Source organism: Dendrobates tinctorius, unplaced genomic scaffold, assembly GCF_039654945.1.
Source record: "Dendrobates tinctorius isolate UK_male_01 unplaced genomic scaffold, ASM3965494v1 ptg000348l, whole genome shotgun sequence".
Classification (NCBI taxonomy): Eukaryota; Metazoa; Chordata; class Amphibia; order Anura; family Dendrobatidae; genus Dendrobates; species Dendrobates tinctorius.
Window position 1 is genome coordinate 1,749,432 of NW_027362014.1, and position 69,303 is coordinate 1,818,734.

General features: G+C 57.2%; 1 protein-coding gene across 2 annotated transcripts; it reads right to left on the bottom strand.

The window, feature by feature from the left end:
- Positions 1 to 19,608: 19,608 nt before the first annotated feature.
- AEBP2 (AE binding protein 2) lies at positions 19,609 to 57,954 on the bottom strand. Of its 2 annotated transcripts, XM_073562352.1 has the most exons (9): positions 57,495 to 57,951; positions 49,195 to 49,402; positions 48,447 to 48,554; positions 47,546 to 47,732; positions 47,417 to 47,467; positions 39,053 to 39,177; positions 37,354 to 37,421; positions 35,723 to 35,836; positions 19,609 to 20,953 (listed from the first exon to the last, which is right to left on the bottom strand). In XM_073562352.1, the coding sequence occupies exons 1-9, from the start codon at positions 57,890 to 57,892 to the stop codon at positions 20,941 to 20,943; spliced, it is 1,272 nt and encodes a 423-aa protein (XP_073418453.1). In that variant the 5' UTR covers positions 57,893 to 57,951; the 3' UTR covers positions 19,609 to 20,940. The 2 variants fall into 2 exon arrangements, with proteins under 2 accessions (XP_073418453.1, XP_073418454.1); XM_073562353.1 differs by lacking the exon at positions 47,417 to 47,467 and having other exon boundaries at positions 57,495 to 57,954.
- Between the last annotated feature and the right edge of the window lie 11,349 nt (positions 57,955 to 69,303).

A 69,303-nucleotide genomic window follows, 5' to 3' on the forward strand; every position in this document is an offset into this window, starting at 1 on the left:
CAGGAAAGGGTTATTTTCGTTTGGTTTTTGTAAATAGTAAAATTGTAAATAGTAAACCAGTAAAATCGGTGAGGTGTGAATGGGGGTGAATGGGGGTGAATGGGGTGAGAGTGGGGAGAGGGGTTTATGTTTCTTTGTATTCTCTTTTCAGTGGATTCCTGCTGGGGGACCCTAAGCTGCCGAGCTCAGTGGGGGACAAGGAAAGGATTTGGACTTTCAGTTGTTTGCGCATGTTTTGCACATTTTATGTCTGTCTATGTTGGTTTTCTTTAGTTTATGTATTGTGGTTTGTTTCTGAGTGTAATTTTGATAATTTTGTAAAATAAAAGAGTTGGAGGATAAGACACGATGTAGCAGCAGAATAGTGAGTGCAGCTCTAGAGGAGGGTGGAATGTCATGTTGATTGTGGGATCAGTATATCACAGACAGTTGTTGGACATTTTGTGCTTCTGTTGCCTCCTATGAGCTCATGTCTACCATGGTTTCTGGGGCCGGGGTCTGGCTGTGGGGGTCCTATGTCTCTAGAGTCTTTGCTCACAGTCTGAGGAGGTGACGGGAAGCAGACGTCGTTATCTGAGTTCTGGCCGGACGTGAATTCTACAAATTATCTTATAATAGCAAGAGCGAAAAATGATGTCTGTAACAAGCGATGAAATATCTGCGACTGGGAAGGAAATCCTCCAACAGAACATTCCGAAGCCCCCGGAATCAGAAAAGAAGTCAGCGGGGTCCTCGGTCAAATAGTGACTGCAGCTCTGGAGTTGACTAGAGGATGAGACACAAGGAGATGTACAGTCATGGCCAAAAGTATTGACACCCCTGCAATTGTGTCAGATAATACTCAGTTTCTTCCTGAAAATGATTGCAAACACAAATTCTTTGTTATTATCTTTATTTAATTTGTCTTAAATGAAAAAACACAAAAAGAATTGTCCTAAAGCCAAATTGGATATAATTCCACACCAAACATAAAAAAGAGGGTGGACAAAAGTATTGGCACTGTTGGAAAAATCCTGTGATGCTTCTCTAATTTGTGTAATTAACAGCCCCTGTAACTTTCCTGTGGCACCTAACAGGTGTTGGCAATAACTAAATCACACTTGCAGCCAGGTGACATGGAGTAAAGTTGACTCAACCTCTGTCCTGTGTCCTTGTGTGTACCACATTGAGCATGGAGAAAAGAAAGAAGACCAAAGAACTGTCTGAGGACTTGAGAAACCAAATTGTGAGGAAGCATGAGCAATCTCAAGGCTACAAGTCCATCTCCAAAGACCTGAATGTTCTTGTGTCTACCGTGCGCAGTGTCATCAAGAAGTGTAAAGCCCATGGCACTGTGGCTAACCTCCCTAGATGTGGCCGGAAAAGAAAAATTGACAAGAGATTTCAACGCAAGATTGTGCGGATGTTGGATAAAGAACCTCGACTAACATCCAAACAAGTTCAAGCTGCCCTGCAGTCCGAGGGTACAACAGTGTCAACCCGAACTATCCGTCGGCATCTGAATGAAAAGGGACTGTATGGTAGGAGACCCAGGAAGACCCCACTTCTTACCCCGAGACATAAAAAGCCAGGCTGGAGTTTGCCAAAACTTACCTGAAAAAGGCTAAAACGTTTTGGAAGAATGTTCTCTGGTCAGATGAGACAAAAGTAGAGCTTTTAGGGCAAAAGCATCAACATAGAGTTTACAGGAGAAAAAAAGAGGCATTCAAAGAAAAGAACACGGTCCCTACAGTCAAACATGGCGGAGGTTCCCTGATGTTTTGGGGTTGCTTTGCTGCCTCTGGCACTGGACTGCTTGACCGTGTGCATGGCATTATGAAGTCTGAAGACTACCAACAAATTTTGCAGCATAATGTACGGCCCAGTGTGAGAAAGCTGGGTCTCCCTCAGAGGTCATGGGTCTTCCAGCAGGACAATGACCCAAAACACACTTCAAAAAGCACTAGAAAATGGTTTGAGAGAAAGCACTGGAGACTTCTAAGGTGGCCAGCAATGAGTCCAGACCTGAATCCCATAGAACACCTGTGGAGAGATCTAAAAATGGCAGTTTGGAGAAGGCACCCTTCAAATATCAGGGACCTGGAGCAGTTTGCCAAAGAAGAATGGTCTAAAATTCCAGCAGATCATTGTAAGAAACTCATTGATGGTTACCGGAAGCGGTTGGTCGCAGTTATTTTGGCTAAAGGTTGTGCAACCAAGTATTAGGCTGAGGGTGCCAATACTTTTGTCCGGCCCATTTTTGGAGTTTTGTGTGAAATGATCAATGTTTTGCTTTTTGCTTCATTCTCTTTTGTGTTTTTTCATTTAAGACAAATTAAATGAAGATAATACCAAAGAATTTGTGTTTGCAATCATTTTCAGGAAGAAACTGAATATTATCTGACAGAATTGCAGGGGTGTCAATACTTTTGGCCATGACTGTATACACTGTGTGCAGTGAGCTCCCCCTAGTGGTGACTGCAGGTAGAGTGTATAATGTATCTCTATGGGAGCTGTATACACTGTGTGCTGTGAGCTCCCCCTAGTGGTGACTGCAGGTAGAATGTATAATGTATCTCTATGGGAGCTGTATACACTGTGTGCTGTGAGCTCCTCCTAGTGGTGACTGCGAGTAGAATGTATAATGTTTCTCTATGGGAGCTGTATACAGTGTGCTGTGAGCTCCCCCTAGTGGTGACTGCAGGTAGAGTGTATAATGTATCTCTATGGGAGCTGTAAACACTGTGTGCTGAGCTCCTCCTAGTGGTGACTGCAGGTAGAATGTATAATGTATCTCTATGGGAGCTGTATACACTGTGCTGTGAGCTCCTCCTAGTGGTGACTGCAGGTAGAATATATAATGTGTCTCTATGGGAGCTGTACACACTATGTGCTGTGAGCTCCTCCTAGTGGTGACTCCAGGTAGAATGTATAATGTATCTCTATGGGAGCTGTATACAGTGTGCTGTGAGCACCCCCTACTGGTGACTGCAGGTAGAGTGTATAATGTATCTCTATGGGAGCTGTAAACACTGTGTGCTGAGCTCCCCCTAGTGGTGACTGCAGGTAGAATGTATGTGTCTCTACGGGAGCTGTATACACTGTGCTGTGAGCTCCTCCTAGTGGTGACTGCAGGTAGAATATATAATGTGTCTCTATGGGAGCTGTACACACTGTGTGCTGTGAGCTCCCTCTAGTGTTGACTCCAGGTAAAATGTTTAATGTATCTCTATGGGAGCTGTATACACTGTGTGCTGTGAGCTCCCCCTAGTGGTGACTGCAGGTAGAATATATAATGTGTCTCTATGGGAGCTGTACACACTGTGTGCTGTGAGCTCCCTCTAGTGTTGACTCCAGGTAAAATGTTTAATGTATCTCTATGGGAGCTGTATACAGTGTGCTGTGAGCTCCCCCTAGTGGTGACTGCAGGTAGAGTGTATAATGTATCTCTATGGGAGCTGTATACACTGTGTGCTGTGAGCTCCCCCTAGTGGTGACTGCAGGTAGAATGTATAATGTATCTCTATGGGAGCTGTATACACTGTGTGCTGTGAGCTCCTCCTAGTGGTGACTGCGAGTAGAATGTATAATGTTTCTCTATGGGAGCTGTAAACACTGTGTGCTGTGAGCTCCCCCTAGTGGTAACTGCAGGTAGAATGTATAATGTATCTCTATGGGAGCTGTATACACTGTGCTGTGAGCTCCTCCTAGTGGTGACTGCAGGTAGAATATATAATGTGTCTCTTTGGGAGCTGTACACACTGTGTGCTGTGAGCTCCTCCTAGTGGTGACTCCAGGTAGAATATATAATGTGTCTCTATGGGAGCTGTAAACACTGTGTGCTGTGAGCTCCCCCTAGTGGTAACTGCAGGTAGAATGTATAATGTATCTCTATGGGAGCTGTATACACTGTGCTGTGAGCTCCTCCTAGTGGTGACTGCAGGTAGAATATATAATGTGTCTCTATGGGAGCTGTACACACTGTGTGCTGTGAGCTCCTCCTAGTGGTGACTGCAGGTAGAATATATAATGTGTCTCTATGGGAGCTGTAAACACTGTGTGCTGTGAGCTCCCCCTAGTGGTAACTGCAGGTAGAATGTATAATGTATCTCTATGGGAGCTGTATACAGTGTGCTGTGAGCACCCCCTAGTGGTGACTGCAGGTAGAGTGTATAATGTATCTCTATGGTAGCTGTAAACACTGTGTGCTGAGCTCCCCCTAGTGGTGACTGCAGGTAGAATGTATGTGTCTCTATGGGAGCTGTATACACTGTGCTGTGAGCTCCTCCTAGTGGTGACTGCAGGTAGAATATATAATGTGTCTCTATGGGAGCTGTACACACTGTGTGCTGTGAGCTCCCTCTAGTGGTGACTCCAGGTAAAATGTATAATGTATCTCTATGGGAGCTGTACACACTGTGTGCTGTGAGCTCCCTCTAGTGGTGACTCCAGGTAAAATGTAGAATGTATCTCTATGGGAGCTGTATACACTGTGTGCTGTGAGCTCCTCCTAGTGGTGACTGCGAGCTACTCCTAGTGGTGACTGCATTTAGAATGTATAATGTGTCTCTATGGGAGCTGTATACACTGTGTGCTGTGAGCTCCTCCTAGTGGTGACTGCGGGTAGAATGTATAATGTATCTCTATGGGAGCTGTAAACACTGTGTGCTGTGAGCTCCTCCTAGTGGTGACTGAAGGTAGAATGTATAATGTATCTCTATGGGAGCTGTATACACTGTGTGCTGTGAGCTCCTCCTAGTGGTGACTGCAGGTAGAGTGTATAATGTATCTCTATGGGAGCTGTATACACTGTGTGCTGTGAGCTCCTCCTAGTGGTGAATGCAGGTAGAATGTATAATATATCTCTATGGGAGCTGTATACACTGTGTGCTGTGAGCTCCTCCTAGTGGTGACTGCAGGTAGAGTTTATAATGTATCTCTATGGGAGCTTTATACACTGTGTGCTGTGAGCTCCTCCTCATGGTGACTGCAGGTAGAATGTATAATATATCTCTATGGGAGCTGTATACACTGTGTGCTGTGAGCTCCTCCTAGTGGTGACTGCGGGTAGAGTGTATAATGTATCTTTATGGGAGCTGTATACACTGTGTGCTGTGAGCTCCTCCTAGTGGTGACTGCGGGTAGAATGTATAATATATCTCTATGGGAGTTGTACACGCTGTGTGCTGTGAGCTCAACCTAGTGGTGACTGCGGGTAGAATGTATAATGTATCTGTATGCGAGCTTTATGCACTGTGTGCTGTGAGCTCCCCCTACTGGTGACTGCGGGTAGAATGTATAATGTATCTCTATGGCAGCTGTATACACTGTGTGCTGTGAGCTCTCTTTAGTGGTGACTGCATCTAGAATGTATAATGTATCTCTATGGCAGCTGTATACGCTGTGTGCTGTGAGCTCCTCCTAGTGGTGACTGCAGGTAGAATGTGTAATGTATCTCAATGGGAGCTGTATACACTGTGTGCTGTGAGCTCCTCCTAGTGGTGACTGCGGGTAGAATGTATAATGTTTCTCTATGGGAGCTGTATACAGTTTGCTGTGAGCTCCCCCTAGTGGTGACTGCAGGTAGAGTGTATAATGTATCTCTATGAGAGCTGTAAACACTGTGTGCTGAGCTCCCCCTAGTGGTGACTGCAGGTAGAATGTATGAGTCTCTATGGGAGCTGTATACACTGTGCTGTGAGCTCCTCCTAGTGTTGACTGCAGGTAGAATATATAATGTGTCTCTATGGGAGCTGTACACACTGTGTGCTGTGAGCTTCTCCTAGTTGTGACTCCAGGTAGAATGCATAATGTATCTCTATGGGAGCTGTATACAGTGTGCTGTGAGCTCCCCCTAGTGGTGACTGCAGGTAGAGTGTATAATGTATCTCTATGGGAGCTGTAAACACTGTGTGCTGAGCTCCCCTTAGTGGTGACTGCAGGTAGAATGTATGTGTCTCTATGGGAGCTTTATACACTGTGCTGTGAGCTCCTCCTAGTGGTGACTGCAGGTAGAATATATAATGTGTCTCTATGGGAGCTGTACACACTGTGTGCTGTGAGCTCCCCCTAGTGGTGACTCCAGGTAAAATGTATAATGTATATCTATGGGAGCTGTATACACTGTGTGCTGTGAGCTCCCCCTAGTGGTGACTGCAGGTAGAGTGTATAATGTATCTCTATGGGAGCTGTAAACACTGTGTGCTGAGCTCCCCCTAGTGGTGACTGCAGGTAGACTGTATAATGTATCTCTATAGGAGTTATATACACTCTGTGCTGTGAGCTCCTCCTAGTAGTGACTGCAGGTAGAATGTGTAATGTATCTCAATGGGAGCTGTATACACTGTGTGCTGTGAGCTCCTCCTAGTGGTGACTGCGGGTAGAATGTATAATGTTTCTCTATGGGAGCTGTATACAGTTTGCTGTGAGCTCCCCCTAGTGGTGACTGCAGGTAGAGTGTATAATGTATCTCTATGAGAGCTGTAAACACTGTGTGCTGAGCTCCCCCTAGTGGTGACTGCAGGTAGAATGTATGTGTCTCTATGGGAGCTGTATACACTGTGCTGTGAGCTCCTCCTAGTGTTGACTGCAGGTAGAATATATAATGTGTCTCTATGGGAGCTGTACACACTGTGTGCTGTGAGCTTCTCCTAGTTGTGACTCCAGGTAGAATGTATAATGTATCTCTATGGGAGCTGTATACAGTGTGCTGTGAGCTCCCCCTAGTGGTGACTGCAGGTAGAGTGTATAATGTATCTCTATGGGAGCTGTAAACACTGTGTGCTGAGCTCCCCTTAGTGGTGACTGCAGGTAGAATGTATGTGTCTCTATGGGAGCTTTATACACTGTGCTGTGAGCTCCTCCTAGTGGTGACTGCAGGTAGAATATATAATGTGTCTCTATGGGAGCTGTACACACTGTGTGCTGTGAGCTCCCCCTAGTGGTGACTCCAGGTAAAATGTATAATGTATCTCTATGGGAGCTGTATACACTGTGTGCTGTGAGCTCCCCCTAGTGGTGACTGCAGGTAGAGTGTATAATGTATCTCTATGGGAGCTGTAAACACTGTGTGCTGAGCTCCCCCTAGTGGTGACTGCAGGTAGAATGTATAATGTATCTCTATGGGAGCTGTATACACTGTGTGCTGTGAGCTCCTCCTAGTGGTGACTGCAGCTAAATTGTATAATGTATCTCTATGGGAGCTATATACACTGTTTGATTTGAGCTCCCCCTAGTGGTGACTGCAGGTAGAATATATAATGTATGTCTATGGGAGCTATATACACTGTGTGCTGTGAGCTACCCCTAATGGTGTCTGCAGGTAGAATGTATCTCTATGGGAGCTGTATACACTGTGTGCTGTGAGCTCCTCCTAGTGGTGACTGCGAGCTACTCCTAGTGGTGACTGCATTTAGAATGTATAATGTGTCTCTATGGGAGCTGTATACACTGTGTGCTGTGAGCTCCTCCTAGTGGTGACTGCAGCTAAATTGTATAATGTATCTCTATGGGAGCTATATACACTGTTTGCTTTGAGCTCCCCCTAGTGGTGACTGCAGGTAGAATATATAATGTATGTCTATGGGAGCTATATACACTGTGTGCTGTGAGCTACCCCTAATGGTGTCTGCAGGTAGAATGTATCTCTATGGGAGCTGTATACACTGTGTGCTGTGAGCTCCTCCTAGTGGTGACTGCGAGCTACTCCTAGTGGTGACTGCATTTAGAATGTATAATGTGTCTCTATGGGAGCTGTATACACTGTGTGCTGTGAGCTCCTCCTAGTGGTGACTGTGGGTAGAATGTATAATGTATCTCTATGGGAGCTGTAAACACTGTTTGCTGTGATCTCCTCCTAGTGGTGACTGAAGGTAGAATGTATAATGTATCTCTATGGGAGCTGTATACACTGTGTGCTGTGAGCTCCTCCTAGTGGTGACTGCAGGAAGAATGTATAATGTATCTCTATGGGAGCTTTATACACTGTGTGCTGTGAGCTCCTCCTCATGGTGACTGCAGGTAGAATGTATAATATATCTCTATGGGAGCTGTATACACTGTGTGCTGTGAGCTCCTCCTAGTGGTGACTGCGGGTAGAATGTATAATATATCTCTATGGGAGTTGTACACACTGTGTGCTGTGAGCTCCCCCTACTGGTGACTGCGGGTACAATGTGTAATGTATCTCTATATGAGCTGTATACACTGTGTGCTGTGAGCTACCCCTAGTGGTTACTGCAGGTAGAATGTATAATGTATCTCTGTGGCAGCTGTATACACTGTGTGCTGTGAGCTCCTCCTAGTGGTGACTGCGGGTAGAATGTATAATGTATCTGTATGCGAGCTGTATACAATGTGTGCTGTGAGCTCCTCCTAGTGGTGACTGCAGGTAGGCTGTATAATGTATCTCTATAGGAGTTATATACACTGTGTGCTGTGAGCTCCTCCTAGTAGTGACTGCAGGTAGAATGTGTAATGTATCTCTATGGGAGCTGTATACACTGTGTCCTGTGAGCTCCTCCTAGAGGTGACTGCAGGTAGAATGTATAATGTATCTCTAATGGAGCTGTATACACTGTATGCTGTGAGCTCCTCCTAGTGGTGACTGCGGGTAGAATGTATAATGTATCTCTATGGGAGCTGTATACACTGTGTGCTGTGAGCTCCTCCTAGTGGTATCTGTGGGTAGAATGTATAATGTATCTCTATGGGAGCTGTATACACTGTGTGCTGTGAGCTCCCCCTAGTGGTGACTGCAGGTAGAGTGTATAATGTATCTCTATGGGAGCTTTATACACCGTGTGCTGTGAGCTCCTCCTAGTAGTGACTGCACGTAGAATGTATAATGTATCTCTATGGGAGCTGTATACAGTGTGTGCTGTGAGCTCCTCCTAGAGGTGACTGCAGGTAGAATGTATAATGTATCTCTAATGGAGCTGTATACACCGTGAGCTGTGAGCTCCTCCTAGTGCTGACTGCAGGTAGAATGTATAATGTATCTCTGTGGGAGCTGTATACACTGTGTGCTGTGAGCTCCTCCTTATGGTGACTGAAGGTAGAATGTATAATGTATCTCTAATGGAGCTGTATACACTGTGTGCTGTGAGCTCCTCCTAGTGGTGACTGCTGGTAGAGTGTATAATGTATCTCTATGGGAGCTGCATACAATGTGTGCTGTGAGCTCCTCCTAGTGCTGACTGCAGATAGAATGTATAATGTGTCTCTGTGGGAGCTGTATACACTGTGTGCTGTGAGCTCCCCCTAGTGGTGACTGCAGGTAGAATGTATAATGTATCTCTATGGGAGCTGTATACAGTGTGTGCTGTGAGCTCCCCCTAGTGGTGACTGCAGGTAGAATGTATAATGTATCTCTGTGGCAGCTGTATACATTGTGTGCTGTGAGCTCCTCCTAGTCATGATTGCAGGTAGAATGTATCTCTGTGGGAGCTGTATACACTGTGCTGTGAGCTCCTCCAAGTGGTGACTGCGGGTAGAGTGTATAATGTATCTTTATGGGAGCTGTATACACTGTGTGCTGTGAGCTCCTCCTAGTGGTGACTGCGGGTAGAATGTATAATATATCTCTATGGGAGTTGTACACACTGTGTGCTGTGAGCTCCTCCTAGTGGTGACTGCGGGTAGAATGTATATTGTATCTGTATGCGAGCTGTATACACTGTGTGCTGTGAGCTCCCCCTACTGGTAACTGCGGTTACAATGTGTAATGTATCTCTATATGAGCTGTATACACTGTGTGCTGTGAGCTCCCCCTAGTGGTTACTGCAGGTAGAATGTATAATGTATCTCTATGGCAGCTGTATACATTGTGTGCTGTGAGCTCTCTCTAGTGGTGACTGCATCTAGAATGTATAATGTATCTCTATGGCAGCTGTATACACTGTGTGCTGTGAGCGACTCCTAGTGGTGACTGCAGGTAGACTGTATAATGTATCTCTATAGGAGTTATATACACTGTGTGCTGTGAGCTCCTCCTAGTGGTGACTGCAAGTAGAATGTGTAATGTATCTCTATTGGAGCTGTATACTGTATGCTGTGAGCTCCTCCTACTGGTGACTGCTGGTAGAGTGTATAATGTATCTCTATGGGAGCTGTATACAATGTGTGCTGTGAGCTCCTCCTAGTGCTGACTGCAGGTAGAATGTATAATGTGTCTCTATGGGAGCTGTATACACTGTGTGCTGTGAGCTCCCCCTAGCTGTGACTGCAGGTAGAATGTATAATGTATCTCTATGGGAGCTGTATACAGTGTGTGCTGTGAGCTCCCCCTAGTGGTGACTGCAGGTAGAGTGTATAATGTATCTCTATGGGAGCTGTATACACTGTGTGCTGTGAGCAACTCCTAGTGGTGACTGCGGGTAGAATGTATAATGTATATCCATGGGAGCTGTATGAACTGTGTGCTGTGATCTCCCCCTAGTGGTGACTGCGATTAGAATGTATCTCTATGGGAGCTGTATACACTGTGTGTTCTGAGCTCCCCCTAGTGGTGACTGCAGGTAGAATGAATAATGTATCTCTATGGGAGCTGTATACCCTGTGTAATGTGAGCTCCCCCTAGTGGTGACTGCGAGTAGAATGTATCTCTATGGGAGCTGTATACACTGTGTGTTCTAAGCTCCCCCTGGTGGTGACTGCGGGTATAATGTATAATGTATCTCTATGGGAGCTGTATACACTGTGTGCTGTGAACTCCTCCTAGTGGTGACTGCAGGTAGAGTGTTTAATGTATGTCTATGGGAGCTGTATACACTGTGTGTTCTGTGAGCTCCCCCTAGTGGTGACTGCATGTAGAATGTATCTCTGTGGGAGCTGTATACACTGTGTGCTGTGAGCTCCCCTAGTGGTGACTGCGGGTAGGGTGTATAATGTATCTCTAAGGGAGCTGTATACACTGTGTGTTCTGTGAGCTCCCCCTAGTGGTGACTGCATGTAGAATATATAATGTATCTCTATGGGAGCTGTATACACTGTGTGCTGTGAGCTCCCCCTAGTGGTGACTGCAGGTAGAATGTATAATGTATCTCTATGGGAGCTGTATACACTGTGTGCTGTGAGCTCCTCCTAATGGTGACTGCGGGTAGAATGTATAATGTTTCTCTATGGGAGCTGTATAACGTGTGCTGTGAGCTCCCCCTAGTGGTGACTGCAGGTAGAGTGTATAATGTATCTCTATGGGAGCTGTAAACACTGTGTGCTGAGCTCCCCCTAGTGGTGACTGCAGGTAGAATGTATGTGTCTCTATGGGAGCTGTATACACTGTGCTGTGAGCTCCTCCTAGTGGTGACTGCAGGTAGAATATATAATGTGTCTCTATGGGAGCTGTACACACTGTGTGCTGTGAGCTCCTCCTAGTGGTGACTCCAGGTAGAATGTATAATGTATCTCTATGGGAGCTGTATACAGTGTGCTGTGAGCTCCCCCTAGTGTTGACTGCAGGTAGAGTGTATAATGTATCTCTATGGGAGCTGTAAGCACTGTGTGCTGACCTCCCCCTAGTGGTGACTGCAGGTAGAATGTATGTGTCTCTATGGGAGCTGTATACACTGTGCTGTGAGCTCCTCCTAGCGGTGACTGCAGGTAGAATATATAATGTGTCTCTATGGGAGCTGTACACACTGTGTGCTGTGAGCTCCCCCTAGTGGTGACTCCAGGTAAAATGTATAATGTATCTCTATGGGAGCTGTATACAGTGTGCTGTGAGCTCCCCCTAGTGGTGACTGCAGGTAGAGTGTATAATGTATCTCTATGGGAGCTGTAAACACTGTGTGCTGAGCTCCCCCTAGTGGTGACTGCAGGTAGAATGTATAATGTATCTCTATGGGAGCTGTATACACTGTGTGCTGTGAGCTCCTCCTAGTGGTGACTGCAGCTAAAATGTATAATGTATCTCTATGGGAGCTATATACACTGTTTGCTTTGAGCTCCCCCTAGTGGTGACTGCAGGTAGAATATATAATGTATGTCTATGGGAGCTATATACACTGTGTGCTGTGAGCTACCCTTAATGGTGTCTGCAGGTAGAATGTATCTCTATGGGAGCTGTATACACTGTGTGCTGTGAGCTCCTCCTAGTGGTGACTGCGAGCTACTCCTAGTGGTGACTGCATTTAGAATGTATAATGTGTCTCTATGGGAGCTGTATACACTGTGTGCTGTGAGCTCCTCCTAGTGGTGACTGCGGGTAGAATGTATAATGTATCTCTATGGGAGCTGTAAACACTGTGTGCTGTGAGCTCCTCCTAGTGGTGACTGAAGGTAGAATGTATAATGTATCTCTATGGGAGCTGTATACACTGTGTGCTGTGAGCTCCTCCTAGTGGTGACTGCAGGAAGAATGTATAATGTATCTCTATGGGAGCTTTATACACTGTGTGCTGTGAGCTCCTCCTCATGGTGACTGCAGGTAGAATGTATAATATATCTCTATGGGAGCTGTATACACTGTGTGCTGTGAGCTCCTCCTAGTGGTGACTGCGGGTAGAGTGTATAATGTATCTTTATGGGAGATGTATACACTGTGTGCTGTGAGCTCCTCCTAGTGGTGACTGCGGGTAGAATGTATAATATATCTCTATGGGAGTTGTACACACTGTGTGCTGTGAGCTCCTCCTAGTGGTGACTGCGGGTAGAATGTATAATGTATCTGTATGCGAGCTGTATACACTGTGTGCTGTGAGCTCCCCCTACTGGTGACTGCGGGTACAATATGTAATGTATCTCTATATGAGCTGTATACACTGTGTGCTGTGAGCTCCCCCTAGTGGTTACTGCAGGTAGAATGTATAATGTATCTCTATGGCAGCTGTATACACTGTGTGCTGTGAGCTCTCTCTAGAGGTGACTGCATCTAGAATGTATAATGTATCTCTATGGCAGCTGTATACACTGTGTTCTGTGAGCTCCTCCTAGTGGTGACTGCAGGTAGGCTGTATAATGTATCTCTATAGGAGTTATATACACTGTGTGCTGTGAGCTCCTCCTAGTAGTGACTGCAGGTAGAATGTGTAATGTATCTCTATGGGAGCTGTATACACTGTGTGCTGTGAGCTCCTCCTAGAGGTGACTGCAGGTAGAATGTATAATGTATCTCTAATGGAGCTGTATACACTGTATGCTGTGAGCTCCTCCTAGTGGTGACTGCGGGTAGAATGTATAATGTATCTCTATGGGAGCTGTATACACTGTGTGCTGTGAGCTCCTCCTAGTGGTGACTGTGGGTAGAATGTATAATGTATCTCTATGGGAGCTGTATACACTGTGTGCTGTGAGCTCCCCCTAGTGGTGACTGCAGGTAGAGTGAATAATGTATCTCTATGGGAGCTTTATACACCGTGTGCTGTGAGCTCCTCCTAGTAGTGACTGCAGGTAGAATGTATAATGTATCTCTATGGGAGGTGTATACAGTGTGTGCTGTGAGCTCCTCCTAAAGGTGACTGCAGGTAGAATGTATAATGTATCTCTAATGGAGCTGTATACACCGTGAGCTGTGAGCTCCTCCTAGTGCTGACTGCAGGTAGAATGTATAATGTATCTCTGTGGGAGCTGTATACACTGTGTGCTGTGAGCTCCTCCTTATGGTGACTGAAGGTAGAATGTATAATGTATCTCTAATGGAGCTGTATACACTGTGTGCTGTGAGCTCCTCCTAGTGGTGACTGCTGGTAGAGTGTATAATGTATCTCTATGGGAGCTGCATACAATGTGTGCTTTGAGCTCCTCCTAGTGCTGACTGCAGGTAGAATGTATAATGTGTCTCTATGGGAGCTGTATACACTGTGTGCTGTGAGCTCCCCCTAGTGGTGACTGCAGGTAGAATGTATAATGTATCTCTATGGGAGCTGTATACAGTGTGTGCTGTGAGCTCCCCCTAGTGGTGACTGCAGGTAGAGTGTATAATGTATCTCTATGGGAGCTGTATACACTGTGTGCTGTGAGCTCCTCCTAGTGGTGACTGCGGGTAGAATGTATAATGTATATCCATGGGAGCTGTATGCACTGTGTGCTGTGAGCTCCCCCTAGTGGTGACTGCAGGTAGAATGTATAATGTATCTCTATGGAAGCTGTATACACAGTGTGCTGTGATCTCCCCTAGTGGTGACTGCAGGTAGAATGTATAATGTATCTCTGTGGGAGCTGTATACATTGTGTGCTGTGAGCTCCTCCTAGTGGTGATTGCAGGTTGAGTGTATAATGCATCTCTGTGGGAGCTGTATACGCTGTGTGCTGTGAGCTCCCCCTAGTGGTGACTGCAGGTAGAGTGTATAACGTATGTCTATGGGAGCTGCATACACTGTGTGCTGTGAGCTCCTCTTAGCGGTGACTGCAGGTAGAGTGTATAATGTATCTCTATGGGAGCTGTATACATTGTGTGCTGTGAGCTCCTCCTAGTCGTGATTGCAGGTAGAATGTATCTCTATGGGAGCTTTATACACTGTGTGCTGAGCTTCCCCTAGTGGAGACTGCAGGTAGAATGTATAATGTGTCTCTATGGGAGCTGTATACACTGTGTGCTGTGAGCTCCTCCTAGTGGTGACTGCGGGTAGTGTATAATGTATCTTTATGGGAGCTGTATACACTGTGTGCTTTGAGCTCCTCCTGGTGGTGACTGCGGGTAGAATGTATAATATATCTCTATGGGAGTTGTACACACTGTGTGCTGTGAGCTCCTCCTAGTGGTGACTGCGGGTAGAATGTATAATGTATCTGTATGCGAGCTGTATACACTGTGTGCTGTGAGCTCCCCCTACTGGTGACTGCGGGTACAATGTGTAATGTATCTCTATATGTGCTGTATACAATGTGTGCTGTGAGCTCCCCCTAGTGGTTACTGCAGGTAGAATGTATAATGTATCTCTATGGCAGCTGTATACACTGTTTGCTGTGAGCTCTCTCTAGTGGTGACTGCATCTAGAATGTATAATGTATCTCTATGGCAGCTGTATACACTGTGTGCTGTGAGCTCCTCCTAGTGGTGACTGCAGGTAGACTGTATAATGTATCTCTATGGGAGCTGTATACACTGTGTGCTGTGAGCTCCTCCTAGAGGTGACTGCAGGTAGAATGTATATTGTATCTCTAATGGAGCTGTATACACTGTATGCTGTGAGCTCCTCCTAGTGGTGACTGCAGGTAGAATGTATAATGTATCTCTATGGGAGCTGCATACACTGTGTGCTGTGAGCTCCTCCTAGTGGTGATTGTGGGTAGAATGTATAATGTATCTCTATGGGAGCTGTATACACTGTGTGCTGTGAACTCCCCCTAGTGGTGACTGCAGTTAGAGTGTATAATGTATCTCTATGGGAGCTGTATACGCTGTGTGCTGTGAGCTCCCCCTAGTGGTGACTGCAGGTAGAGTGTATAATGTATCTCTATGGGAGCTTTATACACCTTGTGCTGTGAGCTCCTCCTAGTAGTGACTGCAGGTAGAATGTATAATGTATCTCTATGGGAGCTGTATACAGTGTTTGCTGTGAGCTCCTCCTAGAGGTGACTGCAGGTAGAATGTATAATGTATGTCTAATGGAGCTGTATACACCGTGTGCTGTGAGCTCCTCCTAGTGCTGACTGCAGGTAGAATGTATAATGTATCTCTAATGGAGCTGTATACACTGTGTGCTGTGAGCTCCTCCTAGTGGTGACTGCTGGTAGAGTGTATAATGTATCTTTATGGGAGCTGCATACAATGTGTGCTGTGAGCTCCTCCTAGTGCTGACTGCAGGTAGAATGTATAATGTGTCTCTATGGGAGCTGTATACACTGTGTGCTGTGAGCTCCCCCTAGTTGTGACTCCAGGTAGAATGTATAATGTATCTCTATGGGAGCTGTATACACTGTGCTGTGAGCTCCCCCTAGTGGTGACTGCAGGTAGAGTGTATAATGTATGTCTATGGGAGCTGTAAACACTGTGTGCTGAGCTCCTCCTAGTGGTGACTGCAGGTAGAATGTATGTGTCTCTATGGGAGCTGTATACACTGTGCTGTGAGCTCCTCCTAGTGGTGACTGCGGGTAGAATGTATAATGTATATCCATGGGAGCTGTATGCACTGTGTGCTGTGAGCTCCCCCTAGTGGTGACTGCAGGTAGAATGTATAATGTATCTCTATGGAAGCTGTATACACTGTGTGCTGTGATCTCCCCTAGTGGTGACTGCAGGTAGAATGTATAATGTATCTCTGTGGGAGCTGTATACATTGTGTGCTGTGAGCTCCTCCTAGTGGTGATTGCAGGTTGAGTGTATAATGCATCTCTGTGGGAGCTGTATACGCTGTGTGCTGTGAGCTCCCCCTAGTGGTGACTGCAGGTAGAGTGTATAACGTATGTCTATGGGAGCTGCATACACTGTGTGCTGTGAGCTCCTCTTAGCGGTGACTGCAGGTAGAGTGTATAATGTATCTCTATGGGAGCTGTATACATTGTGTGCTGTGAGCTCCTCCTAGTCGTGATTGCAGGTAGAATGTATCTCTATGGGAGCTTTATACACTGTGTGCTGAGCTTCCCCTAGTGGAGACTGCAGGTAGAATGTATAATGTGTCTCTATGGGAGCTGTATACACTGTGTGCTGTGAGCTCCTCCTAGTGGTGACTGCGGGTAGTGTATAATGTATCTTTATGGGAGCTGTATACACTGTGTGCTTTGAGCTCCTCCTGGTGGTGACTGCGGGTAGAATGTATAATATATCTCTATGGGAGTTGTACACACTGTGTGCTGTGAGCTCCTCCTAGTGGTGACTGCGGGTAGAATGTATAATGTATCTGTATGCGAGCTGTATACACTGTGTGCTGTGAGCTCCCCCTACTGGTGACTGCGGGTACAATGTGTAATGTATCTCTATATGTGCTGTATACAATGTGTGCTGTGAGCTCCCCCTAGTGGTTACTGCAGGTAGAATGTATAATGTATCTCTATGGCAGCTGTATACACTGTTTGCTGTGAGCTCTCTCTAGTGGTGACTGCATCTAGAATGTATAATGTATCTCTATGGCAGCTGTATACACTGTGTGCTGTGAGCTCCTCCTAGTGGTGACTGCAGGTAGACTGTATAATGTATCTCTATGGGAGCTGTATACACTGTGTGCTGTGAGCTCCTCCTAGAGGTGACTGCAGGTAGAATGTATATTGTATCTCTAATGGAGCTGTATACACTGTATGCTGTGAGCTCCTCCTAGTGGTGACTGCAGGTAGAATGTATAATGTATCTCTATGGGAGCTGCATACACTGTGTGCTGTGAGCTCCTCCTAGTGGTGATTGTGGGTAGAATGTATAATGTATCTCTATGGGAGCTGTATACACTGTGTGCTGTGAACTCCCCCTAGTGGTGACTGCAGTTAGAGTGTATAATGTATCTCTATGGGAGCTGTATACGCTGTGTGCTGTGAGCTCCCCCTAGTGGTGACTGCAGGTAGAGTGTATAATGTATCTCTATGGGAGCTTTATACACCTTGTGCTGTGAGCTCCTCCTAGTAGTGACTGCAGGTAGAATGTATAATGTATCTCTATGGGAGCTGTATACAGTGTTTGCTGTGAGCTCCTCCTAGAGGTGACTGCAGGTAGAATGTATAATGTATGTCTAATGGAGCTGTATACACCGTGTGCTGTGAGCTCCTCCTAGTGCTGACTGCAGGTAGAATGTATAATGTATCTCTAATGGAGCTGTATACACTGTGTGCTGTGAGCTCCTCCTAGTGGTGACTGCTGGTAGAGTGTATAATGTATCTTTATGGGAGCTGCATACAATGTGTGCTGTGAGCTCCTCCTAGTGCTGACTGCAGGTAGAATGTATAATGTGTCTCTATGGGAGCTGTATACACTGTGTGCTGTGAGCTCCCCCTAGTTGTGACTCCAGGTAGAATGTATAATGTATCTCTATGGGAGCTGTATACACTGTGCTGTGAGCTCCCCCTAGTGGTGACTGCAGGTAGAGTGTATAATGTATGTCTATGGGAGCTGTAAACACTGTGTGCTGAGCTCCTCCTAGTGGTGACTGCAGGTAGAATGTATGTGTCTCTATGGGAGCTGTATACACTGTGTTGTGAGCTCCTCCTAGTGGTGACTGCAGGTAGAATATGTCTCTATGGGAGCTGTACACCCTGTGTGCTGTGAGCTCCCCCTAGTGGTGACTGCAGGTAGAATGTATAATGTATCTCTATGGGAGCTGTATACACTGTGTGCTGTGAGCTCCCCCTAGTGGTGACTGCAGGTAGAGTGTATAATGTATCTCTATGGGAGCTGTAAACACTGTGCTGATCTCCCCCTAGTGGTGACTGCAGGTAGAATGTATAATGTGTCTCTATGGGAGCTGTATACACTGTGTGCTGAGCTCCCACTAGTGGTGACTGCAGGTAGAATGTATAATGTATCTCTATGGGAGCTGTATACACTGTGTGCTGTGAGCTCCTCCTAGTGGTGACTGCAGGTAGAATGTATAATGTATTTCTATGGGAGCTGTACAGACTGTGTGCTGTGAGCTCCTCCTAGTGGTGACTTCGGATAGAATGTATAATGTATCTCTATGGGAGCTGTATACACTGTGCGCTGTGAGCTCCCCCTAGTGGTGACTGCGGATAGAATGTATAATGTATCTCTATGGGAGCTGTATACACTGTGCGCTGTGAGCTCCCCCTAGTGGTGACTGCGGATAGAATGTATAATGTATCTCTATGGGAGCTGTATACACTGTGCGCTGTGAGCTCCCCCTAGTGGTGACTGCGGATAGAATGTATAATGTATTTCTATGGGAGCTGTATACACTGTGTGCTCCCCCTAGTGGTGACTGCGGATAGAATGTATAATGTAGCTCTATGGGAGCTGTATACACTGTGTGCTGTGAGCTCCTCCTAGCGGTGACTGCAGGTAGAATGTATAATGTATCTCTATGGGAGCTGTATACACTGTGTGCTGTGAGCTCCCCCTAGTGGTGACTGCAGGTAGAATGTATTATGTATCTCTATGGGAGCTGTATACACTGTGCGCTGTGAGCTCCCCCTGGTGGTGACTGCGGATAGAATGTATAATGTATCTCTATGGGAGCTGTATACACTGTGTGCTGTGAGCTCCCTCTAGTGGTGACTGCAGGTAGAATGTATTATGTATCTCTATGGGAGCTGTATACACTGTGCGCTGTGAGCTCCCCCTGGTGGTGACTGCGGATAGAATGTATAATGTATCTCTATGGGAGCTGTATACACTGTGCGCTGTGAGCTCCCCCTGGTGGTGACTGCGGATAGAATGTATAATGTATCTCTATGGGAGCTGTATACACTGTGTGCTGTGAGCTCCCCCTGGTGGTGACTGCAGATAGAATGTATAATGTATCTCTATGGGAGCTGTATACACTGTGTGCTGTGAGCTCCCCCTGGTGGTGACTGCGGATAGAATGTATAATGTATCTCTATGGGAGCTGTATACACTGTGTGCTGTATTATTCTCGTTCTGGCCTCTCGGGTGATGTCTTCGCTGACACACTGTAACGAGTCCCCAGTTGCTTGTGGGATCGGTAATGGAGCGTGATGCAGGGACACAGCGGCCATTGCTGCTCCTCGCGGTCCCGGCTCCGTTTTGGGGTGACCCGCTCCGTTCTCTGCTCCGGACTTCGCATCGATTCAAAATTCTGATTTCTGATATTTTATTTAAAAAAATGCACAGAAATAATACACTATTTTGCGTTTGCTCATGATTAACGCAGCGTACAGCAGCCAGGCCGGCCTGCGGGGGGCAGTAGTGCTATTCAGCCTCACTATGGGGGGCTCAGCGGTCGCCCCTCCCCCGCTCATTACAGGCAGCAGTCACCATGGGGGAGGGGCTTCTGCGGACCCTGGCTCCTCCCCCATAACGTTCATTTTTTATTGTGTAGAAGGGAATCTTCAGAATTCATCGGCGGCTCGTCTACATGATTCACTGACGATACAAGGTGCTTGTCGGGGTCGGCTGCAGGGAGGACGCGTCTCACCCTCACATTATTCACAGGAATCTCAACACTAAAAGCAAAAGTCTATGAGTGACTTCATGATACAAAAATATATTACAAGTCGTCCAGAGCTCGCAGGGCGCCGATGGCGGCATCCTCAGGGACGGGCCACACTGGCCTGGTGCCGATGGTGGCATCCTCAGGGGCGGGCCACAAGGGTATGGTGCTGATGGTGGCATCCTCAGGGGCGGGCCACAGGGATAGGGCGCCAATGGCCACATCCTCAGGGGTGGAGCACATCGGCAGGGCGCCAATGGCGGCATCCTCAGGGGCGGGAAACATTGGTAGGGCGCCGATGTCGGCATCCTCAGGGACGGGCCACACTGGCCTGGTGCCGATGGTGGCATCCTCAGGGGCGGGCCACATGGGTATGGTGCTGATGGTGGCATCCTCAGGGGCGGGCCACATGGATAGGGCACCAATGGCCACATCCTCAGGGGTGGAGCACATCGGCAGGGCGCCGATGGCGGCATCCTCAGGCACGGGAAAAATTGGTAGGGCCCCAATAGCGGCATCCTCAGGGGCAGACCACATTGGTAGGGTGCTGATGGTGGCATCCTCAGGGGCAGACCACATTGGTAGGGTGCTGATGGCGGCATCCTCAGGGGCGGGCTACATTGGTAGGGCCCCGATGGTGGCATCCTCAGGGGCAGACCACATTGGTAGGGTGCTGATGATGGCATCCTCAGGGGCGGGCCACATTTCACAGCAGTTTCTATCTTCGGGCAGGTTAGGGGTTTCCTATAGATCAGCTTCCACTGATTAAAAGGGGGAAGGGGGTCAAGTGACTGAGTCACCGCTACGGTCTGAACACGTGACGCACTTGAGATGTTACGGCACATATTACGCCAGACAGGACACAGCAGTCACCATGTATGAGAAGAAGCGGACATCACCCTACGACACAAGGACAATCACTGGAGAAGAAGGGGTCGGGGCGCTGCACACTCTCTGCCGCAGTCATCTCCTGCTCCTAGGGAACGGCTCTGCAACAAAAAGACACAACGCGTTGTGATGTACAATGTCTGCAAGATATGTTTTCTGTTGCAATGTGCTAACAAATCCTCCATCCTAGGACATTGTAAACTGTCAGTAGTAGGAATTCCTTCCCCCCAGGTTTTATCAACCCTGCCACTTCCTCTGGAAGAGCAGGAATGTTAATTAGCTAGACCATCTTCCTCACACCATTTGGCTTCTCTCAGCTGAAAGAGAAAAAAAGTGCGGGAACTAAACTTCTTTGTTTGAAACGAATAAAACTATGAGAGACTATACCATAAGAACCAAATACCCTAGAGATATGAAAATCATATTTTTGTAACCTGAGCGGTCCCAGCTTCGAGACCGCGTATGTTTCGAAGTTCTACCCTCTCCAGAACATGAGATAGGATTTGCGCCCAAATGGACGGTCATATCGCATAGATGTTTGATGTTTTCTTGATGGGCTCATTACGCTGGGAAACATGATACCACTGATGAGTCCATACCAGCTTCTCCCATAAAGTTATAGCTAATCTAAGTTTTGTAGCCAAAACATAACTTGGATAAGAGAGGTGGGATCAACCCAGAATGCACCTCTCTGTGATGTCACATAGGAAAGTCTATAAGGCATTTCCTGGGCAAACCAGCTCAGAACAGCTGCAGAGTCCGTGCTGACAAGAACTCAGATGAGCGGAGAAGTGCAGCTCCGCCTCCACCCACCTTAAAGCCGCATGGTCTGCCTAAGGAACAATATGGAACTGTGAGTGTAATCTCTTTGTTTTCTCCACTTTTATTTTATACCTGTACTGTACATATTTTATGTCTCAATTTTATAGCAACTTTTATCTGTAATCACTGTCCTCTTTCGGAAATTAAATGAAATTATTTAGATCTGTCTCCATGCTCTAAGAATCGAACTATACGTCTTTGATAGATAATCGCTACTAATTCAAGGGGTTTGCCACGGACCCTCTTAATTTAACACTGTGAATTAAGTAACCGTGACTGGTGGCAGCGCGTTGTATACGGCTATAGAGGCTTGCTGGCAGTCTAGAAGGGTCTTATATTGCTGAGTAAGGGGCTTCAGCCACAGCATTGATAATTCCCTTACTGCAGAAGCCTAATTGCCGGTTCACAACAGGCAGCCCGTCCGGCGACTAATTATCCTAGGTGCAGTTCCCTGACTGACCTGAGGGTAAGGGGGGCGCCGGAGAGCTGCGAGTTCCAAAGTGGAACTGAGAAAGTGGGATATACATAAATCCCCGCAGTACTTGGAAGATTGATAGCAGTGGTGGGGCATCCAAATTAAACTCCCCCTGCGGCAAATTGTAGAGCGAGATTAGCTTGCTGGATATTTTTGTCACATGGTGCCGGTGGTGGGATAACTAAGATAAGCCCCAACGGTGCCTGTGATAGCCGTGTGCCGGCATTGTGTCACGCCCCTCCGTCCGCTGATACACCCGGGTCAGTGGTGGGATTGTGACATAGTGGTGACACAGGGTCCGCTGTCCGTCGCGTTTTGGTGGCAGCGGGACCCCCGTTAGTGTCGCCCGTAAGTAGACGAACGGCGGTGGGCTGTTCGTCACATATTGGTGGCAGCGGTGGGATCATCCTAGAGCATTAGTGATTTGGTTTGAGCAATCATTCCTCTCACTAAAAACCTGCACGGTTCCTGCGGGAATCCTGCATCAAAGGTTTTGGAGAACAGACTCAGTGGTTACTAGTTCTGAGACATTTGTGTGTACGTACAAGTATGCCCTCCCATTTCTTCGTTTTTCTTTTTCTATCTTTTATTTGGCAACCATGGCGGCAAAAGGAGAACCTTGGTACAACCGGCAGACAAAGGAAGTTCTTGCTGGGTTATGCACGTACCAAGGCCTTGACGCCACAAACAAAAACAGAGCTCAAATGATCGCGGCTCTAGTGCAGCTGGACGACCAGAATCCAGCGAGCGCAGAAGTTGGCCCAAGTGGCAATGGGGCTGCAGCAGAGGCTCCAATCCTGAGCGCTGGCCCCACATTCAACCAGGACGGGGTGGACCCCTATCTGCAAATGGCCTTGGACGCACTCCCCGCCGAAGACAGTGATGGGCGGGTGAGGCTGATCCAGCAATATCGGCAGGAGGCCCAAGCCGAGCGTCAAGCCCAGGCTGAGAGAGCTGAGCGCCGAGCGGAGGCTGAGAGAGCAGAGCAGCGAGCCGAGAGGGAGGCGCAGAGGGCCCATGAACTGGAGGTACTCCAGCGGGGTGGGAATGCCCCCACAGCCCGAAGCAGTGAGCCCAGCAGCGTCCAGACTCCTAAACCCCGGCCAGAGCATTTTCCCGTGATGGAAAAGGATGGGGACTTGGACACATTTCTGCGAGCCTTTGAGAAAGCCTGCAGACAGTACCAGCTGCCTAGAGACCAATGGGCAAGGTACTTGACCCCAGGGCTAAAAGGCAAAGCCCTGGAGGCATTTGCTTCTCTTCCGCCAGAAGCCGATGACGACTATGACGCCATAAAGCAGGCTCTGATCGCCAAATACCGGCTGACACCTGAGGTATACCGAAAGAAGTTCCGACACCTCCAACGTGGCCCACACGATAGCTACAGTGATGTGGTGCAAGGACTCAGGACCCACTTTGACCAGTGGATCCATGGACTGTCCGTTGAAACCTTTGAGCAGCTACGGGACCTGATGATCAAAGACCAGTTCCTGCATCTCTGCCCAGCTGAGGTCCGACAGTTCATCCTGGACCGCGAACCAACGAACGCGGACAAAGCGGCGCAGATCGCCGACAACCACGAGGCCAACCGGAAGCCCGAGACGCGGAGGCCAGTCGCCACCAGCTGGAAAGGGGGTAAGCCAGCAACCAACCCCAATGCCCCAGCTAGCCGTCCCTCCGGAGGCCCTGTCCCTGTTGCCAACAACAGGCCGGCTACTGACAGTCGCCTGTGTCACCACTGCAAGCGGCCTGGTCACTTCTCTTACACCTGTCCGGATAGGCCGAAGAACCCCCCAGCCAAGGCCCCCGGGCCCAACGCCTCTGTTCTTTTGGTGGGAGGTGTGGTTGGGAGGGCTGACGACAACGTTCAACCTGTTCAGGTGGGGGCCCGTCTTGCTACAGGCCTCAAGGACACCGGGGCTGAACGAACCCTCATCCGTCCTGGACTGGCGGCCCCTGAAGAGTTTGTTGAGGGGAAAACCCTGACTGTCACCGGGATTGGAGGCACCCGTTGTCCCTTGCCAGTGGCACGAGTTTTTCTTGACTGGGGTGCCGGGAGCGGGTTGAGGGAGGTGGGAGTGTCTGAAAATTTGCCCACTGATGTTTTATTGGGGACTGACTTGGGGAGGATGGTTGCATACTATGTCCCTGACACCCTTCCCCAAACTGATAATAAGGGTAACGTTAACCCTGATGATGTTGATGATGGGAAACTGAATGTGTTACCTGCTAATGCCTTGATGAGTAATGATGCAACTAACAACCATTCTTTCCCAAGGTATGATGCTGATGCTGATGTGAATGTACCAAAGCAAACTGATAACCATTCTTTTCCTAGGAATGATGATGTTGATGTATCTGTGCCGACTGAACCCGTTAACCCTTTCTTTGAAGCGGTAGATGTGTCCACAGGTACCGAAGTGCTCAGCCCCGTCACTCTGCGGAGTGAGACGGCTGAGGAACCCCTGGCAGGAGCAAGCAACGGTGCTCAAGAGAATGGGGAGGTGCATGGGGACCATGAGGAAGGTAATGCCATGCAGCTGACCAGTGCCACCGAGGAAGGTAACTGGCCCATAAGTAGCACTGCTCCTGAAGTGTTGGGGGTGGATGGGGAGGTAGAGCCCAGGGCAGCACCAGCTGGTGGGTCTGAAGAAATCCCCAGGGAGACAGCATACATAGCAGCTGTCACACGCAGTCAGAGTGCCCAGATCGCAGGTAACGCACTGTCTTCTGGACCCTCTGCTGCTACAGGAGAGACTGAACCAGAGGTGAACCCAGAGCCGGTTCCAGAGGGTCCCAGTAAAGAGGGGACCCTGACGTCACTTCTGGCAGCCTCCAGCATGGAGTTCCAGGCTGCTCTGCACTCAGATGCCAGCCTGGAGAAATTGAGAGGTCTCGCCGAGACGCCCACCTCCAAGTCTGATAAGGAGAGGGTGTTCTGGGAACGAGGAAGGTTGTACCGGGAGACAGTACCCGGAGATCCTAAAAAGGAGTGGTTGAGGGAAAGACAGCTGGTCGTCCCCTATCAGTTCAGAACTGAGTTGTTGCGGATTGCCCATGAGATTCCACTCGCTGGACACTTGGGGATCAGCAAAACAAAGGCACGGCTGTCTCAACACTTCTATTGGCCCAAGATGGGGACAGATGTAACACACTACTGCCGCTCCTGTGCCACCTGTCAAAAAGTGGGTAAGGCGGGGCCTGCTCTTAAGGCTCCCCTTATTCCTTTGCCGGTGATAGAGGAGCCTTTCCAGAGAATCGCGGTGGACATTGTAGGACCGCTGTCCGTCCCCAGCAGCTCCGGAAAGCGATACATTCTCACCGTGGTAGACTACGCTACCCGGTACCCAGAGGCAGTAGCTCTGTCTTCAACCAGGGCAGATAAGGTGGCTGACGCACTGGTGACCATCTTTTCAAGAGTAGGATTTCCCAGGGAGATGCTTACCGATCAAGGGCCCCAATTCATGTCTCGCCTAATGGAGGCTCTCTGTGAGAAAATGCAGGTGACGCAGCTGGTATCAAGTGCGTATCACCCACAGACTAACGGTTTGTGTGAACGTTTCAACGGTACCCTCAAACAGATGCTCCGCATACTGGTTGAGACCCAAGGGCGCGACTGGGAGCGGTACCTCCCACACCTGCTGTTCGCTTACAGAGAAGTTCCGCAGGCCTCGACCGGGTTCTCCCCCTTCGAGCTCCTGTATGGCAGGCGAGTCCGGGGACCCCTTGGGTTGATAAGAGAATCCTGGGAAGATGAGCCAAACCCCACAGAAGTGTCCATCGTGGATTATGTCATGCGCTTCCGTGACAAGATGCTGACCTTGACGCAGTTGGTGCATGACAACCTGACGCAGGCTCAGGCTGACCAGAAGCGCTGGTACGACCAGAACGCCCGGGAGCGGACCTACCAGGTGGGTCAAAAGGTGTGGGTGTTGGTCCCGGTACCAACGGATAAGCTTCAGGCAGCCTGGGAAGGCCCGTACGTCGTCCACCAACAGCTCAACCCGGTCACCTACGTGGTCACGCTTGACCATGCTCGGGGTAGGCGCAAGGCCTTTCACGTCAACATGCTGAAGGCGCACTACGAACGTGAAGCTTGCATCCTACCGGTCTGCAATCTGCCAGAGGATGGGGAGGAAGATTCCCTCCTGGACATGCTGGCCCAGGCCAAGGCCAATGGGTCCATTGAGGACATGGAGATAAGTGGTTCGCTCACCGTGTCCCAGCGGTTGCAGTTGATGGCCACCCTGGAACTCTTCCGGCCCGTGTTCACCAACCGTCCTGGGAGGACGGAGTTAGCGGTTCATGAGGTGGACACCGGGAATCACGCCCCATTACGGCGAACACCCTATCGGATCTCTGAGACGGTGCAACAAGTCATGCGCCAAGAGATCGATGAGATGTTAAGGCTGGGGGTGATTCGACGGTCACAAAGCGCGTGGGCTTCACCTGTAGTCCTCGTGCCTAAAAAGGATCAAACCACCCGGTTCTGCGTGGACTACAGGGGGCTCAACGCCATCACAACCTCTGATGCCCACCCAATGCCGCGCATCGAGGATCTGCTCGAGCGGTTGACAAACGCCAACTACATATCCATCATGGATTTGAGTCGGGGATACTGGCAGATTCCCCTGAGCCCTGAGGCGCAGGAGAAATCCGCCTTTATCACCCCCTTTGGACTGTACGAGTCCACGGTCATGCCCTTCGGCTTGAAGAATGCCCCTGCCACTTTCCAGCGGATGGTCAACCACCTGCTTCGGGGACTGGAGGAGTACGCGGTGGCGTACTTAGACGATATTGCCGTCTTCAGTTCCACCTGGGAGGAACACCTTCAGCACCTCCAGGAGGTGCTCAAGCGTCTTCACCAGGCAGGCCTGACCATCAAGCCGGGGAAGTGCCAGATAGGCATGCGCAAGGTCCACTACCTGGGGCACCGGGTAGGCGGGGGTTCCATGAGCCCGGAGCCAGAAAAAGTGGACGCAATCGTGTCCTGGCCCACCCCCAGGACCAAGAAACAGGTGAAGTCCTTCTTGGGCACTGCAGGGTACTATAGGCGGTTCGTACAGGACTATAGCGCCCTTGCCAAACCCTTGACTGACCTCACCAAGCAGAGGCTACCCCAAACAGTCAACTGGACAGATGACTGTGAGGCGGCTTTCCAAGCTTTGAAAGCAGCCCTGTGCAACTCTCCAGTGTTGAGAGCAGTCGACAGCAGTCGCCCGTTTCTGGTACAGACCGACGCCAGCGAGTTTGGCCTCGGTGCTGTGCTTAGCCAGGTCGACTCGGGGGACCAAGAGCACCCCGTGTTGTACCTGAGCCGGAAACTTTTGCCGAGGGAAGTGGCATACTCGACCATCGAGAAGGAGTGTCTGGCCATGGTGTGGGCACTGCAGCGTTTGCAGCCCTACCTGTATGGGCGCGCCTTCACGGTGGTAACCGACCACAACCCTCTGAGCTGGTTGCACACAGTGTCCGGAACCAATGGAAGATTGCTCCGCTGGAGCCTTGCCCTTCAACAGTACGATTTTACTGTAAAACACAGGAAGGGCAGTGAAAACGGCAATGCCGATGGGTTGTCCCGCCGGGGCGAACCCGCTGAGGTGCGCATGGCCGATTACCGAGAGGTAATGCCTCCTTAGCGCCCTCTTAAGGGGGGAGGTGTGATGTACAATGTCTGCAAGATATGTTTTCTGTTGCAATGTGCTAACAAATCCTCCATCCTAGGACATTGTAAACTGTCAGTAGTAGGAATTCCTTCCCCCCAGGTTTTATCAACCCTGCCACTTCCTCTGGAAGAGCAGGAATGTTAATTAGCTAGACCATCTTCCTCACACCATTTGGCTTCTCTCAGCTGAAAGAGAAAAAAAGTGCGGGAACTAAACTTCTTTGTTTGAAACGAATAAAACTATGAGAGACTATACCATAAGAACCAAATACCCTAGAGATATGAAAATCATATTTTTGTAACCTGAGCGGTCCCAGCTTCGAGACCGCGTATGTTTCGAAGTTCTACCCTCTCCAGAACATGAGATAGGATTTGCGCCCAAATGGACGGTCATATCGCATAGATGTTTGATGTTTTCTTGATGGGCTCATTACGCTGGGAAACATGATACCACTGATGAGTCCATACCAGCTTCTCCCATAAAGTTATAGCTAATCTAAGTTTTGTAGCCAAAACATAACTTGGATAAGAGAGGTGGGATCAACCCAGAATGCACCTCTCTGTGATGTCACATAGGAAAGTCTATAAGGCATTTCCTGGGCAAACCAGCTCAGAACAGCTGCAGAGTCCGTGCTGACAAGAACTCAGATGAGCGGAGAAGTGCAGCTCCGCCTCCACCCACCTTAAAGCCGCATGGTCTGCCTAAGGAACAATATGGAACTGTGAGTGTAATCTCTTTGTTTTCTCCACTTTTATTTTATACCTGTACTGTACATATTTTATGTCTCAATTTTATAGCAACTTTTATCTGTAATCACTGTCCTCTTTCGGAAAATAAATGAAATTATTTAGATCTGTCTCCATGCTCTAAGAATCGAACTATACGCCTTTGATAGATAATCGCTACTAATTCAAGGGGTTTGCCACGGACCCTCTTAATTTAACACTGTGAATTAAGTAACCGTGACTGGTGGCAGCGCGTTGTATACGGCTATAGAGGCTTGCTGGCAGTCTAGAAGGGTCTTATATTGCTGAATAAGGGTCTGCAGCCACAGCATTGATAATTCCCTTACTGCAGAAGCCTAATTGCCGGTTCACAACAGGCAGCCCGTCCGGCGACTAATTATCCTAGGTGCAGTTCCCTGACTGACCTGAGGGTAAGGGGGGCGCCGGAGAGCTGCGAGTTCCAAAGTGGAACTGAGAAAGTGGGATATACATAAATCCCCGCAGTACTTGGAAGATTGATAGCAGTGGTGGGGCATCCAAATTAAACTCCCCCTGCGGCAAATTGTAGAGCGAGATTAGCTTGCTGGATATTTTTGTCACATGGTGCCGGTGGTGGGATAACTAAGATAAGCCCCAACGGTGCCTGTGATAGCCGTGTGCCGGCATTGTGTCACGTCCCTCCGTCCGCTGATACACCCGGGTCAGTGGTGGGATTGTGACATAGTGGTGACACAGGGTCCGCTGTCCGTCGCGTTTTGGTGGCAGCGGGACCCCCGTTAGTGTCGCCCGTAAGTAGACGAACGGCGGTGGGCTGTTCGTCACACGCGTCAGCACACAACTCTCCCAGCATGCAAAGGGCAGACAACATGGCCTCCGCTCACACCAGCCCCGACCGCTCAGAGAGCACACGCCGTACACTAAGCGTCACACCAGCCCCGACCGCTCAGAGGGCACACGCCGTACATTAAGCGTCACACCAGCCCCGACCAATCACAGAGCACACGTCGTACACTAAGCGTCACACCAGCCCCGACCGCTCAGAGGGCACACGCCGTACACTAAGCATCACACCAGCCCCGACTAATCAGAGAGCACACGCCGTACACTAAGCGTCACACCAGCCCCGACTAATCAGAGAGCACACACCGTACACTAAGCGTCACACCAGCCCCGACCGCTCAGAGGGCACACGCCGTACGCTAAGCATCACACCAGCTCCGACCGCTCAGAGAGCACACGCCGTACGCTAAGCGTCACACAAGCCCCGACCACTCAGAGGGCACACGCCGTACGCTAAGCATCACACAAGCCCCGACCGCTCAGAGGGCACAAGCCGTACACTAAGTGTCACATCAGGTCCAACCACTCAGAGGGCACACGCCGTACGCTAAGCGTCACACCAGCCCCGACCGCTCAGAGGGCACACGCCGTAGGCTAAGCGTCACACCAGCCCCGACCGCTCAGAGAGCACACGCCGTACGCTAAGCGTCACACAAGCCCCGACCGCTCAGAGAGCACACGCCGTACGCTAAGCGTCACACCAGCCCCGACCGCTCAGAGAGCACACACCGTACGCTAAGCGTCACACCAGCCCCGGCCACTCAGAGAGCAAACGCCAAACGCTAAGCGTCACACAAGCCCCGACCGCTCAGAGAGCACACGCCGTACGCTAAGCGTCACACCAGCCCCGACCGCTCAGAGAGCACACGCCGTACGCTAAGCGTCACACAAGCCCCGGCCACTCAGAGAGCAAACGCCGTACGCTAAGCGTCACACCAGCCCCGACCGCTCAGAGGGAGCACGCCGTACGCTAAGCGTCACACCAGACCGATCAGAGAGCACACGCCGTACACTAAGCGTCACACCAGCCCCGACTGCTCAGAGGGCACACGCCGTACGCTAAGCGTCACACAAGCCCCGACCGCTCAGAAAGCGCACGCCGTACGCTAAGCATCACACCAGCCCCGACCGCTCGGAGGGCACACACCGTACGCCAAGTGTCACACCAGCCCCGACCGCTCAGAGGGCACACGCCGTACGCTAAGCGTCACACCATCCCCGACCGATCAGAGAGCACTCGCCGTACGCTAAGCGTCACACAAGCCCCGACTGCTCAGAGGGCACACGCCGTACACTAAGCGTCACACAAGCCCCGACCGCTCAGAGAGCACACGCCGTACGCTAAGCGTCACACCAGCCCCGACCGCTCAGAGAGCACACGCCGTACGCTAAGCGTCACACCAGACCCGACCGATCAGAGAGCACACGCTGTACAATAAGCGTCACACCAGACCCGACCGCTCAGAGAGCACACGCCGTACGCTAAGCGTCACACAAGCCCCGACCGCTCAGAGGGCACACGCCGTACGCTAAGCGTCACACAAGCCCCGACCGCTCAGAGAGCACACGCCGTACACTAAGCGTCACACAAGCCCCGACCGCTCAGAGGGCACACGCCGTACGCTAAGCGTCACACAAGCCCCGACCGCTCAGAGAGCACACGCCGTACACTAAGCGTCACACAAGCCCCGACCGCTCAGAGGGCACACGCCGTACACTAAGCGTCACACCAGCCCGGACCGCTCAGAGAGCACACGCCGTACGCTAAGCGCCATCATCGGAAATCTGTGTGCCGTCAGCAAATACAAGTATTAATACTAAGCTATAAAACTGCTGCACCCCAGCAACTGAGTGGCCCCCCCACAGTCCCCAGCCCAGCAGCCTCGCCGTCCCTGTACTGCCTCACCAGCCTCCAGTCTGCCCCAGTAGCCTCGCCACCCCTGTACTGCCCCAACAGCCTCCAGTCTGCTCCACCAGCATTGCCATCTCTATACTGCCCCAGCAGCCTCCCCGTCCCCTGTACTGCCCCAGCAGCCTCGCCGTCCCCTGTACTGCCCCAGCAGCCTCGCCGTCCCCTGTACTGCCCCACCAGCCTCCAGTCTGCCCCAGAAGCCTCGCCATCCCTGTACTACCCCCAGCAGCCTCCAGTCTGCCCCAGCAGCCTCCCCGTCCCGGTACTGCCCCAGCAGCCTCCCTGTCCCTGTACTGCCCCAGCAGCCTCCAGGCGGCCCGAGCAGCCTCCCAGTCCCTGTACTGCCCCACCAGCCTCCAGTCTGCCCCAGCAGCCTCACCACCCCTGTACTGCCCTACCAGCCTCCAGTCTGCCCCAGCAGCCTCACCGTCCAGGTACTGCCCCAGCACCCTCCAGGCGGCCCCAGCAGCCTCCCTATCCCTGTTCTGCCCCACCAGCCTCGCCGTCCCTGTACTGCCCCACCAGCCTCCAGTCTGCCCCAGCAGCCTCACCGTCCCTGTACTGCCCCACCAGCCTCCAGTCTGCCCGAGCAGCCTCGCCGTCCCTGTACTGCCCCACCAGCCTCCAGTCTGCCCCAGCAGCCTCGCCGTCCCTGTACTGCCCCACCAGCCTCCAGTCTGCCCCAGCAGCCTCGCCACCCCTGTACTGCCCCAGCAGCCTCCAGGCGACCCCAGCAGCCTCCCCGTCCCTGTCCTGCCCCAGCAGCCTCCCCGTCCCTGTCCTGCCCCAGCAGCCTCCAGGCGGCCTGAGCAGCCTCCCCGTCCCTGTCCTGCCCCAGCAGCCTCCAGGCGGCCTGAGCAGCCTCCCCGTCCCTGTCCTGCCCCAGCAGCCTCCAGGCGGCCTGAGCAGCCTTCCCGTCCCTGTCCTGCCTCAGCAGCCTCCCCGTCCCTGTACTGTCCCAGCAGCCTCCAGGCGGCCCAAACAGCCTCCCCGTTCCGTTTAATGCCCCAGCAGCCTCCAGGCGTCCCAAACAGCCTCCCCGTCCCTGTACTGCCCCAGCAGCCTCCAGTCTGACCCAGCAGCCTCACCACCCCTGTACTGCCCCAGCAGCCTCCAGGCGACCCCATCAGCCTCCCCGTCCCTGTACTGCCCCAGCACCCTCCAGGCGGCCCCATCAGCCTCCCCGTCCCTGTACTGCCCCAGCACCCTCCAGGCGGCCCCATCAGCCTCCCCGTCCCTGTACTGCCCCAGCACCCTCCAGGCGGCCCCATCAGCCTCCCCGTCCCTGTACTGCCCCAGCAGCCTCCAGGTGGCCCCAGCAGCCTCCCCGTCCCTGTACTGCCCCACCAGCCTCCAGTCTGCCCCAGCAGCCTCCAGGCGGCCCCAGCAGCCTCCCTATCCCTGTACTGCCCCAGCAGCCTCCAGTCTGCCCCAGCAGCCTCCCCATCCCTGTACTGCCCCAGCAGCTTCCCCATCCCTGTACTGCCCCAGCAGCCTCCCCGTCCCTGTACTGCCCCAGCAGCCTCCAGGAGGCCCCAGCAGCCTCCCCGTCCCTGTACTGCCCCAGCAGCCTCCAGGCGGCCCCAGCAGCCTCCCTATCCCTGTACTGCCCCACCAGCCTCCAGTCTGCCCCAGCAGCCTCCCTATCCCTGTACTGCCCCTGCAGCCTCCCTATCCCTGTACTGCCCCAGCAGCCTCCCCGTCCCTGTACTGCCCCAGCAGCCTCATCGTCCCTGTACTGCCCCAGCAGCCTCGCCGTCCCTGTACTGCCCCAGCAGCTTCCAGGCGGCCCCAGCAGCCTCGCCGTCCCTGTACTGCCCCAGCAGCCTCGTCGTCCCTGTACTGCCCCAGCAGCCTCGCCGTCCCTGTATTGCCCCACCAGCCTCCAGTCTGCCCCAGCAGCCTCCCTATCCCTCTACTGCCCTACCAGCCTCCAGTCTGCCCCAGCAGCCTCGCCGTCCCTGTATTTCCCCACCAGTCTCCAGTCTGCCCCAGCAGCCTCCCTAACCCTGTACTGCCCCAGCAGCCTCCAGTCTGCCCCAGCAGCCTCGCCGTCCCTGTACTGCCCCAGCAGCCTCGCCGTCCCTGTACTGCCCCAGCAGCCTCGCCGTCCCTGTACTGCCCCAGCAGCTTCCAGGCGGCCCCAGCAGCCTCGCCGTCCCTGTACTGCCCCAGCAGCCTCGTCGTCCCTGTACTGCCCCAGCAGCCTCGCCGTCCCTGTATTGCCCCACCAGCCTCCAGTCTGCCCCAGCAGCCTCCCTATCCCTCTACTGCCCTACCAGCCTCCAGTCTGCCCCAGCAGCCTCACCGTCCAGGTACTGCCCCAGCACCCTCCAGGCGGCCCCAGCAGCCTCCCTATCCCTGTACTGCCCCAGCACCCTCCAGGCGGCCCCATCAGCCTCCCCGTCCCTGTACTGCCCCAGCACCCTCCAGGCGGCCCCATCAGCCTCCCCGTCCCTGTACTGCCCCAGCACCCTCCAGGCGGCCCCATCAGCCTCCCCGTCCCTGTACTGCCCCAGCACCCTCCAGGCGGCCCCATCAGCCTCCCCGTCCCTGTACTGCCCCAGCACCCTCCAGGCGGCCCCATCAGCCTCCCCGTCCCTGTACTGCCCCAGCAGCCTCCAGGAGGCCCCAGCAGCCTCCCCGTCCCTGTACTGCCCCACCAGCCTCCAGTCTGCCCCAGCAGCCTCGCCGTCCCTGTACTGCCCCAGCAGCCTCCAGGCGGCCCCAGCAGCCTCCCCGTCCCTGTACTGCCCCAACAGCCTCCAGGAGGCCCCAGCAGCCTCCCCGTCCCTGTACTGCCCCACCAGCCTCCAGTCTGCCCCAGCAGCCTCACCGTCCAGGTACTACCCCAGCACCCTCCAGGCGGCCCCAGCAGCCTCCCTATCCCTGTACTCCCCCACCAGCCTCCAGTCTGCCCCAGCAGCCTCCCTATCCCTGTACTGCCCCTGCAGCCTCCCTATCCCTGTACTGCACCAGCAGCCTCGCCGTCCCTGTACTGCCCCAGCAGCCTCGCCGTCCCTGTACCCCCCCACCAGCCTCCAGTCTGCCCCAGCAGCCTCCCTATCCCTGTACTGCCCCAGCAGCCTCCAGTCTGCCCCAGCAGCCTCGCCGTCCCTGTACTGCCCCAGCAGCCTCCAGGCGGCCCCAGCAGCCTCCCCATCCCTGTACTGCCCCAGCAGCCTCCCTATCCCTGTACTGCCCCAGCAGCCTCGCCGTCCCTGTACTGCCCCAGCAGCCTCGTCGTCCCTGTACTGCCCCAGCAGCCTCGCCGTCCCTGTACTGCCCCAGCAGCCTCCAGGCGGCCCCAGCAGCCTCCCCATCCCTGTACTGCCCCAGCAGCCTCCAGGCGGCCCCAGCAGCCTCCCCATCCCTGTACTGCCCCAGCACCCTCCAGGCGGCCCCATCAGCCTCCCCGTCCCTGTACCACCAGCCTCCAGTCTGCCCCAGCAGCCTCGCCGTCCCTGTACTGCCCCAGCAGCCTCCAGGCGGCCCCAGCAGCCTCCCCGTCCCTGTACTGCCCCAACAGCCTCCAGGAGGCCCCAGCAGCCTCCCCGTCCCTGTACTGCCCCACCAGCCTCCAGTCTGCCCCAGCAGCCTCACCGTCCAGGTACTGCCCCAGCACCCTCCAGGCGGCCCCAGCAGCCTCCCTATCCCTGTACTCCCCCACCAGCCTCCAGTCTGCCCCAGCAGCCTCCCTATCCCTGTACTGCCCCAGCAGCCTCCAGTCTGCCCCAGCAGCCTCGCCGTCCCTGTACTGCCCCAGCAGCCTCCAGGCGGCCCCAGCAGCCTCCCCATCCCTGTACTGCCCCAGCAGCCTCCCCATCCCTGTACTGCCCCAGCAGCCTCCCCATCCCTGTACTGCCCCAGCAGCCTCGTCGTCCCTGTACTGCCCCAGCAGCCTCGCCGTCCCTGTACTGCCCCAGCAGCCTCGCCGTCCCTGTACCCCCCCAGCAGCCTCCAGGCGGCCCCAGCAGCCTCCCCATCCCTGTACTGCCCCAGCAGCCTCCAGGCGGCCCCAGCAGCCTCCCCATCCCTGTACTGCCCCAGCAGCCTCCAGGCGGCCCCAGCAGCCTCCCCATCCCTGTACTGCCCCAGCAGCCTCCAGGCGGCCCCACTGATTAGTTACATGACAAGAATACATGTCATACAAACCAGAGGAGATCAGAATTGATCCCCGGGATCCGCTGGAAATAACATTCCTTTTATTAGAATCTGTGCATCAATGAGAAGACGATCACATGGGAAATTCCTTTTACTGAACAAGTCCGGCGCCCGGCCCGTGACCCCTCCGTGCGGTGACCCCGGCCCGTGACCCCTCCGTGCAGTGACCCCGGCCCGTGACCCCCTCCGTGCGGTGACCCCGGCCCGTGACCCCTCCGTGCGGTGACCCCGGCCTGTGCCCTCTCCGTGCGGTGACCACGCATTACCTGTAGATGTTGGGGTCCAGCAGCAGGGCCGTGTCTTTAGGGAGCTTGGACAGATGAACGACCTTGGTCTTCAGCTGGTGCCGGTCGCCCTCATTCACCCAGACATCAGGAAGACTGCGGCGAGAAGGGGCACATGAGGGGTACACCACAGGCGGACGAAGCCCCCCAACACCGGCAGACCGTGGCCCAGGCACGCCTCGGGCCCCTACCATAATCCCAGGCTCCACACTCCCCTCCCAACCCAGTGCCAGCCTCCAAACTCCCAGCCCCTACCCCACCCCCAGGGCCAGCCTCCACACTCTCAGCCCCTACCCCACCCCCAGGTCCAGCCTTCACACTCTCAGCCCCTACCCCACCCCCAGGGCCAGCCTCCACACTTCCAGCCCCTACTCCACCCCCGGGGCCAGCCTCCACACACCCCCCCAAACCAATGCCAGCCTCCAAACTCCCAGCCCCTACCCCACCCCCAGTGCCAGCCTCCAAACTCCCAGCCCCTACCCCACCCCCAGGGCCAGCCTCCACACTCTCAGCCCCTACCCCACCCCAAGGGCCAGCCTCCACACTTCCAGCCCCTACTCCACCCCCGGGGCCAGCCTCCACACTCCCCCCCCCAACCCAGTGCCAGCCTCCAAACTCCCAGCCCCTACCCCACCCCCAGTGCCAGCCTCCAAACTCCCAACCCCTACCCCACCCCCAGGGCCAGCCTCCACACCAGCCCCTACCCCACCCCCAGGGCCAGCCTCCACACTCTCAGCCCCTACCCCACCCCCCAGGGCCAGCCTCCACACTCTCAGCCCCTACCCCACCCCCCAGGGCCAGCCTCCACACCCTTAGCCCCTACCCCACCCCCAGGGCCAGCCTCCACACCCTCAGCCCCTACCCCACCCCCAGGGCCAGCCTCCACACTTCCAGCCCCTACTCCACCCCCGGGGCCAGCCTCCACACTCCCCCCCAACCCAGTGCCAGCCTTCAAACTCCCAGCCCCTACCCCACCCCCGGGGCCAGCCTCCACGCTCTCAGCCCCTATCCCACCCCGGGGCCAGCCTCCACGGTCCCAGCTCCTACCCACCCCCGGGGCCAGCCTCCACAATCCCAGCCTCTACCCCACCCCCAGGGCCAGCCTCCACACCCTCAGCCCCTACCCCACCCCCAGGGCCAGCCTCCACACCCTCAGCCCCTACCCCACCCCCAGGGCCAGCATCCAAACCCTCAGCCTCTACCCCACCCCCAGGGCCAGCCTCCACACCCTCAGCCCCTACCCCACCCCCAGGGCCAGCCTCCACACTCTCAGCCCCTACCCCACCCCCAGGGCCAGCCTCCACAATCCCAGCCCCTACCCCATCCAGAGGGCCAGCCTCCACAATCCCAGCCCCTACCCCACCCCCAGGGCCAGCCTCCACATCCCCAGCCCCTACCCCACCCCCAGGGCCAGCCTCCACACCCCCAGCCCCTACGGTCCCAGCTCCTACCCACCCCCGGGGCCAGCCTCCACACCCCCAGCCCCTACCCCACCCCGGGGCCAGCCTCCACGGTCCCAGCTCCTACCCACCCCCAGGGCCAGCCTACACCCCCCCCCCCCCAAACCCAGTCCCAGCCTCCACACTCCCAGCTTATGTCCCCAGGGGTCTTACATGTCCTCTGGAGTCCAATGCAGCAGAAACTTTATCTTCCCAGAATCCTCCTTTCTCTTCGCAATCACCTACAAATATGGTCATTGGTTACTAAGGTGTCGCTCCATAGAATGAAGACACGGCGGGACAAGGCGAGGGTGGGGCGGCGGCTGTATGGGGCGGGACCAGACAAGGGTGGGGTGACTGCTATATGGGGTGGGGCGATGGCAGGACGAGGGTGGGGTGACTCCTATGTGGGGTGGGGCGATGGCTGTATGGGGCGGGACAAGGGTGTGTCCCTGGCTCTATGGGGCGGGACGAGAGTGGGGCGATGGCTGTATGGGGCAGGACAAGGGTGTGTCCCTGGCTCTATGGGGCGGGAAGAGGTTGGTGCGATGGTTGTATGGGCGGGGCAAGGGTGTGGCCTCGGCTCTATGGGGCGGGAAGAGGTTGGGGCGATGGCTGTATGGGGCGGGGCGAGGGTGTGGCCTCGGCTCTATGGGGCGGGAAGAGGGTGGGGCGATGGCTTATGGGGTGGGGCGATGGCAGGACGAGGGTGGGGCGATGGCAGGACGAGGGTGGGGCGGGACGAGGGTGGGGTGACCCCTATGTGGGGTGGGGCGATGGCTGTATGGGGCGGGGCGAGGGTGTGGCCTCGGCTCTATGGGGCAGGAAGAAGTTGGGGCGATGGCTGTATGGGGCGGGGCGAGGGTGTGGCCTCGGCTCTATGGGGCGGGAAGAGGGTGGGGCGATGGCTGTATGGGGTGGGGCGATGGCAGGACGAGGGTGGGGCGGGACGAGGGTGGGGCGATGGATGTATGGGGTGGGGCGATGGCAGGACGAGGGTGGGGCGGGACGAGGGTGGGGTGACCCCTATGTGGGGTGGGGCGATGGCTGTATGGGGCGGGGCAAGGGTGTGGCATCGGCTCTATGGGGCAGGAAGAAGTTGGGGCGATGGCTGTATGGGGCGGGGCGAGGGTGTGGCCTTGGCTCTATGGGGCAGGAAGAGGTTGGGGCGATGGCTGTATGGGGCGGGGCGAGGGTGTGGCCTCGGCTCTATGGGGCGGGAAGAGGGTGGGGCGATGGCTGTATGGGGTGGGGCGATGGCAGGACGAGGGTGGGGTGAGCCCTATGTGGGGTGGGGCGATGGCTGTATGGGGCGGGACGAGGGTGTGGCCCTGGCTCTATGGGGCAGGAAGAGGTTGGGGCGATGGCTGTATGGGGCGGGGAGAGGGTGTGGCCTCGTCTCTATGGGGCGGGAAGAGGTTGGGGCGATGGCTGTATGGGGCGGGGCGAGGGTGTGGCCTCATCTCTATGGGGCGGGAAGAGGTTGGGGCGATGGCTGTATGGGGCGGGGCGAGGGTGTGGCCTCGTCTCTATGGGGCGGGAAGAGGGTGGGGTGATGGCTGTATGGGGCGGGGCGAGGGTGTGGCCTCGGCTCTATGGGGCGGGAAGAGGTTGGGGCGATGGCTGTATGGGGCGGGGCGAGGGTGTGGCCTCGTCTCTATGGGGCGGGAAGAGGTTGGGGCGATGGCTGTATGGGGCGGGGCGAGGGTGTGGCCTCGGCTCTATGGGGCGGGAAGAGGTTGGGGCGATGGCTGTATGGGGCGGGGCGAGGGTGTGGCCTCGGCTCTATGGTGGATGAGGAGCAGATGGGCCATGACAGCAGTATGGGGGGAGGTTTCGCTTCGCCCCGAGGCCGCCGTGGGGCCACACTCACCGTACTGTGGAATACCACACTGTGACCGTTTCCCAATGACTCGATTTGAGCAGAGAGGTTAAAGCAGATGGCGCGATGGCGGATGGCATCCAGAGTCTGTGCATCGAAGAAGTCGTGTGGCCGGGCTGTGGTGCAAAACACGGAGCATGAAAATGTGCGGAGAGGAAAAAGCTGCTGCAGCGCCTCTTGTGCCAGAGCCTAGGAAAAGTCACAGCAGCAGCCCATTATAGCACCCTACAAACTGACTGACACCCAACCTCCCCGAGGCCGCTCACACCACTGACACCGCCAAGAGCGCGGCACGAACCTGCAGAGGCTTCAGCTCTCAAACAGAAGCATAAAATTAGAGCGCAGCGTCACCCCCGGCAGAGCGCAGTCACCACCCGTCACCCCCGCAGAGCGCAGCGTCACCACCCATCACCCCCGCAGAGCGCAGCGTCACCACCTGTCACCCCCCGCAGAGCGCAGCGTCACCACCCGTCACCCCCCGCAGAGCGCAGCGTCACCACCCGTCACCCCCCGCAGAGCGCAGCGTCACCACCCATCACCCCCGCAGAGCGCAGCGTCACCACCTGTCACCCCCCGCAGAGCGCAGTCACCACCCGTAACCCCCGCAGAGCGCAGCGTCACCACCCATCACCCCCGCAGAGCGCAGCGTCACCACCTGTCACCCCCCGCAGAGCGCAGCGTCACCACCCGTCACCCCCCGCAGAGCGCAGCGTCACCACCCGTCACCCCCCGCAGAGCGCAGCGTCACCACCCATCACCCCCGCAGAGCGCAGCGTCACCACCTGTCACCCCCGCAGAGCGCAGCGTCACCACCCGTCACCCCCGCAGAGCGCAGTCACCACCCGTCACCCCCGCAGAGCGCAGCGTCACCACCCATCACCCCCGCAGAGCGCAGCGTCACCACCTGTCACCCCCCGCAGAGCGCAGTCAACACCCATCACCCCCGCAGAGCGCAGTCACCACCCGTCACCCCCGCAGAGCGCAGCGTCACCACCCATCACCCCCGCAGAGCGCAGCGTCACCACCTGTCACCCCCCGCAGAGCGCAGTCAACACCCATCACCCCCGCAGAGCGCAGTCACCACCCGTCACCCCCGCAGAGCGCAGCGTCACCACCCGTCACCCCCGCAGAGCGCAGCGTCACCACCCATCACCCCCGCAGAGCGCAGTCACCACCCGTCACCCCCGCAGAGCGCAGCGTCACCACCCGTCACCCCCCGCAGAGCGCAGCGTCACCACCCGCAGAGGGCGGCTTCACCACCCGTCACCCCCGCAGAGCGCAGTCACCACCCGTCACCCCCTGTCACCCCCCGCAGAGTGCAGTCACCACCCAACACCCCCGCAGAGGGCGGCTTCACCACCTGTCACCCCCGCAGAGCGCAGTCACCACCCATCACCCCCGCAGAGCGCAGCGTCACCACCCGTCACACCCGCAGAGGGCGGCTTCACCCCCCGCAGAGCGCAGCGTCACCACCCGTCACCCCCCGCAGAGCGCAGCCACCACCCATCACCCCCGCAGAGGGCGGCTTCACCACCCGCAGAGCGCAGCGTCACCACCCGTCACCCCCACAGAGCGTGCACAGGGTGTGGGGGAGGGACATAGGGGATACCCTAAATCAAACTGATGCCAGAACCCAAGTATCTGATAGAGGGGCGAGTCCTCCCAGGGTGGTAATATCTGCTGGGGGAGGGCAGGACCACGACCGTGAAATCCAAAACGAACCAATAGATCTCACCCATCTGATGACATCACTGACGCCATACACCAAACATTACACAATACAGATCTACACAAGCCGCCAAAACACAACCACAAGACAGGGGAACATCCTGTATTATACCCCAGAGCTGCACTCACTATTCTGCTGGTGCAGTCACTGTGTACATACATTACTGATCCTGAGTTACATCCTGTATTATACTCCAGAGCTGCACTCACTATTCTGCTGGTGCAGTCACTGTGTACATACATTACATTACTGATCCTGAGTTACCTCCTGTATTATACCCCAGAGCTGCACTCACTATTCTGCTGGTGCAGTCACTGTGTACATACATTACTGATCCTGAGTTACATCCTGTATTATACTCCAGAGCTGCACTCACTATTCTGCTGGTGCAGTCACTGTGTACATACATTACATTACTGATCCTGAGTTACCTCCTGTATTATACCCCAGAGCTGCACTCACTATTCTGCTGGTGCAGTCACTGTGTACATACATTACTGATCCTGAGTTACATCCTGTATTATACTCCAGAGCTGCACTCACTATTCTGCTGGTGCAGTCACTGTGTACATACATTACATTACTGATCCTGAGTAACCTCCTGTATTATACCCCAGAGCTGCACTCACTATTCTGCTGGTGCAGTCACTGTGTACATACATTACATGACTGATCCTGAGTTACCTCCTGTATTATACCCCAGAGCTGCACTCACTATTCTGCTGGTGCAGTCACTGTGTACATACATTACATTACTGATCCTGAGTTACCTCCTGTATTATACTCCAGAGCTGCACTCACTATTCTGCTGGTGCAGTCACTGTGTACATACATTACATTACTGAACCTGAGTTACATCCTGTATTATACCCCAGAGCTGCACTCACTATTCTGCTGGTGCAGTCACTGTGTACATACATTACATTACGGATCCTGAGTTACCTCCTGTATTATACTCCAGAGCTGCACTCACTATTCTGCTGGTGCAGTCACTGTGTACATACATTACTGATCCTGAGTTATATCCTGTATTATACCCCAGAGCTGCACTCACTATTCTGCTGGTGCAGTCACTGTGTACATACATTACATTACTGATCCTGAGTTACATCCCGTATTATACTCCAGAGCTGCACTCACTATTCTGCTGGTGCAGTCACTGTGTACATACATTTCATTACTGATCCTGAGTTACATCCTGTATTATACTCCAGAGCTGCACTCACTATTCTGCTGGTGCAGTCACTGTGTACATACATTACTGATCCTGAGTTACATCCTGTATTATACCCCAGAGCTGCACTCACTATTCTGCTGGTGCAATCACTGTGTACATACATTACATTACTGATCCTGAGTTACATCCTGTATTATACTCCAGAGCTGCACTCACTATTCTGCTGGTGCAGTCACTGTGTACATACATTACATTACTGATACTGAGTTACATCCCGTATTATACTCCAGAGCTGCACTCACTATTCTGCTGCTGCAGTCACTGTGTACATACATTTCATTACTGATCCTGAGTTACATCCTGTATTATACTCCAGAGCTGCACTCACTATTCTGCTGCTGCAGTCACTGTGTACATACATTACATTACTGATACTGAGTTACATCCCGTATTATACTCCAGAGCTGCACTCACTATTCTGCTGCTGCAGTCACTGTGTACATACATTTCATTACTGATCCTGAGTTACATCCTGTATTATATCCCAGAGCTGCACTCACTATTCTGCTGGTGCAGTCACTGTGTACATACATTACATTACTGATCCTGAGTTACATCCTGTATTATACCCCAGAGCTGCACTCACTATTATGCTGCTGCAGTCACTGTGTACATAGATTACATTACTGATCCTGAGTTACATCCTGTATTATACCCCAGAGCTGCACTCACTATTCTGCTGGTGCAATCACTGTGTACATTACATTACTGATCCTGAGTTACATCCTGTATAATACTCCAGAGCTGCACTCACTATTCTGCTGCTGCAGTCACTGTGTACATTACATTACTGAACCTGAGTTACATCCTGTACTATACTCCAGAGCTGCACTCACTATTCTGCTGGTGCAGTCACTGTGTACATACATTACATTACTGATCCTGAGTTACACCCTGCATTATACCCCAGAGCTGCACTCACTATTCTGCTGGTGCAGTCACTGTGTACATACATTACATTACTGATCCTGAGTTACATCCTGTATTATACTCCAGAGCTGCACTCACTATTCTGCTGGTGCAGTCACTGTGTACATACATTACATTACTGATCCTGTGTTACATCCTGTATTATACTCCAGAGCTGCGCTCACTATTCTGCTGGAGCAGTCACTGTGTACATACATTACATTACTGATCCTGAGTTACATCCTGTATTATACTCCAGAGCTGCACTCACTATTCTGCTGGATCAGTCACTGTGTACATACATTACATTACTGATCCTGAGTTACATCCTGTATTATACCCCAGAGCTGCACTCACTATTCTGCTGGTGCAGTCACTGTGTACATACATTACATTACTGATCCTGAGTTACACCCTGTATTATACTCCAGAGCTGCACTCACTATTCTGCTGGTGCAGTCACTGTGTACATACATTACATTACTGATCCTGAGTTACATCCTGTATTATACCCCAGAGCTGCACTCGCTATTCTGCTGGTGCAGTTACTGTGTACATACATTACATTACTGATCCTGAGTTACACCCTGTATTATACTCCAGAGCTGCACTCACTATTCTGCTGGTGCAGTCACTGTGTACATACATTACATTACTGATCCTGAGTTACCTCCTGTATTCTACTCCAGAGCTGCACTCACTATTCTGCTGGAGCAGTCACTGTGTACATACATTACATTACTGATCCTGAGTTACACCCTGTATTATACTCCAGAGCTGCACTCACTATTCTGCTGGTGCAGTCACTGTGTACATACATTACATTACTGATCCTGAGTTACCTCCTGTATTCTACTCCAGAGCTGCACTCACTATTCTGCTGGAGCAGTCACTGTGTACATACATTACATTACTGATCCTGAGTTACCTCCTGTATTATACTCCAGAGCTGCACTCACTATTCTGCTGGTGCAGTCACTGTGTACATACATTACTGATCCGGAGTTACACCCTGTATTATACTCCAGAGCTGCACTCACTATTCTGCTGGTGCAGTCACTGTGTACATACATTACATTACTGATCCTGAGTTACATCCTGTATTCTACTCCAGAGCTGCACTCACTATTCTGCTGGTGCAGTCACTGTGTACATACATTACATTACTGATCCTGAGTTACATCCTGTATTCTACTCCAGAGCTGCACTCACTATTCTGCTGGAGCAGTCACTGTGTACATACATTACATTACTGATCCTGAGTTACATCCTGTATTATACTCCAGAGCTGCGCTCACTATTCTGCTGGAGCAGTCACTGTGTACATACATTACATTACTGATCCTGAGTTACACCCTGTATTATACTCCAGAGCTGCACTCACTATTCTGCTGGAGCAGTCACTGTGTACATACATTACATTACTGATCCTGAGTTACATCCTGTATTATACTCCAGAGCTGCACTCACTATTCTGCTGGTGCAGTCACTGTGTACATACATTACATTACTGATCCTGAGTTACATCCTGTATTATACTCCAGAGCTGCACTCACTATTCTGCTGGTGCAGTCACTGTGTACATACATTACATTACTGATCCTGAGTTACACCCTGTATTATACTCCAGAGCTGCACTCACTATTCTGCTGGTGCAGTCACCGTGTACATACATTACATTACTGATCCTGAGCTACATCCTGTATTATACCCCAGAGCTGCACTCACTATTCTGCTGGTGCAGTCACTGTGTACATACATTACATTACTGATCCTGAGTTACACCCTGTATTATACCCCAGAGCTGCACTCACTATTCTGCTGGTGCAGTCACTGTGTACATACATTACATTACTGATCCTGAGTTACACCCTGTATTATACTCCAGAGCTGCACTCACTATTCTGCTGGTGCAGTCACTGTGTACATACATTACATTACTGATCCTGAGTTACATCCTGTATTATACCCCAGAGCTGCACTCACTATTCTGCTGGTGCAGTCACCGTGTACATACATTACATTACTGATCCTGAGCTACATCCTGTATTATACCCCAGAGCTGCACTCACTATTCTGCTGGTGCAGTCACTGTGTACATACATTACATTACTGATCCTGAGTTACACCCTGTATTATACTCCAGAGCTGCACTCACTATTCTGCTGGAGCAGTCACTGTGTACATATATTACATTACTGATCCTGAGTTACACCCTGTATTATACTCCAGAGCTGCACTCACTATTCTGCTGCTGCAGTCACTGTGTACATACATTACATTACTGATCCTGAGTTACATCCTGTATTATACTCCAGAGCTGCACTCACTATTCTGCTGGTGCAGTCACTGTGTACATACATTACATTACTGATCCTGAGTTACACCCTGTATTATACTCCAGAGCTGCACTCACTATTCTGCTGGTGCAGTCACCGTGTACATACATTACATTACTGATCCTGAGCTACATCCTGTATTATACCCCAGAGCTGCACTCACTATTCTGCTGGTGCAGTCACTGTGTACATACATTACATTACTGATCCTGAGTTACACCCTGTATTATACCCCAGAGCTGCACTCACTATTCTGCTGGTGCAGTCACTGTGTACATACATTACATTACTGATCCTGAGTTACACCCTGTATTATACTCCAGAGCTGCACTCACTATTCTGCTGGTGCAGTCACTGTGTACATACATTACATTACTGATCCTGAGTTACATCCTGTATTACACTCCAGAGCTGCACTCACTATTCTGCTGGTGCAGTCACTGTGTACATACATTACATTACTGATCCTGAGTTACATCCTGTATTATACTCTAGAGCTGCACTCACTATTCTGCTGGTGCAGTCACTGTGTACATACATTACATTACTGATCCTGAGTTACATCCTGTATTATACCCCAGAGCTGCACTCACTATTCTGCTGGTGCAGTCACTGTGTACATACATTACATTACTGATCCTGAGTTACATCCTGTATTATACTCCAGAGCTGCACTCACTATTCTGCTGGTGCAGTCACTGTGTACATACATTACATTACTGATCCTGAGTTACATCCTGTATTATACCCCAGAGCTGCACTCACTATTCTGCTGGTGCAGTCACTGTGTACATACATTACATTACTGATCCTGAGTTACATCCTGTATTATACTCTAGAGCTGCACTCACTATTCTGCTGGTGCAGTCACTGTGTACATACATTACATTACTGATCCTGAGTTACACCCTGTATTATACTCCAGAGCTGCACTCACTATTCTGCTGGTGCAGTCACCGTGTACATACATTACATTACTGATCCTGAGCTACATCCTGTATTATACCCCAGAGCTGCACTCACTATTCTGCTGGTGCAGTCACTGTGTACATACATTACATTACTGATCCTGAGTTACACCCTGTATTATACCCCAGAGCTGCACTCACTATTCTGCTGGTGCAGTCACTGTGTACATACATTACATTACTGATCCTGAGTTACACCCTGTATTATACTCCAGAGCTGCACTCACTATTCTGCTGGTGCAGTCACTGTGTACATACATTACATTACTGATCCTGAGTTACATCCTGTATTACACTCCAGAGCTGCACTCACTATTCTGCTGGTGCAGTCACTGTGTACATACATTACATTACTGATCCTGAGTTACATCCTGTATTATACTCTAGAGCTGCACTCACTATTCTGCTGGTGCAGTCACTGTGTACATACATTACATTACTGATCCTGAGTTACATCCTGTATTATACCCCAGAGCTGCACTCACTATTCTGCTGGTGCAGTCACTGTGTACATACATTACATTACTGATCCTGAGTTACATCCTGTATTATACTCTAGAGCTGCACTCACTATTCTGCTGGTGCAGTCACTGTGTACATACATTACATTACTGACCCCGAGTTACCTCCTGTATTATACCCCAGAGCTGCACTCACTATTCTGCTGGTGCAGTCACTGTGTACATACATTACATTACTGATCCTGAGTTACATCCTGTATTATACTCTAGAGCTGCACTCACTATTCTGCTGGTGCAGTCACTGTGTACATACATTACATTACTGATCCTGAGTTACATCCTGTATTATACTCCAGAGCTGCACTCACTATTCTGCTGCTGCAGTCACTGTGTACATTACATTACTGATCCTGAGTTACATCCTGTATTATACTCAAGAGCTGCACTCGCTAGTCACACACACGCCATCTGCAGAGTATTGCACACATAGGCCGTCTCTACCTGCTCAGGTCATCACTGCAGATGAAACTACAACTGCCAGCATGCCGCACAGAGCTGCCATTCTGCTGGGAGCTGTAGTTCTCCTTTGGTGGAGCCGACGCTCTTGGTGCCCCATCAGGCACATCACCCCGGTCTACATGGAGCCATAAGAGAGCGTCTGCTGCACAAAGGGTTACTGGATGGCTCGAGAGAAGACAGAAGCGGGGTCTACCTTTCATCTGTACAGGGGCGGAGGAATAAGGAGAAGATCCCAGCGCTGCCGCTGAAGACAAGAGAGAAGGCAATTACCATGCGGAAACACCAGGCGGCGCCAGCAGCCCACACACCGCCAGACACTTACGTAGCGAGCGCTTCCGCTTATTCTTCAGCTTCCGACGCTTGTTCAGACCGGCCTTCGACGGCGACTCCTCCTTGGACTTGGGGTGACCGGACAACTTAGAGGCGTTCTGCTGACTGAAGTGAGTGGGGACATGACGAGCGAGACCACCCTGAGAGGCGAAGCTGGCGGTACACCCACCGACAACACACTGCGAGGCAAGGGCGAGTAGTGAGAGACGGCTCCCCCTGGGAGTAATGACCCGACGGCGGGGTGTATAATGTATCTCTATGGGAGCTGTATACACTGTGTGTTGTGAGCTCCCCCTAGGGGTGACTGCAGGTAGAGTGTATAATGTATCTCTATGGGAGCTGTATACACTGTGTGCTGTGAGCTCCCCCTAGGGGTGACTGCAGGTAGAATGTATAATGTATCTCTATGGGAGCTGTATACACTGTGTGCTGTGAGCTCCTCCTTGTGGTGACTGCAGATAGAGTGTATAATGTATCTCTATGGGAGCTGTATACACTGTGTGTTGTGAGCTCCCCCTAGGGGTGACTGCAGGTAGAGTGTATAATGTATCTCTATGGGAGCAGTATACACTTTGTGCTGTGAGCTCCCCCTAGTGGTGAATGTAGGTAGAATGTATAATGTATTTCTATGGGAGCTGTATACACTGTGTGCTGTGAGCTCCTCCTTGTGGTGACTGCAGATAGAGTGTATAATGTATCTCTATGGGAGCTGTATACACTGTGTGCTGTGAGCTCCTCCTTGTGGTGACTGCAGATAGAGTGTATAATGTATCTCTATGGGAGCAGTATACACTTTGTGCTGTGAGCTCCCCCTAGTGGTGAATGTAGGTAGAATGTATAATGTATTTCTATGCATCCCTGCAGGATGGGATAGCACCCTTCTAGGATGGTACCTTAAACGGCTTGTCTCCGCTGTGAGTCAGCATGTGCCGCTGCAGCCAGCTATGACTGGTGGATGGACGGTTGTACACCTTACATCCCTTCCAGAAGCAAACAAAAACCTACAACACACAGAGTGCAATGTGAGAGGAGGGCACAGACGGCCGGTCACACCGAGGGGAGGGGCGCACAGACGGCCGGTCACACCGAGGGGAGGGGCGCACAGACGGCCGGTCACACCGAGGGGAGGGGCGCACAGACGGCCGGTCACACCGAGGGGAGGGGCGCACAGACGGCCGGTCACACCGAGGGGAGGGGCGCACAGACGGCCGGTCACACCGAGGGGAGGGGCGCACAGACGGCCGGTCACACCGAGGGGAGGGGCGCACAGACGGCCGGTCACACCGAGGGGAGGGGCGCACAGACGGCCGGTCACACCGAGGGGAGGGGCGCACAGACGGCCGGTCACACCGAGGGGAGGGGCGCACAGACGGCCGGTCACACCGAGGGGAGGGGCGCACAGACGGCCGGTCACACCGAGGGGAGGGGCGCACAGACGGCCGGTCACACCGAGGGGAGGGGCGCACAGACGGCCGGTCACACCGAGGGGAGGGGCGCACAGACGGCCGGTCACACCGAGGGGAGGGGCGCACAGACGGCCGGTCACACCGAGGGGAGGGGCGCAGACAGCCGGTCACACCGAGGGGAGGGGCGCACAGACGGCCGGTCACGCATGGGCACAGTGTGCTCTCGCAGGCTCACCCCTCCACGCTGGCCGTCCACGTGCAGGCTGCGGAGGTGCTCAGCCAGGTCGGGGCTGGAGGAGAAGCAGGTCTGGCACTGGTCCCAGCAGCAGCTGTAGGAGAGGCTCTTGCTGGAGGTGGCCGATAACCCCTGACCGTTCATCATGGCGGGGGTGGAGCGTCCGCTGGAGATGGTGCTGTCCACGTCCATCAGGGTGCTGCTGATACTGCAGAGACAGGGGAGGAGCCACTCACTAGACATGTGGGCGGAGCCAGGCCCGGTGCACAGCACATGCTCAGGCCAGGTGGGACTATTAGTGGGAGGAGTCATGACCTGTCATGGGCGTGGCTATAAGTGGGGAGGAGTCAGGGTTTGTTATGTGGGTGCGGTCATTAGACGGGAGGAGTCAGGATCTGAGCTGGGTGAGGAAAGTATTAATGGATGCAGTCAGTGGGAGGAGACATTATAGGCTTTTCCTGCAGCAGTGAGAGACCTGCAATGTACAAGACCGCTGCAGCCAATCACAGAGAACAGCAGATCCCGCCGCCCACAGTCACCTGAGGGGAGAAGCGTTAACAGCTTACAAATGAGGCGTGGGGCGGAGTCAGTGGTAGGCGGGGCCACTAGCATGGTGTGGGCGGGGTCTGCGGTGGGCGGAGTCGGCTGTAATTGGCTGTGTGTGGGCGAGGTCTGCGGTGGGAGGAGTCGGCTGTAATTGGCACTGTGTGGACGGGGTCTGCGATGGGAGGAGTCGGCTGTAATTGGCTCTGTGTGGGACGGGGTCTGCGGTGGGAGGAGTCGGCTGTATTTGGCACTGTGAGGACGGGGTCTGCGGTGGGCGGAGTCGGCTGTAATTGGCACTGTGAGGACGGGGTCTGCGGTGGGCGGAGTCGGCTGTAATTGGCACTGTGAGGACGGGGTCTGCGGTGGGCGGAGTCGGCTGTAATTGGCTCTGTGTGGACGGGGTCTGCGGTGGGCGGAGTCGGCTGTAATTGGCTGTGTGGACGGGGTCTGCGGTGGGAGGAGTCGGCTGTAATTGGCTCTGTGTGGGCGGGGTCTGCGGTGGGAGGAGTCGGCTGTAATTGGCACTGTGTGGGACGGGTTCTGCGGTGGGAGGAGTCGGCTGTAATTGGCTCTGTGTGGGACGGGTTCTGCGGTAGGCGGAGTCGGCTGTAATTGGCACTGTGAGGACGGGGTCTGCGGTGGGAGGAGTCGGCTGTAATTGGCACTGTGTGGGCGGGGTCTGCGGTGGGAGGAGTCGGCTGTAATTGGCACTGTGTGGGACGGGGTCTGAGGTGGGAGGAGTCGGCTGTAATTGGCACTGTGTGGGACGGGGTCTGAGGTGGGCGGAGTCGGCTGTAATTGGCACTGTGTGGGCGGGGTCTGCGGTAGGCGGAGTCGGCTGTAATTGGCACTATGTGGGACGGGGTCTGAGGTGGGAGGAGTCGGCTGTAATTGGCTCTGTGTGGACGGGGTCTGCGGTGGGAGGAGTCGGCTGTAATTGGCACTGTGTGGGACGGGGTCTGAGGTGGGATGAGTCGGCTGTAATTGGCTCTGTGTGGACGGGGTCTGCGGTGGGAGGAGTCGGCTGTAATTGGCTCTGTGTGGGCGGGGTCTGCGGTGGGAGGAGTCGGCTGTAATTGGCACTGTGAGGACGGGGTCTGCGGTGGGAGGAGTCGGCTGTAATTGGCACAGTGTGGGCGGGGTCTGCGGTGGGAGGAGTCGGCTGTAATTGGCACTGTGTGGGACGGGGTCTGAGGTGGGAGGAGTCGGCTGTAATTGGCACAGTGTGGGACGGGGTCTGCGGTGGGAGGAGTCGGCTGTAATTGGCACTGTGTGGGACGGGGTCTGAGGTGGGAGGAGTCGGCTGTAATTGGCACTGTGTGGGCGGGGTCTGCGGTGGGAGGAGTCGGCTGTAATTGGCACTGTGTGGGACGGGGTCTGAGGTGGGCGGAGTCGGCTGTAATTGGCACTGTGTGGGCGGGGTCTGCGGTAGGCGGAGTCGGCTGTAATTGGCACTGTGTGGGACGGGGTCTGCGGTGGGAGGAGTCGGCTGTAATTGGCACTGTGTGGGACGGGGTCTGCGGTGGGAGGAGTCGGCTGTAATTGGCACTGTGTGGGCGGGGTCTGCGGTGGGCGGAGTCGGCTGTAATTGGCACAGTGTGGGCGGGGTCTGCGGTGGGAGGAGTCGGCTGTAATTGGCACTGTGTGGGCGGGGTCTGCGGTGGGCGGAGTCGGCTGTAATTGGCACAGTGTGGGCGGGGTCTGCGGTGGGAGGAGTCGGCTGTAATTGGCACAGTGTGGGCGGGGTCTGCGGTGGGAGGAGTCGGCTGTAATTGGCACAGTGTGGGAGGGGTCTGCGGTGGGAGGAGTCGGCTGTAATTGGCACAGTGTGGGCGGGGTCTGCGGTGGGAGGAGTCGGCTGTAATTGGCACTGTGTGGGACGGGGTCTGCGGTGGGAGGAGTCGGCTGTAATTGGCTCTGTGTGGGCGGGGTCTGCGGTGGGAGGAGTCGGCTGTAATTGGCACTGTGTGGGCGGGGTCTGCGGTGGGAGGAGTCGGCTGTAATTGGCACTGTGAGGACGGGGTCTGCGGTGGGAGGAGTCGGCTGTAATTGGCACAGTGTGGGCGGGGTCTGCGGTGGGAGGAGTCGGCTGTAATTGGCACTGTGTGGGACGGGGTCTGAGGTGGGAGGAGTCGGCTGTAATTGGCACAGTGTGGGACGGGGTCTGCGGTGGGAGGAGTCGGCTGTAATTGGCACTGTGTGGGACGGGGTCTGAGGTGGGAGGAGTCGGCTGTAATTGGCACTGTGTGGACGGGGTCTGCGGTGGGAGGAGTCGGCTGTAATTGGCACTGTGTGGGACGGGGTCTGAGGTGGGCGGAGTCGGCTGTAATTGGCACTGTGTGGGCGGGGTCTGCGGTAGGCGGAGTCGGCTGTAATTGGCACTGTGTGGGACGGGGTCTGAGGTGGGAGGAGTCGGCTGTAATTGGCTCTGTGTGGACGGGGTCTGCGGTGGGAGGAGTCGGCTGTAATTGGCACTGTGTGGGACGGGGTCTGAGGTGGGAGGAGTCGGCTGTAATTGGCTCTGTGTGGACGGGGTCTGCGGTGGGAGGAGTCGGCTGTAATTGGCTCTGTGTGGGCGGGGTCTGCGGTGGGAGGAGTCGGCTGTAATTGGCACTGTGAGGACGGGGTCTGCGGTGGGAGGAGTCGGCTGTAATTGGCACAGTGTGGGCGGGGTCTGCGGTGGGAGGAGTCGGCTGTAATTGGCACTGTGTGGGACGGGGTCTGAGGTGGGAGGAGTCGGCTGTAATTGGCACAGTGTGGGACGGGGTCTGCGGTGGGAGGAGTCGGCTGTAATTGGCACTGTGTGGGACGGGGTCTGAGGTGGGAGGAGTCGGCTGTAATTGGCACTGTGTGGGCGGGGTCTGCGGTGGGAGGAGTCGGCTGTAATTGGCACTGTGTGGGACGGGGTCTGAGGTGGGCGGAGTCGGCTGTAATTGGCACTGTGTGGGCGGGGTCTGCGGTAGGCGGAGTCGGCTGTAATTGGCACTGTGTGGGACGGGGTCTGAGGTGGGCGGAGTCGGCTGTAATTGGCACTGTGTGGGCGGGGTCTGCGGTGGGAGGAGTCGGCTGTAATTGGCACTGTGTGGGACGGGGTCTGCGGTGGGAGGAGTCGGCTGTAATTGGCACTGTGTGGGCGGGGTCTGCGGTGGGCGGAGTCGGCTGTAATTGGCACAGTGTGGGCGGGGTCTGCGGTGGGAGGAGTCGGCTGTAATTGGCACAGTGTGGGCGGGGTCTGCGGTGGGAGGAGTCGGCTGTAATTGGCACAGTGTGGGCGGGGTCTGCGGTGGGAGGAGTCGGCTGTAATTGGCACAGTGTGGGAGGGGTCTGCAGTGGGAGGAGTCGGCTGTAATTGGCACAGTGTGGGCGGGGTCTGCGGTGGGAGGAGTCGGCTGTAATTGGCACTGTGTGGGACGGGTTCTGCGGTGGGAGGAGTCGGCTGTAATTGGCTCTGTGTGGGCGGGGTCTGCGGTGGGAGGAGTCGGCTGTAATTGGCACAGTGTGGGAGGGGTCTGAGGTGGGAGGAGTCGGCTGTAATTGGCACTGTGTGGGACGGGGTCTGCGGTGGGAGGAGTCGGCTGTAATTGGCACTGTGTGGGACGGGGTCTGCGGTGGGAGGAGTCGGCTGTAATTGGCACAGTGTGGGAGGGGTCTGAGGTGGGAGGAGTCGGCTGTAATTGGCTCTGTGTGGGACGGCGTCTGCGGTGGGAGGAGTCGGCTGTAATTGGCACTGTGTGGACGGGGTCTGAGGTGGGAGGAGTCGGCTGTAATTGGCACTGTGTGGGACGGGGTCTGCGGTGGGAGGAGTCGGCTGTAATTGGCACTGTGTGGGACGGGGTCTGCGGTGGGAGGAGTCGGCTGTAATTGGCACTGTGTGGGACGGGGTCTGCGGTGGGAGGAGTCGGCTGTAATTGGCACTGTGTGGGACGGGGTCTGAGGTGGGAGGAGTCGGCTGTAATTGGCTCTGTGTGGGACGGGGTCTGCGGTGGGAGGAGTCGGCTGTAATTGGCACTGTGTGGGACGGGGTCTGCGGTGGGAGGAGTCGGCTGTAATTGGCACTGTGTGGGACGGGGTCTGCGGTGGGAGGAGTCGGCTGTAATTGGCACTGTGTGGGACGGGGTCTGCGGTGGGAGGAGTCGGCTGTAATTGGCACTGTGTGGGACGGGGTCTGAGGTGGGAGGAGTCGGCTGTAATTGGCTCTGTGTGGGACGGGGTCTGCGGTGGGAGGAGTCGGCTGTAATTGGCACTGTGTGGGACGGGGTCTGCGGTGGGAGGAGTCGGCTGTAATTGGCACTGTGTGGGACGGGGTCTGAGGTGGGAGGAGTCGGCTGTAATTGGCACTGTGTGGGCGGGGTCTGCGGTGGGAGGAGTCGGCTGTAATTGGCTCTGTGTGGGCGGGGTCTGCGGTGGGAGGAGTCGGCTGTAATTGGCACTGTGTGGGACGGGGTCTGAGGTGGGCGGAGTCGGCTGTAATTGGCACTGTGTGGGCGGGGTCTGCGGTGGGAGGAGTCGGCTGTAATTGGCACTGTGTGGACGGGGTCTGCGGTGGGAGGAGTCGGCTGTAATTGGCACTGTGTGGGACGGGGTCTGCGGTGGGCGGAGTCGGCTGTAATTGGCACTGTGTGGGCGGGGTCTGCGGTGGGAGGAGTCGGCTGTAATTGGCACTGTGTGGGACGGGGTCTGAGGTGGGAGGAGTCGGCTGTAATTGGCACTGTGTGGGCGGGGTCTGCGGTGGGAGGAGTCGGCTGTAATTGGCTCTGTGTGGGCGGGGTCTGCGGTGGGAGGAGTCGGCTGTAATTGGCACTGTGTGGGACGGGGTCTGAGGTGGGCGGAGTCGGCTGTAATTGGCACTGTGTGGGCGGGGTCTGCGGTGGGAGGAGTCGGCTGTAATTGGCACTGTGTGGGACGGGGTCTGAGGTGGGAGGAGTCGGCTGTAATTGGCACTGTGTGGGACGGGGTCTGCGGTGGGCGGAGTCGGCTGTAATTGGCACTGTGTGGGCGGGGTCTGCGGTGGGAGGAGTCGGCTGTAATTGGCACTGTGTGGGACGGGGTCTGAGGTGGGAGGAGTCGGCTGTAATTGGCACTGTGTGGGCGGGGTCTGCGGTGGGAGGAGTCGGCTGTAATTGGCTCTGTGTGGGCGGGGTCTGCTGTAATTGGCACTGTGTGGGCGGGGTCTGCGGTGGGAGGAGTCGGCTGTAATTGGCACTGTGTGGGCGGGGTCTGCGGTGGGAGGAGTCGGCTGTAATTGGCACTGTGTGGGCGGGGTCTGCGGTGGGAGGAGTCGGCTGTAATTGGCACTGTGTGGGCGGGGTCTGCGGTGGGAGGAGTCGGCTGTAATTGGCACTGTGTGGGCGGGGTCTGCGGTGGGAGGAGTCGGCTGTAATTGGCACTGTGTGGGCGGGGTCTGCGGTGGTCCCTGTCTCCCCGCCCCCTCCTCGCCGCTCTGTGGGCGGGTCCCTGTCCGCACTCCCCCTCCTCGCCGCTCTGTGGGCGGGTCCCTGTCCCGCCGTGTCCCCGCCCCCTCCTCGCCGCTCTGTGGGCGGGTCCCTGTCCCGCCGTGTCCCCGCCCCCTCCTCGCCGCTCTGTGGGCGGGTCCCTGTCCGCACTGCCCCCGCCCTCTCCTCGCCGCTGTGTGGGCGGGTCCCTGTCCCGCAGTGTCCCCGCCCTCTCCTCGCCGCTGTGTGGGCGGGTCCCTGTCCCGCAGTGTCCCCGCCCCCTCCTCGCCGCTGTGTGGGCGGGTCCCTGTCCCGCAGTGTCCCCGCCCTCTCCTCGCCGCTGTGTGGGCGGGTCCCTGTCCCGCACTGCCCCCGCCCTCTCCTCGCCGCTCTGTGGGCGGGTCCCTGTCCCGCAGTGTCCCCGCCCTCTCCTCGCCGCTGTGTGGGCGGGTCCCTGTTTCGCACTGCCCCCGCCCCCTCCTCGCCGCTCTGTGGGCGGGTCCCTGTTTCGCACTGTCCCCGCCCCCTCCTCGCCGCTGTGTGGGCGGGTCCCTGTCCGCACTGTCGCCGCCCCCTCCTCGCCGCTCTGTGGGCGGGTCCCTGTTTCGCACTGCCCCCGCCCTCTCCTCGCCGCTGTGTGGGCGGGTCCCTGTCCGCACTGTCCCCGCCCCCTCCTCGCCGCTCTGTGGGCGGGTCCCTGTTTCGCACTGCCCCCGCCCTCTCCTCGCCGCTGTGTGGGCGGGTCCCTGTTTCGCACTGCCCCCGCCCCCTCCTCGCCGCTGTGTGGGCGGGTCCGTTTCGCACTGCCCCCGCCCCCTCCTCGCCGCTCTGTGGGCGGGTCCCTGTCCCGCACTGCCCCCGCCCCCTCCTCGCCGCTCTGTGGGCGGGTCCCTGTCCGCACTGCCCCCTCCCCCTCCTCGCCGCTCTGTGGGCGGGTCCCTGTCCCGCACTGCCCTCGCCCCCTCCTCGCCGCTGTGTGGGCGGGTCCCTGTCCCGCACTGCCCCCGCCCTCTCCTCGCCGCTCTGTGGGCGGGTCCCTGACCCGAAGTGTCCCCGCTCCCTCCTCGCCGCTCTGTGGGCGGGTCCCTGTCCCGCACTGCCCCCGCCCCCTCCTCGCCGCTCTGTGGGCGGGTCCCTGTCCCGCACTGCCCCCGCCCCCTCCTCGCCGCTGTGTGGGCGGGTCCCTGTCCCGCACTGCCCCCGCCCTCTCCTCGCCGCTCTGTGGGCGGGTCCCTGACCCGAAGTGTCCCCGCTCCCTCCTCGCCGCTCTGTGGGCGGGTCCCTGTCCCGCACTGCCCCCGCCCCCTCCTCGCCGCTGTGTGGGCGGGTCCCTGTCCCGCACTGCCCCCGCCCTCTCCTCGCCGCTGTGTGGGCGGGTCCCTGTCCGCACTGTCCCCGCCCTCTCCTCGCCGCTGTGTGGGCGGGTCCCTGTCCGCACTGTCCCCGCCCCCTCCTCGCCGCTCTGTGGGCGGGTCCCTGTCCCGCACTGCCCCCGCCCTCTCCTCGCCGCTGTGTGGGCGGGTCCCTGTCCGCACTGTCCCCGCCCTCTCCTCGCCGCTGTGTGGGCGGGTCCCTGTCCGCACTGTCCCCGCCCTCTACTCGCCGCTCTGTGGGCGGGTCCCTGTCCGCACTGTCCCCGCCCTCTCCTCGCCGCTCTGTGGGCGGGTCCCTGTCCGCACTGTCCCCGCCCCCTCCTCGCCGCTCTGTGGGCGGGTCCCTGTCCGCACTGTCCCCGCCCCCTCCTCGCCGCTCTGTGGGCGGGTCCCTGTCCGCACTGTCCCCGCCCCCTCCTCGCCGCTCTGTGGGCGGGTCCCTGTCCGCACTGTCCCCGCCCCCTCCTCGCCGCTCTGTGGGCGGGTCCCTGTCCGCACTGTCCCCGCCCCCTCCTCGCCGCTCTGTGGGCGGGTCCCTGTCCGCACTGTCCCCGCCCCCTCCTCGCCGCTCTGTGGGCGGGTCCCTGTCCGCACTGTCCCCGCCCCCTCCTCGCCGCTCTGTGGGCGGGTCCCTGTCCGCACTGTCCCCGCCCCCTCCTCGCCGCTCTGTGGGCGGGTCCCTGTCCGCACTGTCCCCGCCCTCTACTCGCCGCTCTGTGGGCGGGTCCCTGTCCGCACTGTCCCCGCCCTCTCCTCGCCGCTCTGTGGGCGGGTCCCTGTCCGCACTGTCCCCGCCCTCTCCTCGCCGCTCTGTGGGCGGGTCCCTGTCCGCACTGTCCCCGCCCCCTCCTCGCCGCTCTGTGGGCGGGTCCCTGTCCGCACTGTCCCCGCCCCCTCCTCGCCGCTCTGTGGGCGGGTCCCTGTCCGCACTGTCCCCGCCCCCTCTCACCTGTCCTCGGAGTCCATGCGGCTCAGCGGCTCGCCCTCCTCCTCCTCCAGGCTGGCTCTGCGGTCGCTCTGCCCCGCGCTGCTGTAGCCGTCGTCGGCCCCGGAGCTGCTCCCGGCCGTGCTGCTGCCGGCGGTGCTGGGCGCGGTACTGCTGCTGCCCGGGCTGGGCCCGTCCTCCGGCCGGCTGCTCCCCCGCTCCCCGTCCAGGCTGCTCCCGGCCGGGCTGTCGGAGCGCTCGGAGCCGCCGCCGCTGCTCTCGTCCTCCTCTTCATCCTCCTCGTCGTCCTCCTCCTCGTCCTCCGCTCGTCCCGCGGCCTCTTCCTCGGGCGGCTCGGGGGCTGCGGCCTGTGCGGGGCTCCCGGCGGAGGAAGGCTGAGGCGCCGAGCTAGAGGCGGCCATGACTACCGAGGGTGACGTCACAGGGGCGGGGCCGCAGGCGCGTACGGGGCAGCAGGAGGGACAGAAGAGCTCAAACCGCGAGCGGGGAGGAGCGGAGCACGTGGGGTGGCCAGTGTGTGACGTCAGGGTCACGTGGCTCCCCGAATCTCGCGGTGTCTTGCGAGCCGGAAGAGTCGGGGTGAAAGGGGGCAGCAGTGCTGCTCCTCAGAGGCAGGAGTCTATGTGCGCAGGGGAGAAGACCAGAGCCGCTTGCCAGAGGAGGAGACCAGAGCCGCGTGCCAGAGGAGGAGACCAGAGCCGCGTGCCAGAGGAGGAGACCAGAGCCGCGTGCCAGAGGAGGAGCCAGGGGGAGACTAGAGCCGCGTGCCAGAGGAGGAGCCAGGGGGAGACTAGAGCCGCGTGCCAGAGGAGGAGCCAGGGGGAGACTAGAGCCGCGTGCCAGAGGAGGAGACCAGAGCTGTGTGCCAGAGGAGCCAGAGGAGGAGACCAGAGCCGTGTGCCAGAGGAGGAGACCAGAGCCGTGTGCCAGAGGAGCCAGGGGGAGACTAGAGCCGCGTGCCAGAGGAGGAGCCAGGGGGAGACGAGCCGCGTGCCAGAGGAGACCAGAGCTGTGTGCCAGAGGAGCCAGGGGGAGACCAGAGCCGTGTGCCAGAGGAGGAGACCAGAGCCGTGTGCCAGAGGAGGAGACCAGAGCCGTGTGCCAGTGGAGGAGCCGGGAGGGACCAGAGCCGTGTGCCAGAGGAGGAGACCAGAGCCGTGTGCCAGAGGAGGAGACCAGAGCCGTGTGCCAGAGGAGGAGACCAGAGCCGTGTGCCAGAGGAGGAGACCAGAGCCGTGTGCCAGAGGAGGAGACCAGAGCCGTGTGCCAGAGGAGGAGACCAGAGCCGCGTGCCAGAGGAGACCAGAGCCGCGTGCCAGAGGAGACCAGAGCCGCGTGCCAGAGGAGACCAGAGCCGCGTGCCAGAGGAGGAGCCAGGGGGAGACTAGAGCCGCGTGCCAGAGGAGGAGCCAGGGGGAGACTAGAGCCGCGTGCCAGAGGAGGAGCCAGGGGGAGACTAGAGCCGCGTGCCAGAGGAGGAGCCAGGGGGAGACTAGAGCCGCGTGCCAGAGGAGGAGCCAGGGGGAGACTAGAGCCGCGTGCCAGATGAGGAGCCAGGGGGAGACTAGAGCCGCGTGCCAGATGAGGAGACCAGAGCTGTGTGCCAGAGGAGCCAGGGGGAGACCAGAGCCGTGTGCCAGAGGAGGAGACCAGAGCCGTGTGCCAGAGGAGGAGACCAGAGCCGCGTGCCAGAGGAGGAGACCAGAGCCGCGTGCCAGAGGAGGAGACCAGAGCCGCGTGCCAGAGGAGACCAGAGCCGCGTGCCAGAGGAGACCAGAGCCGCGTGCCAGAGGAGGAGCCAGGGGGAGACTAGAGCCGCGTGCCAGAGGAGGAGCCAGGGGGAGACTAGAGCCGCGTGCCAGAGGAGGAGCCAGGGGGAGACTAGAGCCGCGTGCCAGAGGAGGAGCCAGGGGGAGACTAGAGCCGCGTGCCAGAGGAGGAGCCAGGGGGAGACTAGAGCCGCGTGCCAGATGAGGAGCCAGGGGGAGACTAGAGCCGCGTGCCAGATGAGGAGACCAGAGCTGTGTGCCAGAGGAGCCAGGGGGAGACCAGAGCCGTGTGCCAGAGGAGGAGACCAGAGCCGCGTGCCAGAGGAGGAGCCAGGGGGAGACTAGAGCCGCGTGCCAGAGGAGGAGCCAGGGGGAGACTAGAGCCGCGTGCCAGAGGAGGAGCCAGGGGGAGACCAGAGCCGCGTGCCAGAGCCGTGTGCCAGAGGAGGAGACCAGAGCCGCGTGCCAGAGCCGTGTGCCAGAGGAGGAGACTAGAGCTGTGTGCCAGAGGAGGAGCCAAGGGGAGACTAGAGCTGTGTGCCAGAGGAGCCAGGGGGAGACCAGAGCCGTGTGCCAGAGGAGGAGACCAGAGCCGTGTGCCAGAGGAGGAGACCAGAGCCGTGTGCCAGAGGAGGAGACCAGAGCCGTGTGCCAGAGGAGGAGACCAGAGCCGTGTGCCAGAGGAGGAGACCAGAGCCGTGTGCCAGAGGAGGAGACCAGAGCCGTGTGCCAGAGGAGGAGACCAGAGCCGTGTGCCAGAGGAGGAGACCAGAGCCGTGTGCCAGAGGAGGAGACCAGAGCCGTGTGCCAGAGGAGGAGACCAGAGCCGTGTGCCAGTGGAGGAGCCGGGAGGGACCAGAGCCGTGTGCCAGAGGAGGAGACCAGAGCCGTGTGGCAGAGGAGGAGACCAGAGCCGTGTGCCAGAGGAGGAGACCAGAGCCGTGTGCCAGAGGAGGAGACCAGAGCCGTGTGCCAGAAGAGGAGACCAGAGCCGTGTGCCAGAGGAGGAGACCAGAGCCGTGTGCCAGAGGAGCCGGGAAGAGACCAGAGCCGCGTGTCAGAGGAGGAGACCAGAGCCGTGTGCCAGAGGAGCCGGGAGGGACCAGAGCCGCGTGTCAGAGAGAGACCAGAGCTGTGTGCCAGAGGAGCCAGGGGGACCAGAGCCGCGTGCCAGAGGAGACCAGAGCCGCGTGCCAGAGGAGGAGCCAGGGGGACCAGAGCCGCGTGTCGGAGGAGACCAGAGCCGCGTGCCAGAGGAGGAGCCGGGAGGGACCAGAGCCACGTGCCAGAGGAGGAGACCAGAGCTGTGTGCCAGAGGAGCCAGGGGGAGACTAGAGCCGCGTGCCAGAGGAGGAGACCAGAGCTGTGTGCCAGAGGAGCCAGGGGGAGACCAGAGCTGTGTGCCAGAGGAGCCAGGGGGAGACTAGAGCCGCGTGCCAGAGGAGGAGCCAGGGGGAGACTAGAGCCGCGTGCCAGAGGAGGAGACCAGAGCTGTGTGCCAGAGGAGCCAGGGGGAGACCAGAGCCGCGTGCCAGAGGAGACCAGAGCTGTGTGCAAGAGGAGCCAGGGGGAGACTAGAGCCGCGTGCCAGAGGAGGAGCCAGGGGGAGACTAGAGCCGCGTGCCAGAGGAGGAGACCAGAGCTGTGTGCCAGAGGAGCCAGGGGGAGACCAGAGCCGCGTGCCAGAGGAGACCAGAGCTGTGTGCCAGAGGAGCCAAGGGGAGACTAGAGCCGCTTGCCAGAGGAGGAGCCAGGGGGAGACTAGAGCCGCGTGCCAGAGGAGGAGCCAGGGGGAGACTAGAGCCGCGTGCCAGAGGAGGAGCCAGGGGGAGACTAGAGCCGCGTGCCAGAGGGGGAGACTAGAGCCGCGTGCCAGAGGGGGAGACTAGAGCCGCGTGCCAGAGGAGGAGCCGGGGGGGTATTAGAGCCGCGTGCCAGAGGGGGAGCCGGGGGGTGTATCAGAGCCGCGTGCCAGAGGAGGAGCCGGGAGGGACCAGAGCCGCGTGCCAGAGTAGGAGACCAGAGCTGTGTGCCAGAGGAGCCAGGGGGAGACTAGAGCCGCGTGCCAGAGGAGGAGCCAGGGGGAGACTAGAGCCGCGTGCCAGAGGAGGAGCCAGGGGGAGACTAGAGCCGCGTGCCAGAGGAGGAGCCAGGGGGAGACTAGAGCCGCGTGCCAGAGGAGGAGCCAGGGGGAGACTAGAGCCGCGTGCCAGAGGAGGAGCCAGGGGGAGACTAAAGCCGCGTGCCAGAGGAGGAGACCAGAGCTGTGTGCCAGAGTAGCCAGGGGGAGACCAGAGCCGTGTGCCAGAGGAGGAGACCAGAGCCGTGTGCCAGAGGAGGAGACCAGAGCCGTGTGCCAGAGGAGGAGCCAGGGGGAGACTAGAGCCGCGTGCCAGAGGAGGAGCCGGGGGGTATCAGAGCCGCGTGCCAGAGGGGGAGCCGGGGGGGGTATCAGAGCCGCGTGCCAGAGGGGGAGCCGGGAGGGACCAGAGCCGCGTGCCAGAGTAGGAGACCAGAGCTGTGTGCCAGAGGAGCCAGGGGGAGACTAGAGCCGCGTGCCAGAGGAGGAGACCAGAGCTGTGTGGCAGAGGAGGAGCCAGGGGGAGACTAGAGCCGCGTGCCAGAGGAGGAGCCAGGGGGAGACTAGAGCCGCGTGCCAGAGGAGGAGCCAGGGGGAGACTAGAGCCGCGTGCCAGAGGAGGAGCCAGGGGGAGACTAGAGCCGCGTGCCAGAGGAGGAGCCAGGGGGAGACTAGAGCCGCGTGCCAGAGTAGGAGACCAGAGCTGTGTGCCAGAGGAGCCAGGGGGAGACTAGAGCCGCGTGCCAGAGGAGGAGCCAGGGGGAGACTAGAGCCGCGTGCCAGAGGAGGAGCCAGGGGGAGACTAGAGCCGCGTGCCAGAGGAGGAGCCAGGGGGAGACTAGAGCCGCGTGCCAGAGGAGGAGCCAGGGGGAGACTAAAGCCGCGTGCCAGAGGAGGAGACCAGAGCTGTGTGCCAGAGTAGCCAGGGGGAGACCAGAGCCGTGTGCCAGAGGAGGAGACCAGAGCCGTGTGCCAGAGGAGGAGACCAGAGCCGTGTGCCAGAGGAGGAGACCAGAGCCGTGTGCCAGAGGAGGAGCCAGGGGGAGACTAGAGCCGCGTGCCAGAGGAGGAGCCGGGGGGGTATCAGAGCCGCGTGCCAGAGGGGGAGCCGGGGGGGGTATCAGAGCCGCGTGCCAGAGGGGGAGCCGGGAGGGACCAGAGCCGCGTGCCAGAGTAGGAGACCAGAGCTGTGTGCCAGAGGAGCCAGGGGGAGACTAGAGCCGCGTGCCAGAGGAGGAGACCAGAGCTGTGTGGCAGAGGAGGAGCCAGGGGGAGACTAGAGCCGCGTGCCAGAGGAGGAGCCAGGGGGAGACTAGAGCCGCGTGCCAGAGGAGGAGCCAGGGGGAGACTAGAGCCGCGTGCCAGAGGAGGAGCCAGGGGGAGACTAAAGCCGCGTGCCAGAGGAGGAGACCAGAGCTGTGTGCCAGAGTAGCCAGGGGGAGACCAGAGCCGTGTGCCAGAGGAGGAGACCAGAGCCGTGTGCCAGAGGAGGAGACCAGAGCCGCGTGCCAGAGGAGGAGCCAGGGGGAGACTAGAGCCACGTGCCAGAGGAGGAGCCAGGGGGAGACTAGAGCCGCTTGCCAGAGGAGGAGCCAGGGGGAGACTAGAGCCGCGTGCCAGAGGAGGAGCCAGGGGGAGACTAGAGCCGCGTGCCAGAGGAGGAGACCAGAGCCGTGTGCCAGAGGAGGAGACCAGAGCCGTGTGCCAGAGGAGCCAGGGGGGGACTAGAGCCGAGTGCCAGAGGAGGAGCCAGGGGGAGACTAGAGCCGCGTGCCAGAGGAGGAGCCAGGGGGAGACTAGAGCCGCGTGCCAGAGCCGTGTGCCAGAGGAGGAGACCAGAGCCGTGTGCCAGAGGAGGAGACCAGAGCCGCGTGCCAGAGGAGGAGCCAAGGGGAGACTAGAGCCGCATGCCAGAGGAGGAGCCAAGGGGAGACTAGAGCCGCGTGCCAGAGGAGGAGCCAAGGGGAGACTAGAGCCGCGTGCCAGAGGAGGAGCCAAGGGGAGACCAGAGCCGTGTGCCAGAGGAGGAGACCAGAGCCGTGTGCCAGAGGAGGAGACCAGAGCCGTGTGCCAGAGGAGGAGACCAGAGCCGTGTGCCAGAGGAGGAGACCAGAGCCGTGTGCCAGAGGAGGAGACCAGAGCCGTGTGCCAGAGGAGCCGGGAGGAGACCAGAGCCGCGTGTCAGAGGAGGAGACCAGAGCCGTGTGCCAGAGGAGCCGGGAGGAGACCAGAGCCGCGTGTCAGAGGAGGAGACCAGAGCCGTGTGCCAGAGGAGCCGGGAGGGACCAGAGCCGCGTGTCAGAGAAGGAGACCAGAGCTGTGTGCCAGAGGAGCCAGGGGGACCAGAGCCGCGTGCCAGAGGAGACCAGAGCCGCGTGCCAGAGGAGGAGCCAGGGGGACCAGAACCGCGTGTCAGAGGAGGAGACCAGAGCCGCGTGCCAGAGGAGGAGCCGGGAGGGACCAGAGCCACGTGCCAGAGGAGGAGACCAGAGCTGTGTGCCAGAGGAGCCAGGGGGAGACTAGAGCTGCGTGCCAGAGGATGAGACCAGAGCTGTGTGCCAGAGGAGCCAGGGGGAGACCAGAGCTGTGTGCCAGAGGAGCCAGGGGGAGACCAGAGCCGCGTGCCAGAGGAGGAGCCAGGGGGAGACTAGAGCCGCGTGCCAGAGGAGGAGACCAGAGCTGTGTGCCAGAGGAGCCAGGGGGAGACCAGAGCCGCGTGCCAGAGGAGGAGCCAGGGGGAGACTAGAGCCGCTTGCCAGAGGAGGAGCCAGGGGGAGACTAGAGCCGCGTGCCAGAGGAGGAGCCAGGGGGAGACTAGAGCCGCGTGCCAGAGGAGGAGACCAGAGCTGTGTGCCAGAGGAGCCAGGGGGAGACCAGAGCCGTGTGCCAGAGACCAGAGCCGTGTGCCAGAGGAGCCAGGGGGAGACTAGAGCCGCGTGCCAGAGGAGACCAGAGCTGTGTGCCAGAGGAGCCAAGGGGAGACTAGAGCCGCGTGCCAGAGGAGGAGACCAGAGCTGTGTGCCAGAGGAGCCAGGGGGAGACCAGAGCCGTGTGCCAGAGGAGGAGACCAGAGCCGTGTGCCAGAGGAGGAGACCAGAGCCGTGTGCCAGAGGAGGAGACCAGAGCCGTGTGCCAGAGGAGCCAGGGGGAGACTAGAGCCGCGTGCCAGAGGAGGAGCCAGGGGGAGACCAGAGCCGCGTGCCAGAGCCGTGTGCCAGAGGAGGAGACCAGAGCCGTGTGCCAGAGGAGGAGACCAGAGCCGTGTGCCAGAGGAGGAGACCAGAGCCGTGTGCCAGAGGAGGAGCCGGGAGGGACCAGAGCCGTGTGCCAGAGGAGGAGACCAGAGCCGTGTGCCAGAGGAGCCAGGGGGGGGACTAGAGCCGAGTGCCAGAGGAGGAGCCAGGGGGAGACTAGAGCCGCGTGCCAGAGGAGGAGCCAGGGGGAGACCAGAGCCGCGTGCCAGAGCCGTGTGCCAGAGGAGGAGACCAGAGCCGTGTGCCAGAGGAGGAGACCAGAGCCGTGTGCCAGAGGAGGAGACCAGAGCCGTGTGCCAGAGGAGGAGACCAGAGCCGTGTGCCAGAGGAGCCAGGGGGAGACTAGAGCCGCGTGCCAGCGGAGCCAAGGGGAGACTAGAGCCGCGTGCCAGAGGAGGAGACCAGAGCTGTGTGCCAGAGGAGCCAGGGGGAGACCAGAGCCGTGTGTCAGAGGAGGAGACCAGAGCCGTGTGCCAGAGGAGCCAGGGGGAGACTAGAGCCGCGTGCCAGAGGAGACCAGAGCTGTGTGCCAGAGGAGCCAAGGGGAGACTAGAGCCGCGTGCCAGAGGAGGAGACCAGAGCTGTGTGCCAGAGGAGCCAGGGGGAGACCAGAGCCGTGTGCCAGAGGAGACCAGAGCCGTGTGCCAGAGGAGGAGACCAGAGCCGTGTGCCAGAGGAGGAGACCAGAGCCGTGTGCCAGAGGAGGAGACCAGAGCCGTGTGCCAGAGGAGGAGACCAGAGCCGTGTGCCAGAGGAGGAGACCAGAGCCGTGTGCCAGAGGAGGAGACCAGAGCCGTGTGCCAGAGGAGGAGACCAGAGCCGTGTGCCAGAGGAGCCGGGAGGAGACCAGAGCCGCGTGTCAGAGGAGGCCAGAGCCGTGTGCCAGAGGAGCCGGGAGGGACCAGAGCCGCGTGTCAGAGGAGCCAGGGGGACCAGAGCCGCGTGCCAGAGGAGACCAGAGCCGCGTGCCAGAGGAGGAGCCAGGGGGACCAGAGCCGCGTGTCAGAGGAGGAGACCAGAGCCGAGTGCCAGAGGAGGAGCCGGGAGGGACCAGAGCCGCGTGCCAGAGGAGGAGACCAGAGCTGTGTGCCAGAGGAGCCAGGGGGAGACTAGAGCCGCGTGCCAGAGGAGGAGACCAGAGCTGTGTGCCAGAGGAGCCAGGGGGAGACTAGAGCCGCGTGCCAGAGGAGGAGCCAGGGGGAGACTAGAGCCGCGTGCCAGAGGAGGAGCCAGGGGGAGACTAGAGCCGCGTGCCAGAGGAGACCAGAGCTGTGTGCCAGAGGAGCCAGGGGGAGACGAGCCGCGTGCCAGAGGAGACCAGAGCTGTGTGCCAGAGGAGCCAGGGGGAGACTAGAGCCGCGTGCCAGAGGAGGAGACCAGAGCCGCGTGCCAGAGGAGGAGCCAGGGGGAGACTAGAGCCGCGTGCCAGAGGAGGAGCCGGGGGGACCAGAGCCGCGTGCCAGAGGGGGAGCATCAGAGCCGCGTGCCAGAGGGGGAGCCGGAGGGGGTATCAGAGCCGCGAGCCGGGGGGGAGCCGGACGGGGTATCAGAGCCGCGTGCCAGAGGGGGAGCCGGGGGGGGGTATCAGAGCCGCGTGCCAGAGGGGGGAGCCGGGGGGGGGTATCAGAGCCGCGTGCCAGAGGGGGGGAGCCGGGGGGGGGTATCAGAGCCGCGTGCCAGAGGGGGGGAGCCGGGGGGGGGTATCAGAGCCGCGTGCCAGAGGGGGAGCCGGGGGGGTATCAGAGCCGCGAGCTGGGGGGGGTATCAGAGCCGCGTGCCGGGGGGGTATCAGAGCCGCGTGCCAGAGGGGGAGCCGGGGGGGGTATCAGAGCCGCGTGCCAGAGGGGGAGCCGGGGGGGTATCAGAGCCGCGTGCCAGAGGGGGAGCCGGGGGGGGTATCAGAGCCGCGTGCCAGAGGGGGAGCCGGGGGGGGTATCAGAGCCGCGTGCCAGAGGGGGAGCCGGGGGGGTAATCAGAGCCGCGTGCCAGAGGGGGAGCCGGGGGGGCATCAGAGCCGCGTGCCAGAGGGGGAGCCGGGGGGGTATCAGCCGCGTGCCAGAGGGGGAGCCGGGGGGACCAGAGCCGCGTGCCAGAGGGGGAGCCGGGGGTATCAGCAGGGTGCCGGAGGAGGGACCAGAGCCGCGTGCCAGTGGAGGAGCCGGAGGGACCAGAGCCGCGTGCCCGAGGAGGAGCCAAGGGGACCAGAGCCGTGTGCCAGAGGAGGAGCCGGGAGGGACCAGAGCCGCATACCAGAGGAGGAGCCAGGGGGAGACTAGAGCCGCGTGCCGGAGGAGGAGCCGGGAGGGTCCAGAGCTGCGTGCCAGAGGAGGAGCCGGGGGACCAGAGCCGCGTGCCGGAGGAGGAGCCGGGAGGGACCAGAGCTGTGGACCAGAGCCGCGTGCCGGAGGAGCCGGGAGGGACCAGAGCTGTGTGCCAGAGGAGACCAGAGCTGTGTGCCAGAGGAGCTGGGAGGGACCAGAACTGTGTGCCAGTGGAGGAGCCAGGGGGAGACCAAAGCCGCGTGCCAGAGGAGGAGCCGGGAGGGACCAGAGCCGCGTGCCAGAGGAGGTGCCGGGGGACCAGAGCTGTGGACCAGAGCCGCGTGCCGGAGGAGCCGGGAGGGACCAGAGCCGCGTGCCAGAGGAGGAGCCGGGGGGACCGGAGCCGCGTGCCAGAGGAGCCGGGAGGGACCTGAGCCGCGTGCCAGAGGAGGAGCCGGGAGGAACCGGTGCCGCGTGCCGGAGGAGGAGCCGGGAGAGACCGGAGCCGCGTGCCGGAGGAGGAGCCGGGAGGGACCGGAGCCGCGTGCCGGAGGAGGAGCCGGGAGGGACCGGAGCCGCGTGCCGGAGGAGGAGCCGGGAGGGACCGGAGCCGCGTGCCGGAGGAGGAGCCGGGAGGGACCGGAGCCGCGTGCCGGAGGAGGAGCCGGGAGGGACCGGAGCCGCGTGCCGGAGGAGGAGCCGGGAGGGACCGGAGCCGCGTGCCGGAGGAGGAGCCGGGAGGGACCGGAGCCGCGTGCCGGAGGAGGAGCCGGGAGGGACCGGAGCCGCGTGCCGGAGGAGGAGCCGGGGGGGGGGACCGGAGCCGCGTGCCAGAGGAGGAGCCGGGGGGGGACCAGAGCCGCGTGCCAGAGGAGGAGCCGGGGGGGGGGGAACCAGAGCCGCGTGCCAGAGGAGGAGCCGGGGGGGGGGACCAGAGCCGCGTGCCAGAGGAGGAGCCGGGGGGGGGGACCAGAGCCGCGTGCCAGAGGAGCCGGGGGGGACCAGAGCCGCGTGCCAGAGGAGGAGCCAGGGGGAGACCAGAGCTGTGTGCCAGAGGAGCCAGGGGGAGACCAGAGCCGTGTGCCAGAGGAGGAGACCAGAGCCGTGTGCCAGAGGAGGAGACCAGAGCCGTGTGCCAGAGGAGGAGACCAGAGCCGTGTGCCAGAGGAGGAGACCAGAGCCGTGTGCCAGAGGAGGAGACCAGAGCCATGTGCCAGAGGAGGAGACCAGAGCCATGTGCCAGAGGAGCCAGGTGGAGACTAGAGCCGAGTGCCAGAGGAGGAGCCAGGGGGAGACTAGAGCCGAGTGCCAGAGGAGGAGCCAGGGGGAGACTAGAGCCGAGTGCCAGAGGAGGAGCCAGGGGGAGACCAGAGCCGAGTGCCAGAGCCGTGTGCCAGAGGAGGAGACCAGAGCCGTGTGCCAGAGGAGGAGACCAGAGCCGTGTGCCAGAGGAGGAGACCAGAGCCGTGTGCCAGAGGAGGAGACCAGAGTCGTGTGCCAGAGGAGACCAGAGTCGTGTGCCAGAGGAGACCAGAGCCGTGTGCCAGAGGAGCCAGGGGGAGACTAGAGCCGCGTGCCAGAGGAGGAGCCAAGGGGAGACTAGAGCCGCGTGCCAGAGGAGACCAGAGCTGTGTGCCAGAGGAGCCAGGGGGAGACCAGAGCCGTGTGCCAGAGGAGGAGACCAGAGCCGTGTGCCAGAGGAGGAGACCAGAGCCGTGTGCCAGAGGAGCCAGGGGGAGACTAGAGCCGCGTGCCAGAGGAGGAGCCAGGGGGAGACGAGCCGCGTGCCAGAGGAGACCAGAGCTGTGTGCCAGAGGAGCCAGGGGGAGACCAGAGCCGTGTGCCAGAGGAGGAGACCAGAGCCGTGTGCCAGAGGAGGAGACCAGAGCCGTGTGCCAGAGGAGGAGACCAGAGCCGTGTGCCAGAGGAGGAGACCAGAGCCGTGTGCCAGAGGAGGAGACCAGAGCCGTGTGCCAGAGGAGGAGACCAGAGCCATGTGCCAGAGGAGGAGACCAGAGCCGTGTGCCAGAGGAGGAGACCAGAGCCGTGTGCCAGAGGAGGAGACCAGAGCCGTGTGCCAGAGGAGGAGACCAGAGCCGTGTGCCAGAGGAGACCAGAGCCATGTGCCAGAGGAGGAGACCAGAGCCATGTGCCAGAGGAGACCAGAGCCATGTGCCAGAGGAGCCAGGGGGAGACTAGAGCCGAGTGCCAGAGGAGGAGCCAGGGGGAGACTAGAGCCGAGTGCCAGAGGAGGAGCCAGGGGGAGACCAGAGCCGAGTGCCAGAGCCGTGTGCCAGAGGAGGAGACCAGAGCCGTGTGCCAGAGGAGGAGACCAGAGCCGTGTGCCAGAGGAGGAGACCAGAGCCGTGTGCCAGAGGAGGAGACCAGAGCCGTGTGCCAGAGGAGGAGACCAGAGCCGTGTGCCAGAGGAGCCGGGAGAAGACCAGA

Coding starts and splice junctions, on each gene's coding strand:
- AEBP2 (XM_073562352.1), bottom strand. CDS start 57,892: ATGGCCGCCTCTAGCTCGGCGCCTCAGCCTTCCTCCGCCGGGAGCCCC. Junction 47,733..48,446: donor GCGGAGACAAGCCGTTTAAG/GTACCATCCTAG, acceptor CTTGCCTCGCAG/TGTGTTGTCGGTGGGTGTAC. Junction 37,422..39,052: donor GTGTGGTATTCCACAGTACG/GTGAGTGTGGCC, acceptor CCATATTTGTAG/GTGATTGCGAAGAGAAAGGA.